We start from the raw sequence: 60,948 nt of genomic DNA, 5'->3' as shown, positions 1-60,948 counted from the left end.
CTAAATGTTTACTCACTTCTGACATTCTTCGCCTCGCTTTTCTTATTCTCTGTAGTCACTCACTACCACAAAATCTCTTGCCCAAAGGGAGGGATAAATAAGACAAACGTAGCGTATAATAAATCAGATAAAACAAATCAGCGCATGCATGCAGTCATCTAATTTATAGTTATAAAAGGGCGCAGCGATTAAATTTTATACCGACAATTTGTCCTCACAAAAATGCGGGCAGTGCAAATGACAGCAAAAACAGCGTGACCCATGCAGAAGAGAGGGTAACAAGTCTCAATCGGCTCACGTGTCAGTGACGGGACCGCCTGACATTCAAGCGGTGCTTTGATAAGGTATACGAGACGTACCACTTCTTCCCGTGGTAATGCGCCGACGGATGCGGATCAGCTGTTTCCAGCGCGCACAACATCTGTCAAACAGGAAACGCTATCGTTATTCACTGCTGCTTAACGCCGGGGCAGATGACATGACAGCACCCACGGGTAGACGCGAAGTACCAATGTTCATCTCTACACGAACAAGTCTCTCTTTCCAGCAGTCCAAGTGGAGAAAACAGTAATGCCAGCAGAGCAAATCAACCCGGCAGTCGTTCAACTGGATAGCATCACAAGGCAGACGACCGCAGCCGGCAATGCCATCCTCCAGCCCATAGCGGAGTTCCCCAACTCCTGGCTCGCTGCCGGATCCGCTGAGTGCAGGACACATTCGGCATGGTCAAATAGAGCAGCGGCAGGGTTAATCTGCAGCTCCCGACTGAAGCGGCTCAGATGAAGACTGCTCAGCCGGATGCATCTCCACGGCTAGCCGGATGTGTGGGGGTAGTAAGCCTGCGCCACAGCGTGTTTCGTCCACGGCTGCAGTCGTTTGTACTCGTATACCGTCGCTATCCGCAAGAAATGGCCGTAATCCAGCTCAGAGTTTTCGAATTCAGTCCTGCAGTGTTGGCGTCTTCATCATCCGGTTCCACGATGCGCACACTGCACCCACCTTCATCTGCGTCACGGTTCCCAAGTACTACAAAAACACATGCCGCCAAAATTGCATCGAGAGCATCATCGTGTCACTGTTTGTCGAGAATTCGTCTGATAATGGAGACATTCTCATCCCCTCCGTATGGAAACTAGCGCGGGACGTCTGAAACCGTACAATATGCGTATCCAGTTCCAAGTTGACTGTAAACCACACAAGCAATTTGCCTACCAAAGAAACGCCCACCAACTGGATTGTATAGTCCATATTCACCCCGATAATCCCGCTGGTACATATACCCCACATGAGCTCCACAACGTCAACTTCACCTGCAACGGGAAAACCGCGCGTTTCGGAGTCATTCAATCGCCTAATGGGCTTTTCTGCTTCGTCTGCAAACACCGAACGGAGTACCTCACCAAGCAGTAGACTGCATTTGACGAAAGTCCCTGTACGGATGTGTTCGGGCAGTGCAGCACCTACAACAGCCGAACAATTCCCGCTTTTCACCGTTGCTTGATCACGCAGAATCAGCTCGTTTTCTTTCGGCCGACTATGCGTTGGGAGGGGACAAATGTCCATGCACCGCACTCCGCTGTCCTTGCTGCCAATAGACAACGATCCCTCCATACATCGCCATTAAAGTAAACAGTGTTAATACCGTCTCACTTGCGAGGTGTAGCTTGCCCAACAGCCAATGTCCATAATTATTGTACTGTGGTACCAATCGAATTCTGCACTTTTTCGTACTGGCTAACGGGTGACCTCCCCCATTGTCCATTGAGTGGAGCGTGGATATCCGTTAAGCCTGTACGTGTAAGTACATCCTGTGCGTTCACACCGGCCACCCTATTTAAACCAACTGTTGCCTTGCTGAAAGTTGCCACTTTCAGGGTTCTCACTCGGGTGGTATGAAATTTTCTTGCTTGACTGATTTTGTGCTGCCTGCTTGCATTTCCATCCGAGTCATAGGTTAATCGTGTATTACTCGTATCTTCCAATTAGGCTTTTCTATATTTTCTTTAGTTATATTCAGTTTTTTATTATACAGAGTAGTTTTATAGGTTTCTTATCTGGCGTGAACGCGTTAGTGGCACCGCGTCGGTTTTAAGGTAAGTTTCTGTACCACCCTTTGGTACTCAACTGGTCAACCACGATGCTTAACCTGCTGCACAATGCCAACAGCGTGAATGTTCTAGAGTAGGCAACGACGGCATGATGCAGTACGAACGCGTCGTGGACGCGGCGGGCGAGGGCTTTTCCGTCAATTTGCTCTGTTCCAACCGACGGCGTGAACGCGTTCCATTCGACCAGGTCTTCTTGTCCAGCGTGACCAGCCAACCTCAGCCGCTTCTCCATAATCAACCGGAATTTTCTAAATTTCCCATGGATGTCCTGCTGCCGGAGACGCCGTTGGGTCCATTAACTGGATTGTTTGTCGAAGTACACAGTTTAAGACGCGGTGAGTCGGTGGACATGTTTGGAGGTCCTTTAATCCATTGGCGACGTAAGGGCAACGGAGTGCGGTGCACAGACATCGTCCCTGTTCAACGCATCCGTTGGCCACTGAGGAGCGCACTCGAACTGCATCGTCACATCTATCCGGGGACCTTCGTTAAGCGTACTGCGCCGCAGAACGATCCATTTCCCGCGGTGTCCAGTGAAGAAGCCGAGGAGCTCATCAAACGACTGAATGATCCCGCACTGCGTCACGTTCCCTTTCCACGTACAGACCACATTGTGAAGCTCGTGAATGGCTGTTTGGGGTGCATCTACCAGTTGGGCTATCAGTATGGACTAGGAATGTGCGGTCCCGGGAACGGGCGTGCTCTGGTAAGAAAGCTTTCCCGTGTTAAATCAATTTTGGTACTATACACATTGTGTGGTTCTCAGGCATCCCTCGCCAATTTCCAAGCGGAAACGTTGTCGGACAAAGTTCCAGCAGTTAGCGAGGAGTTGGCGCTGCCGATGGAAGTGTGGCAAGAGGTGTTTTCCCACTTGGGAAGAGTGGCGCAGACTAAGCGGCGGACGGTGTGCAGAGCTTGGAACCGGCTGGTGGACATGCCAGCACTGCGAGGCTGTAGTCGGCTCGGAGACTACGCTGACTCGACGACTGAGGCGGGGATTCCTTATGTATGGCGTCCATTTTCAAGCGTCTCCAGCCGGGCACGCAGTTCGTTATGGCGCAATCTTATTAACGGTTTTGCCCGTTCTGCATGGATGATTCTACTCACCCTGTTGGGGCAAATCCGGCATAGCCACGCGTGTAATCCGAGGATGGCCGGAGTACTAGCCGGGCAAATTCCAGGCACGGCCCGGAATCTTTTGGCCGGCGCCGTGAAGTTTTTCTGTGGAAAGGATTCAGCTACCCTGGTCGCACTCGGGATTGCATCGGTGCTCGTGCTTGGCGTGCTTCTTCTCCTTTTCAACCTATCGGGACGTTACAAAAAGAAAACTTGCAGAATCCGAATCAAGAACTACGGAATGCGGAGTTTGTGGGTCGCGATCAGCCTTGCTGCGGAAGGAACTTTGGATGGTCCAGTTTACGACTTTAAAATGGATCATGGTGGAGAGTTCACACAGGAAGAACGTCCTTGCAGACTGCTCATTGGAATTATGCGGTTCGGAGTTCCCGTAACGGAGCACATTCCGTACCAACACGAACTGGACTTCCAGTGCGAATTCGACATAACCGTCAACTCCACCATTCACGTCTACGACGACGCCATACTTGTTAATGGTAATTTCATACATTCTTTCTAATGCCCAGTGCCTACTGAATGGTAAATGTCATCACGGTTGACTTGGCTTTCGCTTCTTCCGGACGAACTCTCGACGTTGGAATCTCTAATGTCCTTTTTTATGTTGCCAACATGATTTGTTCCATTTAGCACACTGAAGCAGTAATAAAAAACCGAATTTGGTATTTATACAGTAGTTAGAAAAGCCCCAATTTCCGCCATTTAATCATGCGACAATCGGCATCCCTCTGAAATATTTTGTCCCGTGCGAAGAATTGTTCCGGAGGATGAGCCTGCCGCTCGTGCGTGCAGCCAGTGGCGGCTCACCAGTCACCACCACACGCTGTTACAGGGCCACTTGTCAGTGCCTCGATCACAATGGCTTTCAAGGACCGGACTTGAACATCGAGGTTATACCTTACAAGACAAATTTCTCGCTACAGGTTCCCGGCCGAGCGGCAAGCTCAATCGGCTGCGCTTGAATGGTAAATCATAAATGGTAACGTTGTGGTGTTTATTATGCTGTTCTACGGGAGACAATCTGAAAAGTGACCACGATTTCTCGGATTAGCGAGACATCGGTGCGGTAGTTTGTCAGCGCCAACGCTTTGAGTTTCAGCCGTTTAAGGAGCACGTTTTTGTTATACAGTACAACAATGTGTAATATGAAATCGAGTCTATAACAATTCATTATGGCTGCGTGCACGGGTGACCTTTTCGGGTCCGCACGGGTGTCGGCTGCGGGCACGGGTCTCCTGCACGGGCGTCGGCTGCGTGCACGGGTACTTTATTTTGTTTTAATTTTGTTTATTTGCAGTTTACTTATTTTTACAAAATTACTATGGAAACTTGACTCGAACCATGGTTGTTCAGCAAAATACAGTAAACAGTTCAACAAAATACAGACTTCGCTGTATATTTATGCAACCACCTTTACGTATAAGAGTGGTAAGAGAGAATCGAAGTGGTAAGAGAGAGATGCCAAAAGCAGCGGGGAGTGGAATGCGGGCCTCACGCGATAGCCATGGCTACCGCGTTCGTTTTCGGGATGGATCCTGGGACGGCCACTTTTGACCCGGATCTGATGCGAACGCACTTGGCAGCCGCGTATGAAACCATGCAACTCACACCGTTTCCACCTGCTACAAGCCGCATCGAAAGAACACTGCATGCATGAGCCGTAAAACCAAACTAACCGTTATTGTTCCTAGATTATGGCACCAGAAAAAATATGTCAGAAAAGCGGCAGAAAAACCAATTGTGCTTAAATAAATAAGCATTCGGAAAACGTAATACAAATTAGTCGCAGTCAATACGTAAGCGTAAAAAAGTTCAAATTTAAAATTTCGTGCCCGCAGCCGACACCCGTGCGGACCCGAAAAGGTCACCCCGTGCACGCAGCCAGCACCCGTCCCCAAACTCCATGCACACAGCCAACATGCACCCGTGTCCGAACTCCGTGCACGCAGCCAACACCCGTGTTTACCCGTGCACGCAGCATCGACCATAACAATTTTGTATAATAACTTGTATATTGTAACTGGTAATAACTTGCATACTTCGCTTTGCCCATTATTTTAATCAGTACCGCTTTAGGGATCAATATATAAATCACTTTTACTGCATAGATGCAGTGCTGGTCTTACTGCATAGATTGCACACTGATAAGCTGCGTAGGCTGCATAGACTGAATGGTAATGCATAGACTGCCTTTCAGTCAGCCGTGGTTGTTCATGTAGCCGCCCGCCACAAAGGCTCTCAATTCGGTAAAGTGATTAATATATTGATCCCTAAAGCGGTACTGATTAATAATGGGCAAGGCGAAGTATATATAATAACTTGTATATTTTGTATTTGTATAATAACTTTGAAACAGTTCACCGAGAAACGGAACACGAGGAACGGCAATTAGTACGGCAAGAGAAAACAAAATCAGAAAGACGTAAACGGTCAGAACACTGAATATTCAAGCAGAAGGCCGAAGCAAGACAAATTTGGTATCGCGCGTTCGGTCACGAAATTTCAGAGAAGGTGGTTGCTCTAAAGGTTTTGATCCGAACATATGTAGCCGCCAACTTGATGAAGGGAAAGGTGTATTCGCGCTGATTGATTGAGTGATTTATTGTTGAGTAGCCAAGCTCGTAAACGGGCACTCTCACAATAATATTATATCCTTATCCGTTGAAGAACACACCAGTAATACGTACGCTAGAGAAGCAACACGTCACAGAATTGCTGTAGGCTGATACGAGCACAAAACTACGTCATGCACAAGACACAAAGCCACAGAACAACAAGATCAGTATCACTTTATGTCGCATCGGTATCTAATTTTAGTCGAAGTTGAAGCCCCTTCGTACGTCCACGTACGGTTTCGAAGTGGTGAAGTCTTCGATATCACTGGTTTTAAGTGCGCTTTTCGAGGGGTGTTTCTAAAAGGTGGTGACCACGGTTGTGGGCGTGGTCGCTGTGGGCGTGGTCGTGGTCGGTTGTGGGCGTGGTCGTCGGTTGTTGAGAGTGGTCTACAGTGGTCAAATGTGGTTGTGGTCAGTGGTGGTCAAAAACTTCCGGTTCAACGTTCAGTTTTCTTTTAACATGCTGCACTGGCGCAATAAAATGACCGTTTATTCATACCGGAGAATTGCGATCGTTTTTTTTTCTTTAGCGTTTTAAACTGACTGATGCTTAGCTCTTTTTGGTAAAGATACTTGCGAAATTATGATCTCTTTTCATTGGATTCTGTTTTTTCCGATGATGACAGTGCACATCATAATGAATAATTTAAAAAACGTTGTATCAGTACTGCATTCGTGCAGATGCAGTCTATATACTGTACATATCCATTTGTTCTGTACTGACACCTGAACTCACAATATTTCCGCCAGCAAGCGTTGCTGTCTTGCAGTTTTAACTTGTAACAGATTATTGCCCGTCTAGGATGCCAATATGCGAAAGTTTAGGAAATTCAGAAAACACGTTACACACCATGTACACTGTTGCTGCCCAGCGACACGTACTGCAGTAAACATAAAACCAAAGGGGCAAACTAAATAAAGTACAGGTACACTGGAAGACTAATTTTAATTAAAGCAGAGTATTATACTGCCAGCTCCCCGTTCCACCCATTCGTTTGGAAAGCTTCGTGCAGAGACTGCAGACTCAGAGATCGTAGACAACATTAAACTACCTGTCTCTCCCTCGGACAAGTAATGAGGAAACTGCCTGTTTTGTCGACGTACTAATTGATCACGCAACTTTGAGTCGTATGCCGCACTTTCCTATCTTGTCAAGGAGCCGTTCTTTTGGAACCGATGTGAGAACGGCGGCTACAAAGAAACTTAAGAGAAGAGCAGGGCTTTAGAAAGAGAACTTACACTTTCGAGAGAACGCTCAGCTGCTCTTTGTGTGGGGGAATGCAAGTCGAATAACATTTTTTATAAAAGCCGCAGAAGGTGTTGCTGCCGGTATTGTTCGAGACTTGAAGTACTTTTGCTAGTTGGTGCAACAAATGTTTTGGTTGTGGGGAAGCTTCCATAAACTGAAATCATAACCAGCAAATTTTTTCATAACATCCTCTTGTGGTTTTGATCGCGCGATTGCATATTTTAGTATTGGTAATGCAACTTATCTGCATGAATGTTTAGTTAAAAGTGCGGCTTCATGGCTTTGTTTTCTTTAGGCAATCGTTGTTTGGTGGCATTTTGCATCATACGGGATTCGGTTTTCGTTGTCAAGGATGTCATGTCATACTGTTTTTTGTCAATAAAAGTGCTAAATAAGTAAGCATTTTTTTAATCCCAAGTAACATCGGAGCTAGCGTATGAAATATGCACCTGCTTTTCATTTAATGGTCAACTAAAGCGAAGACGGGTAAAAATTTGAACAATGCGCGTATACATACAGATGAGTACCAAAGAAACGAGTACTGAAGTACAATTTTTGTAAAGTACAAAAAAAGGCCGCAGAATATCGCGGTGCCATGGCTCCACAACTAATTACATTAAATACATTTTGTTAGCATAATTATTAATATATATTCACCTATTTAGCCGTACAAAGGTCACATAAAACTCTGCGGGAATTAAATAGTGAACATTGAATCGGAAGTTTTTGACCACCACTGACCACAACCACATTTGACCACTGTAGACCACTCTCAACAACCGACGACCACGCCCACAACCGACCACGACCACGCCCACAGCGACCACGCCACAACCGTGGTCACCACCTTTTAGAAACACCCCTTTTCGAGGTGTTGTTACCGTGCTTAAGCTTACTGTTAATAAAACTGAACATATTACGGCGAAACCAGCTGTCATTTTCTTTCCTCTCGGCTGATGATCGGAACTGCAAAACTTTTTCAGACAGAGATTTTTTAATTACTTTTATTTGACTTAGGTTATTGGCATAATCGAAAGACAACTCACGGTTATTGGCCCTAAGGCGGCGCTTCTTCCGCTTGAGTTTATTAATTTCGCGAGTGACAGAAGATAGGTGAGACAGGAGTTCGGAAGGAACAGCATTGCTTCGCTTTTTGTTAAAAAATTTCTGCTTAGAAGACGTACAGCGTAGAACACTTAAAGTATATTCGGCTAACCCCCAAGTAAATAATTCTGCAATATCATGCGCAGCCCAAAGGTCATACTTGCATGCGTAGGATAACTGATTAGTGAAGTCACCAAGAAACGACTGATATCTTACCAGTGCGGAATGGGGGAGATTATCCCACGCGGGAGGAAGAATTTTCTGACGGGAGGAGTTAGCGAGGATGACAGTGGAAAAATTAATTGATAGTTTACGGTAAACAATGTCATATAAAAGCCGGGCTATGTATGCTTCTTCATGTCCAGATTGGCAGCGTGTGAATCGGTACCAGTTCTGAACGTCCATGGTGACTGGGAGGACTGATGTCGATAATTACCAAGGGTGTTCAAATTTAAAGATGGAATACGGCAGTTTTCTTAATTAAAAACGCCAGTTAAATTCGAGAACCGCTATGCTATTACCAGGGGGCAACATGCATAGCAAAAGTCTCGACCGGCCAGCTCAAGCAGCGATCGAGAAGTGACCACCCTTTACCCTGATTTAACATGTATTAACCGTACCGAGAAGCGTATCATTTTAGCAGAGGTTACGGTCCCCTTCGAGTCTGAACAGGGATTCAGCAACGCCGACAAGCGAAAGAAGGAGCGCTACTCCCGCCTGTGCAGAGACCTGGACGTAGCAGGGTGGACAGTTGAATACCATCACCTCGCCATCGGAAGTAGAAGGATGATTCCCTCTAAAGCCGTGAATGCCATGCACCGCATCGCCAACACGGTAGCCGTTGGAGGAAAATACGTGAAAGCCAAACAGTTGCCAGAATCGCTTGCCTCTATCGCCCTTAGCTGTAGTTACGTAATTTTCCTGAATAAATCAAAATAATGTTAACTGGGCAGTACCGGGCCCAAGCGAACTGTTTACGTATTGATATGCTTTCCTTCATGTCCAGTCGACCTCAGCACGGTCGAAAACGATGCTGTCCTGTTCACATTGTACCACTGCACTTCTGATGTCGATAATTGGCTGGTGCGATGTTCTCCCACCTTACCTTTATTGCGCACTGTTTTAATTATATAACTATAATAGCATTAATATAGAATTACGGTTGCGAATTATAGGAGTACAATGACAGGCGATTACGTGCGTAAGTGTCTATGCTTTCCCTTTTTCCCACAGAAAAACTTTTCAATTACTTAATAAATTTTTTCTTTCCTTAATATTAACTTTAGTAATAAAGTTTTCAAGAATTAGTTATTTTTACGTGGGTTTTGGGTTTTATGCATAGACCCCAGCGCGATCGTCTACCTGACACACTTATTTTGTTACATCTTCGCAACCGTAAATGACTTAAATGATTTAAGTAGCGCCACGGGCCTGCGTGCCTGCGAACCTTACTGTTAACTTTATAATTATGTAATAGGGAAAGGAAGTCGCAATAAAGGCTGTGTTTTTTTTTATGTCGCATCGGTATCTAATTTTAGTCGAAGTTGAAGCCCCTTCGTGCGTCCACGTACGGCTTCGAAGTGGTGAACTGATGCATGTAGAATCCGTATTGACCACAGGGCCCAGGCATCGAGAACCGTACACGCCACTCCGTACGGTCAGCGCTGATGCCGACTAACCACTTCGCACACAGCCTTGTGGGCCATGCACTCGCAGCCTGAATTCAGAGTGGTCACCCATCCAAGTCCAAACCGCGCTCGATGTAGGCTATCTTTCAAATTTATGGCCGTCGGGTCCCGAAGACACAGTCATCGCGTCGGCGAATGCTTAAGCGGTTTGTGAACGGAGTCTGCGTGCCGTCGAATTCCTGCTGCCCGGCCAGCCGATCGTAGCCAAACGGCCATAATAAACTACGCCTACAGCACTTCTCTGTACTGTCGCGCACAGGGTGGTCAGCACGTTGTTGAGTGCGATCGATTTAGCCACACTCAGTAGCTAAATGTAACTCAGTGTAGCTAAATGGATAAACCTTCGGGTTTACCGGATCCGGTGAAATATGCAATTCATATTCGTCTCTGCCTGGCCAATAGCTATCGTAAAAACGAGAATGTCTGACCAATGGCTATTGTGAATCGAGTTCCATTGCCACACTGGAAATGTCATTACCAAGTACCAAAACAAGTCAATGGTTATGGAACCAGTGTAGCCAGTGCTGCATAATACAGATGCTTATGCAGTTATGCTGTAGTTATTTTCTTCTTGTCACTTAGTGTCTTATTTCGCTCCTTATTTATGTTTTTCTTTTTTTTGTTTTTTCTTGTCACTGAGTTTCACTTGGTTTCTTATCTTCACATACTTTTCGTAATATCAGTGCAGCACTGTAAATTTTGACTGATGCAGAAAATCCTTTGCGTCGACCAAATCCACCGCGGAACAGCAGCGATTTAGCCTTCTGGAAGAAGCACTGCCCAGCTGCAAATTTCCATAGAATGTCAGCCATGTTTCATAATCCGAAATCGTCTAGGATTCCTAAACGGGCAGATCCCGAACTGGCGGTCATAAGCAGTCTGAAGCATTCGCTGCTCAGCGGAGAGCTGAGTGACGTGCAGTTAATGGTCGGACGGCAGTTTGGAGAAGCGAAGCTCTTCTCAGCACACAAGTAACTCCAGCCCTGAAGAACAATTAAATGGCGCAGATGAACAGCATGCGTTTGGTCTTGCAGATATGTTCTGTCTTTGCGTAGTCCCGTGTTTCGTGCCATGTTCTATGGGAGTTTGCCGGAGAGCGCAGTAAAGATTGTTGATATTCCCGATGATGTGCCCGATGTCTTCTCCAATATGCTCAAGTCAGGCGTTTGTTTCTATGGCAACCGCCCACCGGGCGCCGCTGTGTATTATATATTGTCCATTATAGTTACTTATATACGGACTCGGTAGCGGATTTGACTGTGGACAACGTCTGTGCGACGTGGATGTGCGCGGATAAATACGATATACCGCTCTTGGTGGACATCTGTTGCGACTACGTCACGGACCAGCTCAGCGTCGATAATTGCCTCACAATTTTGGAGAATGTTCGTCAACGCAGCTTGTTAATAATTAGCGAGAGGCTGACCGATAATTTTGGCTGGTTTTGCAGGGAATTCAGCGGCATGCTGAGGAGATCGTCCAGCGTTGCCTTAACTTTATTGACGGATTCGCGGATCGCATCATGCGCTATGATCCTTTCCTGGCCATTGGCCATCAGGCGCTGGTGATGATTCTGGGCAGCGAGACATTGTTTGCCGCCGAGAATAACATCTACTTCGCTGTCGAAAGGTAAAATTTGGAGCTTACACACATGCTTCGGAAGTCAGCTTGTGTGCATCCTTATGTGCCTTATATGATGGATCCGCAAAAATTCGTGACGCTTAGATGAAGATTGTTCCCGCCACCTTGCCTGCGCAGTAAATAAATTAACAACGGTTGCTGCATTCCAACGCATAGTTGAATATTTCCCAGGTGGGCGCAAGCGGCCTGCAAGGCTAACGACATGGATCCATCTGGCGGCAGTCGGCGGCAGATGCTGGGTGAAGCACTGTTTCTCGTACGGTTTCCTCTTCTCAGTAACGCACAACTGGCGGATGGACCGGCCAAAGTAAGTTATGCCACCCGGAAGTATGTTCTTTCTGGCTTATTGACTGCTATATTTATCAATTATCATGCACCTCTCTACGTCCTGCGAAACTCGCGGTTTAGGATTAAATTTTAACAGCAACTAAAATGCTAGCTGTTAAAATTGCTGTTTTTTCAAAGTGTCCACACAGCTGCAGCATTTCTTTTCGTGATGCCTAAGGTTACCCTATGATTTGAGCAAGCCCCGAATCTTCTTTTGCCAGCACTCCTCATTCTTAAAATCGGAAAGAAGCGCTATGAATCTGATATTGCTTCACTTTCGACTTTATGCCCATGTGTCTTTTACAGCAAAGTTTCAAGAAGATCGGGTAATAACCAGGCTTTTGGTACAGAGCAATGCATTTAAACTTTTCGCCCATTTTAGTTCGCCATATCTCGGCAATCGGACGTTGCGCGCGCAAACGGTTTTCAGAACAATATGTACAAATCGTTTAACTTTAGAATGACACAAAGTATTACAAAAAGTGATCGGAGTGCGCAAAAGCGAAAGTTTTAGAGTATGTATCCCATTTCTGACACCATTTACCGGGCCATTTCCGTTAAAATCAGTGATACATGTACACCTATATATCTGTCTGAATCATAGCTTTCATCCAGATTTATTGTATGTCGCTGATTCGTAACCGGATAAAGCCTACAAAAACCCAAGGAATATTGACTCGTGGAACAATAAGTAGCTTGGAGTTTATACTCGTACATAATTCTTTGTAGAGCGGTTTGTTACTACCATCCGAACTACACGACCTATACCAGTACCAGTCCACCATGGAGAAATTGCCGTCGCTGCCCTTCTCCACGGAGCCGCGCCGCGCGCCCTCCTTCCGCATCGGCCACACCGTGCTGCAGTATAAAGAAAAGGTCTTTGTGCAACGTAGCGAATACCCCGACATCTGGTGTGCTGGGGAAATTGTGGGTGTCACATGGAGGGCGTTTCGCTGCAAGTGGTATGAGGATGGCGTCCACGGCGTAGTATCCGGGGAAGAGAGTGTTGCCAGCGACAAGATCCTGCGTGCTGCCGAATTCATGCAGCGCGGTCAGGAGATGTATGCCCACGAAAAGTGTAAATATACGCCTGTGTTTTACTCGCGGCCGGCGGCGCAAGCGGATTATCACGTTGTCCGCTACCGGGGCAGCTTGTGGTCCTTCCATTTTCACAATCTAGCGGTGGCGGATTATATTGTTAGAAAGTTTCGGGCTACGGGTTCCGTCTGTCGTAGCGAGTGTTATTAAATTATGGTAGTACGTACTTAGTTTATTGGTCTGGTACCACATGATTTGGTACATCGGACCAAATTAATTTGCTTTTTCTTTTCAAACTGGCCACGCCTTATTTCTACTTCGTTTCTAATGCCATAATTATGTGCCATAATGTTGCCAATTTGCTAAAGAAAGTCTTCCTGTCTTGACCAACGAACACGATATTAGTTATACCATAACGGTGAAAACTGTTAGGAATAAAAAATTTTTCCGTTGTCTTATGTACGTATCTCATGAGAAAAGAATCGTGGGAAATGCACTTCCGATCGCAATTAACCGCCGTCTGGGGTAGGGAACTGGCACTTCCGGTCCAGCCTACCGAACCGGACCTGGTCCACTGACTCCACTCAGCTGGGTCGATTTCAGCAGGGAGGGTAGGGAGTTCACTGGTATGCTGATGAGATTGTCAAGCGTTGTCTGCAGTTTATCGACCGATCTGCTGAAGGCGTGCTGCAGTCCCAACATTTCGCCATTGGGCAGAAAACGCTGGTGATGATTCTGCAGAGCGAGACGATGCCTGCAACGATGACAACATCGATCTATCCGGCGCCAATCGCCGACAAATACTGGGTGAAGCGCTATTTATCGTACGGTTTCCGCTGCTGACCAGCACGCAGCTGGCTGATGGCCGGCCAAGGTAATGCTCGGATGCGGAAATGCCATTAACTTTTCCCCATAGTAATTACCATAAATATTGAGGAGAGTAAATTTGACATTGTGATAGACGTACAGAGTAGTGTGTTGTAGTAGCAACCGTTCCCAGCGCATTCTTCGTGCCTGCTATATACCTTTACGGAATTACGAGTATTGTGCATGCCTATCACTGTATTTGTAGACTCGCTTGCTGCTGCAAACGGAAGTGCTTGATCTGTATCAGTTCAAATTCATCTGTGTCAGTTCAAGACGCAAAGCGGCGTTTCCACGCTGAATTTCCAGCGATAATCGTTGGCGCAGGAATTCATGAAAACCAGGTTCACCTGTATGCAGCTGACATCGTTTACCGATTTCTTTTACTAGAGCGATGGCCGCCTTTCCCGATGGTCCGAGAGTTTCGAAGGCTAATGATGCGAAGATGTGTCTTCCCACCCGATACAAGTTTGCAATTGCACTTTTTCATCTTCAGCCTGCGCTTCGGCGAATCCAGCTGTAGCTGATATGGATTTCAAGTGAGACAACACATGTGACGTCCCATGCCAAGTGTGACGCATGGCAACATGTGCCAGTGCCGTGTTGTATTGATTCCTTGTTACATTGGTTAGTTTATGTATTTAGTTGAGTAATTATTAAAGAACACGACGCTCCACGTCGTGACACCAAGCATACACCGCGTTTCCAGGCGAAGGTCGTGCACCCATCAGGGCGGCGATCCGACGTGTGGGATGTTCCCCGCGACTCCAGTTTAGCAGGGGTTCCGGCTGACACCAGTGCCCTACAGACGATATGGTTCAAGCCGCCGTGACGCGAGTGTCTTCCAGCAGAACAGGAACAGGATAAGCCGTGGTGGCCGTATATAGGAGTATCGACGGGCTTGTGACACTTAGCACATGAATGCGGCTCACAGATGGATACACCTAGTTTCAGGCGACTGAAATTTTTACTGTGTCATCGTCAAGGAGATTACCGATGTGTGCCGAGAGCAGGGCATTCAACCATATGTCGGCTTCCGGTGTCGACTGAGCCAGGAGGCGGGATTTTTCAATCAGTCATGCGAAATGTGCAATCCAATCACCACTGCCGCCTGGTGGGCGGCTATGAGCCTCCGGTCAAGTCGGTGGTCAAATAGCTTGTCTCAAAGTCAGCCCCCATCGGGTAGCATGTTGTCCTAACTCATTGGCACTTCCGTTTTGGGCATCCACAACTTTTACTAAAGTTTGGAAATTGTTTATGTTTTAGCTTTTTAGGTAGCCAGCGGATTTGTACGATACTTATACTGTACTTGTTTCTTCTTCTCTCTTAGTGTCTTATGCTCATTTATTTGCACATTCCTTGGAGAGAATCTTCTTTATACTTTCGTAATATCAGTGCCGCGCTGTAAATTTTCACAGATGCAGAAGATCTTTTGGTCCCCACACACACCACGCAACAGCAACGTTTCATCCTTTTGGAAGAATAACTTCCCAGATGCAAATATCCGTATAATATCGGCCATATCCGACAATCCGACATCGCCCACGGGTCCTTAACTGCCAGACCCAGAAATGGCGCTGATTAACAGCCTGAAGCATTCGCTGTTCAGCGGAGAGCTGAGTGACGTGCAGTTCATGGTCGGACGGCAGTTTGGAGAAGCGAAGCCTTTCTCAGCACACAAGTAAAACCTGCCCCGAAGAACAGATGAAGCAGATGAAGAGCACGCGATTATTTTGCAGATATGTTCTGTCTTTGCGTAGTCCCGTGTTTCGTGCCATGCTCTATGGAACATTGGCCGAGAGTGCAGAAAAGACGATCGATATTCCTGATGATGTTCCTGATGCCTTCTCCAGTATGCTAAAGTCAGGCGCTTTTTTCCTATGGTAACCGCCCACCGGGCGTCGCTGTTAATTTTATGGTGTCCGTTGCAGTTACCTGTATACGGACTCAATAGAGGATTTGACTGTGGACAACGTCTGTGCGACGTGGATGTGCGCGGATAAATACGATCTGCCGCTCTTGGTGGACATCTGTTGCGACTACGTCACCGACCAGCTCAGCGTCGATAATTGCCTCACAATTTTGGAGGATGTTCGTCAAGCGGAGACTCGTTTATTTGCTAGCGGTTGGCTGATGACGTTGGCTGGTTTTTATAGGGAATTCAGCGGCATGCAGAAGGGATTATCAAGCGTTGCCTGCATTTTATTGACGGATTCGCGGAACGCGTACTGCGGTCCGAACATTTTTCGACTATCGGGCACAAGGCGCTGGTGATGATTTTGGGCAGTGACACACTGTTTGCCGTCGAGCAAAACATCTACTTGGCTGTTGAAAAGTATGATTTAGAGCTGGTGACGTATACTCCATTTGTACTTCTTTTATTTGTTAAGTTTCTTTGTGAGGTATCCTTATTTGATGGCCCTCGCCCAATTCCTGGCATTTCGCTCGAAATTATTTCAGCCTTCATAATTTGTAGATCCTGCGCTCTAAATAAATTACTTAATGATGGTTGCAGTGTCGGAACGCAGTCATGTGAGTTTTTTGGCAGGTGGGCGCAGGAGGCTTGCAAGGCTAAAAGCATGGATTCATCCGGCGCCAGTCGACGACAGATGCTGGGTGAAGCGTTATTTCTCGTGCGGTTCCCTCTTCTCAGTAATGCGCAACTGGCGGATGGGCCGGCCAAGGTACGCGTAATGCCCACCGGAAGTGACACGTCGTTTTGGGCTTACTGACTGTATAATAGTCTGTAAAGAATTCATTGTGCAGCTGCATACGTACTGCTATGTATAACACGGCTAAAATTGCCGTTTGAAGACTAAGAAAAAACAACCAACACGTTAGCTGCTAAAAAGCTTGTAGTTTCTTGTCGAGTACCCATACTTCTACGGCCTAGGATTTTTTTCAGAATAGCTGAACGTTGACTTACCTCTTGTTTGAGAAGAGCCTTGCATCTCCTTTTACGAGTGCCATTGGTTTTTATTTCTTCGTTCTCAATACAAACAATACTCGTATTGGAAGTAACACTTTTCTATCCGCTCTTTGAGAAAGTTCGACGTTTTTCGCAATCCGGATATTTTCACAATATGGATTAGCGTGCCGGACACCAGAGACGCGGTAATCTCCGCGCTGTTTCATATAACGAAACTTATCTGTGTGATAATTAATTTTTTGTGATAAACTTATCTGCGTGATAATTAATTTTTTTTAAAAATTAATTATCCCGCAAATAATTTTTGAAAAGTACTCGTACTGTACGTGTGTGCTTGTAAGGTTTTGCACGATATTAATAAAAACTTTTCAATTTTCTTAATGTGGAGCAACGCACAACCCTGAATCTGGTCTCCGGTACGCGTATCGATATTGTGCAAATGTCCAGAGTGTGAGAAATTGCGAAATATACTTCCTTCAACAATTCAACCTTCTAGAATTTTTTTGTATACAAAACCGAACGAATATTATAATGACTAACCAGGGCCCTGTCACCTGATGAACATTTAAAAAATTCTGAACTTCTGCAGTTGGACAGGGAACAGCATAACAGAAGAAAAAAATGAGTTTCATCTGCCATGGTGAATGGACGTGGTCAAAACAGAATTTATCAATGAATTCCTCACTATGCTAGTGTGCTGTAGTCTGTGGGCTATGTACCGTACCGTACATTACTATTACGTTACCGTACATAATTACGTTACCGAACAATTTGTATACGGGGAGTTTAATTTGAACGCCCGTTCAGAACTTTAATTCGTGGACTTACAAATCTTTATTAAGAAGTTTATTTAAAACTTCTATCTGTGGACGTCAAAACGATGCCCCACAATATCCGCATATAGCGCTATACGGCTATGGATGCAACATTTTTCGTTTATGAAATGCAGTGTAATCATTGTTCACTGTTTCTGGAGATGGTACAGTTTACACTCCTCTTCAGTTGAGATGGATTTGCACTGCTCCTTACAGATACGTTGATGATTTGTTACGATTACTGAAAGTGGCCTCGCACAGGTTGTTCAGTCGTTACAACGTATGCTGCGGTGCATTGCCCATAGACTACAAGTGCGCAGAGTAGAATTTACTGGTAAACTGCGTTTTGGCCACGCCCATTAACCATGGCAGATGAAAATAATTTTGTTCGTTTATTCTAATGTTCCTCTATCTTTCGGTAAAATATCAAAATTTTTTGAATTTACATCCGGTGACGGGGCCCTGGTAAGAAAGTAGTCAATTGCTGGGAATTTATGCTACATACATCATTCTCTGTAGAGTGGTCTATTGCTGCCATCCGAACTGCACGATCTGTATCAGTACCAGTCCACCCAGGTGAAATCGCCCTCGCTGCCCTTCTCCACGGAACAGCGCCGCGCGCCCTCCTTCCGCATCGGCAACACCGTGCTGCAGTATAAAGAAAAAGTCTTTGTCCAGCGTAGCGACTGCCCCGATATCTGGTGTGCTGGAGAAGTGGTGGGAGCCACACGCAGGGCGTTCCGCTGCAAGTGGTATGACACGTATGCCCGGTATGGCCCCTTCGGCGGCGGATCAGGGGAAGACAGCTTTGTCAGCGAAAAGATCCTGCGAGCTGCTGAATTCATGATACGCGGCCAAGAGATGCTGGTCCGCAAAGAATATACGTATACTCCAGTTTTATATTCACGGCCGACGGCACAGGCCGATTATCACGTTGTCCAGTACTGGGGAAGCCTGTGGTCTTTCCATTTTCACGATCTAGCGGTGGCGGATGACATAGTTACAATGTTTAGGGCTACGGGTTCAGTTTGTCGTAGCAAGTGTTATAAATAATTGCACCAGATGATTTAACAGTGAATCGGACCAATTTTTACCGCTTAATTTTTGTGATGTACGATTATTGTACTTACATGACATGTACGTGCGCAATACTGTCTCGGTATCTCGTGTTCTTCGTTTCGGTTTTTCCTAGCAACTTCCGGTTCGTGTTTCTCCGCCTAGATACGATTCCTGCGTTTTATTTGCTATCCTAACGAACGGCGACACCGATACAGGAGACACAAAATTTTAATATCGATTCTACCGTTCATTACCTTTACAATGTAGGACTAAATGGACGCATAGCCCCATACCCAGCATTCTGTACGCAAGCGGTGCAGTGCACTTGTACGAAACGGATATTTTGAACTCAGTCGTACAGTGCACTGCGCTGCATTCGTACTGAATGTGGAGATAATGGGTATGCGACCATTTCGTACTAAGTTGTATACGTACTATCTTAGCAGATACCGGTATATAATACATTACAATTTTTAAAATTGCCCATGGTATTATTTTCTGCTTTATTTCTACTGTCCTACTGAGGTGAATAATGTTGTCTGTTTGTTGAGGCGGCTTGCTTGTTGTGGCAACGTACCATGAACTTTTACCATCATCCGGAAAACTGTTTGGAAGAAGAATGTTTTCTACTGCCGTCAGTTTACGATGGAAGAATCGTGGAAATTCACTTCCGGCTACACTTAACCGCCGCCCTGGGTGGGGGGCCGGTACTACTAGTCAAGTCTGCTCTGCTGTCACCTAACCGGACATGGTCCACTTACAATCAGCTGTGTCGATTTCGGCCCCTCACGGGCAGCCTCTTCGTTATACCCTGTGGCTATCTTCACGTGGCAGCGCAAAATCCAAGAAACTAGGGAATACGTAACTCAGATCACAGAACAGCATCTAAAAACTTCGTAGCGAAGGTGTTGAAGGTTGGCGTTAGGAGCCATTTCATAATTATTCATCTTGCTGTACCTCCAAGCATGTCTCATAACCCGATATCGTTGAGAGGTTTTGAGTGGCCTACGGGGCTAATCAACAGCCTGAAGAAGTCGCTGGTTAGCGGAGAATTTAGTGACGTTCAGTTCATGGTCGGACGGCAATTTGGAGATAGGAAAATCTTCTCGGCACACAAGTAAACCCAGCCAAACCTGATGCGGTGTATTAGAGGAAATGTGTGGCATCTTGCAGGTATGTGCTGTGCCTGCGCAGCTCCGTCTTTCGCGCCATGTTCTATGGAGATTTAGCAGAGAACTGTGAGAAACCGATCGATATTTCGGATGTTCCCGTGGAAGCTTTCGCCAATATGCTAAGGTTTGAACGATTGCGGCGGACGCGGTTGTTTGGAGCATTTCATATATAGTAGCACTTCCCATTATAGTTTTCTGTACACTGACGCTATGGGTAAGCTGAGCGTGGAAAACGTCATTGCGACGTGGATGTGCGCGGACAAATACGATCTGCCTGAGCTGGTGGGCATCTGCTGTGACTTCGTCAGTGCCAAACTGAGCATCGACAACTGCCTGACTATCCTGGAGAATGTTCGTAGCAGTTAATTCTTATTAGCGTTCGCGTGGCCTGTAAAATTGGCAATTTGCAGGGAGTTCACTGGCATGCTGATGAGATTGTCAAACGCTGTCTGGAGTTTATCGACCGATCCGCTGAAGGCGTGCTGCAGTCCGAACATTTTGTTGCCATTGGGCAGAAAACGCTGGTGATGGTTCTGCAGAGCGAGACGCTGTTCGCCGCTGAGCATAACATCTATCTCGCTGTTGAGAGGTGCGGTTTCTGGCGTACGATACCATGTTTTAAGTGTAGGGGTGCTTCCACAAATTTATAAGCTTATTATTTGCTGAATAACCACCGAAAATCAGGTAAACAATTTTTCTGCTAAGTTAGTACTCACATCACAAACGCATATCTCTCAATACGGACTATCTTCCCAGTTTCCCCTCTTCTGCGGAAATGTCTGTCAAATCTGTTTACTACGTAAATGTCTGTCAAATCTGTTTTTTTTAAATTTTACAACGGTGCCACCATGTAATTGTAGTGACTACGCGCCATATTGGCGCGTAGCAGTCTGCGTGGTTTGTTGACCTGCAGAGAACGAATTCTAGGTATTAAGATTTATGCGGTACTCTATGTGGTACTCTGTCAGACTGTCACTAGTATCATTATTAACACTATGGGCACAATAAAGATCTGTGCCAAGACTTGACATCCCAAGAAATCCCGCACGCACAGAGCAATCACCTGTTCATTGAAGTGGGCTATCTGCTGGGGTGGTGCTCTAATTGCGACTGTTTTTAGCAAAATTATGAGTTTTTTCTTACAGGTGGGCGATGAATGCCTGCAGCGATGACAACATCGATCCATCCGGCGCCATCGCCGCCAAATACTGGGTGAAGCGCTATTTCTCATACGGTTTCCGCTGCTCACCAGCACACAGCTGGCAGATGGGCCGGTCAAGGTGAATTTTGCCGATGCGGAAATGTCATTAACTTTTACCTTTAATAGTTGCCCCATAAATATTGACAGGAGTAATTCGGAATTTGCCAACCATTCACAGCGCGGTCTTCGCGCTAAATACGTACCTGCTATCTGTACCTTTATGTTAGAGTTACATACACGTGCAGACGTATCATTATATCTGTAGACTGGTTTACTGCTGCAATCGGAAGTGCACGATCTGTACCAGTACAAATTCGCCACGGTGAAGCCGCTGCTGCCGTTCTCCACGGAACCCCGCCGGACGATTACGTTTGGTGTCGGCAACACCACGCTGGAGAATAAACAGAAAGTGTTCGTGCAACTGGACCCGTATGCGAAAATCTGGCATCCAGCGGAAATTGTGGGAGCCGGAGAAAATAAGTTTAAGTGCGCGTATCAGACCGCGTGCGGCATAACCGGCACAGTGAGCGCGGCTAGCAAAGAAATTATCCCGGCTTCACTGTTGCTGGAGCCCGGCCAGGAATTGACAGCATATATAAATGAGACCCCTAGCAGTGCTACTTACTGTCGTGTGGACGGTGCTCAGCACGTAGTCAGGCATAATCAGCAAGAATACACTGTCCGCTTCGCCGATCTAACGGCTAAGGAACCGCACGTCGTGAAGTTCAGAGCACCAGCCTAGATTTAAGACTCCCGGACAAATGAAACTGGTTCATATAAATGTATTTTTCTTGGGTTATTCACATCAACATAGGTTGATAGCAAAATTACGCAGTTCATTCATATAAATTTTAATCAAATTAAAAGATAAGCAGAAGGAAAATGTGCCGCCCCATGTGTATGTATCCCTGTTGTCGTGAACCCTCCTCAAGCGTTCCATGTTCAATGGATGTTTGTGGATTTAGAGCCGCTTCTAATTCGCTCTGGACTGTTTTTTTCTGACCTTTACTGATGTATGTTATTATGTCTGACAGTATGGTACTCAATGTGGTTCGGAAGCTAAACTATTAAATACTGTGCCTTTGTTTTTAAAGTAGTAATTAGCGCTTCATGGAAGTCAGTACATTTAGCAAAAGGCAATCTCTTGCACTGACGTCGAAATGAAAAAAAATGCATTCCATTTTATATACGAGGGAGCCATCCCCAAAACACTCAGAGCATTACCGCGTTGAATCTCAAGACTAAAACGTTGGAAAAGAAAACAGGTGGAGCGGCTTTCTCACGTTCTATTATACAGCTTTTTGCCGATTACCTTCTGGCTTCTGTAGATGAACCGGCACGTTACACCAAGCAGTAAAAGTAGCAAGGGGAACAAAATAAAAGAAATCCACATGTTAGCGCTCCGAGAAAGACAGCACATCGACTTTCGATATGCGTGTTGTGGTGCAATGGCTCTACCTTCAGGGATAATACGACGTGACCGGCGTTTGGTTCCCCGCGTGGTGCAGATTTTTATTTTGGCATTCGGTAATATCGGATTCTGCTGGTTAGCATCAACATTCAACCGTACCTTATTATGCCAGATCTACCGTTCTCAGCGGAAGGCTGTGTTAAACGATAATAGACTCGTACTTCTGTTCTTTCTCTAAACCCTTGTTCGGTAGTCACGCCGGCATTCTTCGAAGTCGTTAGGGAGTACTAGTCAGACAGTACCTCGGCATGTGCCATCCCACACCAGCGGCAGTTCACGAAATCCTTTCCATCGTGCAGCTCCATCCGCATCCGGTCTTGCGGCCGGCGCGGTCGCCAGAAAACCTGCTTCTCTGGAATCCGATGGAGCGGAAACGAGTCGACAGTACCGTGGTAAATGTGCTTGCGTTCGCACTTCACCGCCGCCTTGTGGGGAGTCGGAGAGCTTCCGGTCGAGATCAATAACTGCCAACTTGGCCGAGTCCACTTGCAGTTGCCGCTGGTCAACTCCAACCGCACTCGGGCAGCACTGTCGTTGTGCCTAACAATGTGAGGCACGATTCACGAAGCGAGAGCCCTTTGCAAATTCGCAAAGGATACGCGGTCCCCGAACAGATGTCAGTGCTCCTTCAGGTATCGTTAGGTTGGACCTTTTTTTAACTAAACTAAACTTAATTTTAATGACCTTACGTTCTTTGATTGCCATCTGCAGAGCTGTATTTTTTACCATGACTGGAATCCATGGTATGCGTTAGTATCTTGGAGCACGAGCTGCGCAGCAGCGTGTTGGAACTTGGAAGTTGGAACTCTGGAACTTACCCATTCAACGTTTCACTACTAGTATCCTAGAATGTCCCACAATCCGGCATGTCCTGAGAAACCAGACGCTGAGCCCGAGCTTATCAGCAGCATGAAGCGATCATTGGTCAGCGGAGAGTTTACTGACGTCAAGTTCATGGTGGGACGGCAGTATGGAGAAACAAAAATCTTCTCGGCACACAAGTAAAGTAGTAAACCCGTTCCAGCACAAAGCTGATGCATCCGCCGCACGGCCCGCGCTCTGAGGGCCTCTACTCCGTTTTGCAGGTATGTGATGTGTCTGCGCAACGCCGCATTTCGTGCCATGTTCCATGGAGATCTAGCTGAAAACGGTGAGACGCCCGTCGATATCCCTGATGTTACGGTGGATGCTTTTGCCAATATGCTGAGGTAGGCGAGGCGGGACGTTCGTCTGACGGTTGCAAGTATAAATGTGGCTGTAGCTATCTGAAATGGTATGAAACGGTGGAAGATGGCACTACATTACCCAGGCGTAACAAACAGCTACTAGTACTAGTGGCAACCTTACTGATGAAAAGCCCAAATGACTACTCGAGTAGGGCGCCTTTTTGCAGCATTGGAGTGGTGCGTACTTTTAAGACTTTAAGTTTGCTGCTTAACGTCTGCAGATATGTACAAGGAATCACTCCTTATCGAGATTTGCTGACACGCTCATTAAAACCTTCAGTGGAATAATAGTCCCTCCACAATACTGCAAGCACAGGGTAGTAAGCATTTACTAGCCAGAAAAACAACATATCTGGGCAAATACTGCTAAACAAAATAATACATATATAAAAGTAATATATATGTATTTGGTCAGTAGCGCGTATGTTCAGCACTGCATCGTATGCTTGTACAGTTGTAGCGTGTTGTAGACTCTGTCGAATCGCTTTTTCTATTAACAGCCTGCTATCTTCGTTTTTATGTCTGCTATCTTCGTTGCAGTTTCCTTTACACTGACGCCGTGGATGAGCTGAGCGTGGACAACGTCATCCCGACGTGGATGTGCGCGGACAAGTACGGTGTGTCACAGCTGGAAGAGAAATGCTACAAATTTGTCAGTGAACATCTCAGCATCGACAACTGTCTAAACATCTTGGAGAACGTTCGTCAACACAACTACTGTGCATTATGTAGACGGCTTGCAGCGTTGGTTGTTTACAGGGAATTGAGTGGCATGCGGAGGAGATTATCAAGCGCTGCCGGCAGTTCATTGACCGATCCGCTGAAGACGTCCTTAAGTCCGCCGATTTCCTGGCGATTGGGCAGAAGACGCTCGTGATGATCTTGCAGAGCGACACGCTTGTTGCCGACGAGAATAACATCTATTTGGCTGTTGAAAGGTAGCGTTAGACATAGAAACGTAATATTCCGAAAGATTCTGAGCGGTTATGAGTTGTGACAAAGGTGGGCGCTGGAAGCATGCAGTGCTATCAATGTGGATCCATCGGGCTCCAGTCGACGTCAGATGCTCGGTGAAGCGCTGTTTCTCGTGCGATTTCCTCTGTTGAGCTGCGCTCAGCTAGCGGATGGGCCGGCCAAGGTAAGCGGAGAGTATTAAACTTGCAGTTAGTCGTCATCCACTGTATTTGCGCTGGATGAGTTCCAGTAGCACTGGCAAATAGAGGTGGATATATCGAAGGTCAAGAAAATTTGGTTTATTTATTTTAGTTAGTAGGTTTAGCTTAATTTATTTCTGAGAAAACGAATCCTGAGACAGTCATTAGTCTGGCCACCATAATGCGATGCGAGGTCACGAAATGAGCAATGTGTAATAACGGTTATCAGCATCCAGAAACAAAAAATCGCTTTGCGGTCAACTGGCCCAATTTAATCAGAACATACCGTACGAACGAAAGGAGAACCAAACACTAAAATTAGGTTTAGAAATAGCTTCGCCATTTGCCGATCCGTGCGTGCAGACTGTAGTCATGTTACTGTATTCAGTCGATTGGTAGGTTGGTCAGAAGAGTTAGGTTGCGCAGATGGCAACCGGAATTTCATCCCTCAGCGCTTTGTGATTCCTTGCAGAGCGGTATACTGCTCCCGTCCGAAGTGCACGAGCTGTATCAGCACAAGTTTGCCACGATGAAACCGGAAACGATGCCCTTCGCCACGGAAACGCGCCGCATGCCCTCCTTCTGCATCGGCAACACCGTCCTGCAGTATAAAGAAAAAGTGTTTATACGGCAGAAGTTGCAGAATAGCGATTTGACAGCTTGGTTTCCGGGGGAAATTGTGGGCGTGGCGCACGGTGGATTTAACTATGTGTGGCTGGAACGCTGTTACGTATCCGTCAAAGGTCATGCTGCCAGTGAACACATACTGCCGGCTTCCAAAGTTTTGCAGCCTGGTCAAGAGATGCTGGTCTTTATGGAAAACCGTTTACAACGTGCTACGTTTTGTCAAGTAGACGGCGATCAGTATGTAGTTGAGCAAAATGATCAAGAGTACACCGTCCGTTTCATCGACCTGATAGTTCGTGACCAGCAGATGATTGCGTTTAGAGCAGCTAACGAGGTTTAAGATTCCCGGACGAATAACGAATGTAAGTCTATGGACAGCGGAACGGAACACACGCGGTTGGAAGGCGGCGATCGGGATTGCTTTTCTAATTGCCCTCGTTCGGTTTTATGCATGTCACAGTCATGCTGCAAACAATGTTGTTCTGAATTCCAGATATCCAGTATTGTATGCCCGTGTTTGCAACTGTTGAGTTTTGGAAAATGTGTAAAATTACATGGTTTCTTGTTTTTACCATTTTACAAGAAACAGCCTCGGCTTCGCCTCCGCGTTTCTTGTGGTCTCCAGTCTACGGCCGGTTTATTCAAATGATTTCGATCAGCTACTTAGTTAACACCTTATTCCTTCAACGAAACAAAATTGTTCGAAAATAGCGCTGAAACGCAGATAAGATAAAACGTGAATTTATGGCTTTTGTGCACTCAGGTACAGTCACTTTGACTCAGCAGGAAGTTTTTTTTAACTTTCCGTCACGACTCTGAAACTACCAGGTACTAAATTTTCACCTAGAGAATGCTTGCAGTAGATGCTGGTGGCAGTTCCGTCACTTATTCACCTAGCGGGCTGTGTGATCAGGACACAGCGGTAGTTCGGTCACTCGTCCTAGCGGGCTTTGTGCTCTAAGCAGTAGTGGTACTTCGGTCACTCGTTCACCTAGTGGGCTCAGTGAATGTAATACCGCGCCGGTCCTTTGAATATGGGCATTCAGATTGTGGAAATGTTTTGCTGCGGATTCTGTACGGGAATGTTGGGTTCGTGTATCCCTTTTCATTTTTTGTGGTAATAAAAATCTAGAACATAGATACCGTATTATTATTCCGTATTATACGGAATAATTTACGGACTGGTATATGCAGATTAATTATTACTCACTGTCCTTAGTTTTGCTCGGACTGTAACGAATGGTCAGCCAGTTTGAACGATTTCTTTTGGTCGCGGTCACAGCTAAATGGCTTTTAACGAGCGGTCTTATCCTTAAGTCATGTTTTTGAGGGCTTTAAACTGTTAACGGTTTATTGCAACGAAGCCATCCACTAGCAGCATCGTCTGTGTTGCTGCTAATTGGCTTTTTTAATTTTGTAGGAGTAACAGTAAAACCTTTTTAATTTGTTGATCTGAAAAAGTACGGCCAGTTAAAATTTACTGATTTTGTGCACTATGCAACCGGACTTTGAAATTGTTTTCAAGGTCACCTTGAGCTTTCAGCTCTACCGGCACCGGCGCTTGTGAACGGGAGCCGGAGCATAATCATAATCCTAATCCAAGATGGTACACCGTACAATAAAATGCATAAATCATGCTCGTGTTTCTACGGTACAGCCTGCACTTTGGCTGACCGAAGGTTAACGGTGCGGAAGTGGCGATTGCTTGGCTTGTAATTCTTATGTCCAACTCTAAAAACTGCCTATACATACTGCGAAACTGGAGCTGCATGCCGGAAAGACGTTACTGATCCGTGATTCGGAGCAAAAAATATTATTACCTTTGAAAATTAGTCAAAGGAACTGTCTTAAATATTCAGATTTCTGTAACTGTTGAGATCTGAAACGTTTATGAATCCAGCGTCTAAACCTTATGAGAAAAGAGTGACCCCGGGTTTCTAGTTACCAGTTAGTAAAATGCGGCAAGCATCGTCCCTACTGTCAAGTGTGGGATGGGTTATACCCAGTAGTACTATGGTTGTGATAGAAAATCGATCAGTATAAATAAGATGATCAGTCGCTTAACGTGTTTCACGAGAGCTCCTGTCATTCTAGCACCTGAGCTTGTACACTTCCGCTCGCGTCAACTGAATAGCCTTTACCGTTATTTGTGTTGTACTGGTGCGTAATTATTGTGAATGCTGATTGGTGTCCTATGTTTGCAAACCTTGGAGCGAGAACAACGTTATTGGAAACCAACGGGAATAAGCAATTTTCATTCATTCAGCGCTTTGTGGTTTCTTCCTGGGCGGCATATTGCTCCAGTCTGAAGTGCGCAAGCTGTATCAGCTCGAGTTTGCCACGGTGAAAACGTAGTCGGTGCCCTTTTCCACCGACTCTCACCGCATGCCCTTGTTCTGCATTGGCAACGCCGTCCTCGAGCATAAAGAAAAAGTATTTGTACAGCAGGTCCGGGGTCAGCCATTGAATTGTGGTATCCAGGGGAAATTTTAGGCGTTACGCGTAGGGGATTTCGCTAAATGTGGAAGAACCCGTTCGGCTCATCCGGTAAAGGTCACGCTGCCAATGAAGAGGCACTGCCGGCATCACAGCTTCTGAAGCCCGGCCGGCTGATGATGTTCTGTAAGAACAACGCCCATAGAGATGCGACTTAATGTTGAGTGAAAGGAGGTCAGCATGTAATGAAACATGATGAGCAAGAGTACACAGTCCGTTCCATCGATCTGATGGCTCATGACTAGCACCCCACGACGTCCAGAGCAACTAGGGGGAACTGAGATGTCCGGACGAAAAACAAATGTAAGTCAACGGAAAACGGATCGAAAAATGTCCCGTCGCTTATTAATTTCGCAGTACTGTTAATGATATTGTTTTCGTTTTCAGATATCAGAATATATTGTGCCTGCGTTTGCAACTATGTACTACATTTGGATGGCCTGCAAAAAAATGCACTCACTGCTCACTTGTCAGTACGTTTCTGTGTACGAATAATTATCTACTTACGCTTCGTTGTGACATTTTACCTGCGATTTGATTGCATCACAGGTTTCTCCAGTTAAATGCGATGGGAAGATGCGGCAGTAATCAAACGTGCTTGAAGAAAATAATAATCAAGAGAAGAAGAAAATAATACTACTCGTACCTCTGATTCTTAAATTCTGTCGGCAAGGGAATTTCCCATGAAATAATAAAACGGGAGCGATTGCGAGACTGTACAGATGTAGTAGGGAGAAATTAACTTCCGGTTGAATCTTACCACCGCCTGATGGAGGTTGGGGGCGTCCGGCCAAATTTCCCCAACTGGACGTGGTCAACAGGGCTGTGTCAGTTGCTGCCGCACTCGGGCAGCATTTTGCCGGATAATATTTACTTCGGACCGCCTCCTCAGAAGCACAAGTCACAGGTGCAATCGAAAATCTGACATCGAAGCGCTGAAAAAATCTCTTCTCTTCCGACTTTCGAAAATTTGATCTCTTTTGATTTTTGAATCGTTAATTTTTGTGACCAACTTTCATTCGACGTTTGGTAGCAGCAGTGATTTATTTTTCGCAGCTGAAGGAAACCCGTTGCATGCCTGAATCTGGATTCGCATTGGTAGAGTTGTAGTTTGTACTTTGTAGTAGTCACATTCATGATTACGCTATACTTATTTGGCTCCTACAAAGTGCAGTTTCATTGAAGGCAGACATGTCCCAAAATTCGCCATCGGTAATACGTCTCCAGGGACCCAACCATGGTGGGGAGATCATCAAAAGCATTAAAGAATCGCTGGTTAGCGGAGAGCTTAGTGACGTGCAGTTCATAGTGGGACGGAATTCTGGAGAAGGGAAAAGATCGTCTCGGCGCACAAGTAGAAACCTATCGATATTCCTGATGTTACGGCGGATGCTTTTGCCAATTTGCTCAGGTTTGATAGTTCGCTCGTGGTCTTTTATTCGCATCTTCGTAAATTCTAGCTCGAAGTGAATGTTCTTGGTAATGATTAATGAAGATTCAATGGCGGTTTACCTGCAGCAGTAGCGGCGGCTCTAGCTGAGCTAGATCCTTCAGAATTTTAACACGGCTCTTTGTATTAAAGCGGGTGTGACTAACAGCTTGCCATGACCGTAGCATGATTATGCACATTTATCAGAAGCTGACCATTCTGTTTGTAAACATGAATTTAATTTTGTTTCGGCTTCCGTTCGTACGGGAGGACGTTCTAATCAGTTAGGCCTCCGCACGGTGTTTCTCGAATAATGGAAGATTCGTGATCATAGCTGCTTCGTGATTTCGTATCCTTTCTCCAACCTGAAGAGCCTGTTGCTCCCTGCATGGAAGCGCTGTATAAGCAACTCCAGTTGAGATGCTTTAAGAATATTGTTTTAATACCAAGTGCCATCCTAAGGGGTTAACAGCGGACGCTCCGTGCACTGTTATTGATTTGTAGTCTTAGAAACGTTTTTGTGGAACATGGTGTAAAGGGACGGCTATATTATCAAAGGAAATTGTGGAAAATTTGGGCAGTAGAGCGGCAGGCAGCCATATCAGGTTTTCGCTTTAACGCTGAACGGCTGAAGTTTGTCAGTTATAATGCGACTACTCAGGTGTTATGGGAACGTTGGAGGGAATGAACGTTTGAGTTTATAGATTCTTTTGATTTTCAGTTTCCTGTACACGGGCGCAGTAGATGAGCTGCGCGTGGAGAACGTCATCCCGACGTGGATGTGCGCCGATAAATACAATGTGCCGCCGCTGATTGAAAAATGCTGGCACTTTGTCGGCGCCAAACTGAGCGTGGACAACTGTCTGACAATGCTGGAGGAGGTTCGTTGCCACGGTCACGCATTACTGTCAAAATGTATCAGCTACCGGATGACTGTGGCTGTTTTTTTACAGGGAATTGAGTGGCATGCTGAGGAGATTGTCACACGCTGCCTGCAGTTTATCCACCGATACGCTGAAGGCGTCCTGCAGTCTGAGTATTTTTCAACTGTTAAGCTGGAGACATTGGTGATGATTGTGCAAAGTCCGACACTCGTTGCTGACGAGCATAACATCTATTTGGCCATTGAAAGGTACATTTTGTGACGGTTAATACTTGTTCTTGGTACAGAATTTTAGTACTTTGTTGGGAATGACAAATATTTTCCAACTAGCGCATGGTTTATTGTCTACCGATTCATCGGATAAGGCACGTTGGCTATGCGACTGAGAGATCTTTAAGCGCATCCGAAACGTTAACTTGTTAACAGATTCTCAGTGCTGATGGTGTTGGTTTTATCGAATTTGCTCTCAGGATGGTGGGTTTGTCTTACTGTTCCGCTGTGGTGCTGCTTCTTTTGTACCGACCAGACGTTAAGTCCCGTTAACCGGGTTGTCTGCTCTTGATATAATAATAATAATAATAATTAGCCTTTTCTATTACTTTCAGTCTTGTAATGGATGGGTGTGATCCCCGATCAGGATAGCATAGAGGAAGTGTTTCTGTTATAATGCCGTTTTGTTTGGTACTTAGTTTGTACTCGCATTATGATACTTACTAAAGTTTTATTATATCACTTCCTATCTCCACACTACTTCCGTGTGGCAGCGCCAGCGTGATTCTGAATTTCACCAAAACTATTTTTAAAATTTTCCGTTCGGTTATCCGTAGACTTTTCGCTTTGAAAAGGCAGGTGCATTGTAGAGATCCCTTAATTACTAGTGTCGTATTCCAGATGGGCGGAGGAGGCCTGCAGAGCCGGTAACTTGGACCCATCCGGCGCCAATCGACGCCAGGTGTTGGGTGAAGCGTTGTTTCGAGTGCGCTTTCCCTTGCTGAGCAACACGCAGCTGGCGGATGGGCCGGTTAAGGTAAATGGATTAATTTGTAGCGGAAGTGGCTGTGCTGTTTCTTGTTCGTATTTTACCATTTTTATGTAGCAACAGCCGGTACACATGTCAGTATGCTTGCGTAGATTTACAGATTTGGTCCATCTGCATCAGCATTGTTTAATTTGTTGTAGAGCGGTTTACTGCTGCACTCCGAAGTGCACGATCTGTATCAGTACAAGTTCGCCACGGTGAAACCGCCGCTGCCCTTCCCCACGGAAGCGCGCGGGTTGGCCTCTTTTCGCATCGGCGACACCGTGCTGGAGTACAGCGAACAAGTGTTCGTGCAGCGACATCGGGATACGAAAACCTGGCAACCAGTGGTGATTGTGGGAGCCGAACAGGGAGAGTTCCGCTACGCCTGGCAGAGCCCGTTGGGCGCATGGGGTGAAGACGTTGCTGCCAGCGAGCAGATTCTGAAAGCGTCGCAGTTCCTTAAGCCCGGGCCAGGAGCTGATGGTGGTGATGAAGGGCGGTTTAAAGACGGGCACGTACTGTCGGGTGGACGGTGAGCAGCACGTCATCAAGTATAATCAACAAGAATGTACTGTCCGCTTCATGGATCTAATGGCTCACGACCAACAGGTCGCAATGTTTAGAGCAAATATCGCTCAGATTTGAAATCGCCCGATGAGCCGAAGACGGAAAACTGAACGAAAACTGAACGTATCTTACCATTAGTGTCTGGAAATTCCAAGTTCGCTTGACTGTTTTCGTATCAAAAATTTTGGATTTCAACCCTCACCAAATTAAATTTCTTATCTTGCGTTTGTCTGTTTCTTTTTCCTTTTTATATATCATGCGGTGATGAAGTATAGTCTGTACTGATACAGTACGTGCTTAAAGAGATGTAGCAGTTTTTCTTTAAACCTTTTTTGTGGTTCCGCTGTTTAATAAAATTAGCGATCATGCAGATGAAGCCAGTTTCCATGGATACTTCAGTATTATGCGCGATGTTTATGGTTTTGCCACTTGTACGACGTTACTATCAAATCTGTGAATTTAGGAAGACTAAAGTAACACGACGAAACTCAGAATAAATAAGATCAACCGGAAACCAGTCGGCACCAGTACAGTCAAAAATCTATGATGGTAGTAAACCATCGTCTGGAGGGGTCGGTGTTTCCGGTCAAGTTGCCCGGCTGCCGGCTGGACCGGGTCCTGATGCCCATTTCAGCTCCACACAGGCAACATTTTGTCCCATGCATTTCTCTTGCAATAATAATGACGAATTTAATGTCTTCGTGCAACGGGGTCATACCCCTTAACAGCAGTGGACAAACAACAAGTTACACACATGGAATGCACGATGGATCAACAACAACAGTAACAAGCTAAGTGAGAACTGAACATGACAGAAGGAAAAAGATACAGCTTAAAAGAACAATAATAATAAAAACAAAAGCTAAAACATGGTAGAGTTCTACATTGCAAATAAAACAGTTCACAAGTGTAAAAACTTTTTGGACCAATTTAGATTTTCCCATTTAATATTTTCTAAAGAGTTGCGAAAAGTTCCGACAGACTTGTATGAGGCAGAGGGGAGGGATAATTCGTTCCATAAAGAAGTGAGTTTTTCACTGAAGGAGCCGGCAACAGGAATAACGGTTATGCCACATGCAGTCGTAGGTGCTGGACAGAGGGGGAGATAATGGCGTTCAAGGCGACGGAGACCGCGGGTGTTTCCTGAAACAGATTCAGACAAGGCGGCAGACACAGTTTGTTTTGAAAGAAATTTGTCGCCTAAAGGAATTAGACCAAATACCAACTTATAAACAAAAATCAAAAGTTTTTTCGCAGTTCTTATTTTGTAACTATCCCAGTTAAGTTCTTTCAAACGGAGACGGTAGTCGGAAGTATCGTTACCAAGACGAATGGATGCAACAAATTTCTCAATGCAATGCTCTTCTTTATCTTTGCACTTTTTATGCAACGGAAAAACAGCCGGCCCACAATAATCCAAAAGGGGAAAAACAAGCGATTTAAATGGCATCATGCGCGCTCCAGAGTCGTGGAAACGAAACAAGGAGTTAATGTACCAAATTCTTTTTTTGCACTTCATAGCAAGATTATCAGCATGAAATTTAAACGATAGCTCACGGTCAATTTCGACGCCCAAATGCTTTACTTTTTCGCAAAACGGAATAAGCTTATCATTAAGAAAAAAGTCAGTTTTGTAACTTAGAGACCGCTTTTTTGAAAAATGCACGTAAACTGATTTATCAGCGTTAAACACAAGGCCTGTAGATGATGCCCGTTTGGACAAACAATTAAGATCACCCTGAAGAAGTTCACAGCTGTCAATAGCAGTTAACGGGCGTAGCAGAACGATATCATCGGCGAAAATCAGGATAATAGTGCCATTAATTAGTATAAAGGGCACTTCGTTTAAAAGACAAATAAACAACAGCGGCCCTAAATTTGACCCTTGTGGCACACCACTTGTTACTTTCAAAATTATCGAAAAATATTCGCCAACAGAAACGCACTGCTTTCGATTCTTCAAATAGTCAAAGATTAAATGGACCACCGTGCTGGAAATATTCAGTTTTATAAGTGAGGTAACAAGACTTTGGTGATCACATTTGTCAAAGGCTTTAGAACAATCAAGAAAAATGGCGGCAACTTCAATTCCGTTATCAATAAAATCAGACACTGTTTTCACAAAATAAAAAATTTCCAGTTCAGTAGACCTGTTGCGACGATAAGCAAACTGATGATCACCTAATGCACAATTTTTTTGTAAATGACCTCGTATTATTTCCGACAGACAACGCTCGAAATTTTTAGAAATCGGATTCAGCATTGAAATTGGACGGTGACTACCAGGAAGAGTTAAGTCACAGCCTTTCTTGGGGATGGGAACAACGTACGCAACTTTCCATGCTTCAGGGTACACACCTTCGTTTAAAGCGGAATCGAAAATCAATTTAAGAGGGCGCACAATCGACTGACATGCAGTTTTCAGTAATTTGTTTGTTATTTCAAATTTTCCACTGGATGTGTTTGTGGAAGTAGAAGCAAGTTGCAAAAAAATTAAACTCTCATCAATTTCAGTAGTTGATAAATTATTGCACACTATGTCCGAAGCAGTGCTATCACAATGTTTTGGACACACTGAATGAGAAGGCAGTACTGCTCATTAAGGGTTTCGGCTTTTTCGATATCACTGTTCGCAAAAGATCCATCGGTTTTCTTGAGCGGAGGAATAGACTGTATGCTGTTTCTAGATTTCATGAAATGCCAGAATTTACCTGGATTATTGCGGTAGCTGCTTGCGACTTCTACAATCCGATGTGCTTCAAATTTATTCAAAGCCGTTTCTGCGATTTTTGACAATTTCAACCACTTTTCTTTTCGAACGGAGCGCACTGACGGGAAAACTGAACAACGATACAGTTTAAAAGATTTATCGCGCGCGCGTAACATTTTTTTATGGCATAAGGATAACGAGTAACGCCAGTTTTTATGCTGATTTCTTTAAATGTAAATGATGAGTTAGCAACATCCAGAAATTTCCTTTCAAAAATATGCGCCCGCTCTTCAGCATTGTCATTTCTGAATTCACTGCTCCAGTCGATGTTACTCAGATTTTCACGAAAAGTGGTCACATTACTGGGATCAATAAACCATTTTTTTATTTTACGTATTTGACTTTGCACTTCTTGACTCTCAAATCAAACTGGAGGCCGATATGATCGTTCAATGTTGAGGGAGGTGCAACAGGAATAATGTTAGAACACAACTGCTGGGTAGAGACAAAGCACAGATCAAGACAGTTGCGTTTCCTAGTGGGGAAAGTAATTAACTGCTGGAAATTGAACAGTTTCAGAGAAGATAAAAGATGTTTACCGGCATTCGATCGTGCGGAACGGAGCTGCCAGTTAATGTCTGGCAAGTTGAAATCGCCGACGAGAACACTTCTACTAAGCATAGCTGGAGAGAATTTGTCATGCAGGTGTTCAATTAGCAGCAGAATGTCAGAGTAAGATTTGTTAGGCGGTGAGTAGTAAACAATGAAGAATTTATTTAGATCAGCAGATTCGACACAAATAGTTTCAAGCTGTGGATGCTCTAAATTAATGCGCCTGTGCGCTTTATAGCGTGAGCGGATAGCGAGAGCAACACCTCCACCAGAGTCATAAACCCGTGCTTTTCTAAAGACATCAAAAGAGCGCTGATCAGCGAAGAGAGAATCAGTATAGTGATCTTTGTCCCACGTTTCAACAAGACCGGTTACGTCGTATTCGGAACAAAACATCCTGACTTGTGCACTTTTATTAAAAACACTGTTGATGTTACAGAAACGCACGCGCAAGTAACCACGATTTTGTTTTCGTGACACACAAATACTCAAAGATTTCGTTTTGGTAATTGACAAATTATCGTTAAAAGTTACCTTTTTTTGGCAGATTTTTATTATAAAAGTACCGCGTATTTCGAATTTCGTTATAAGAGTGACACAATGAGTAATCAAAAGCCCAGTGCTGATTATGCGGCAATTCAATGCCTTTGTCAGTACAATTCACACAAGTACCAACAAAATCGTCAGCCTCAGTACAGTCAGCAGCCGCATGCGGTTTAGCACAGTATGCACAGCGCGGGCGCTCTTGCATTTCGACACTGTGTGCCCGTAGGCACAACAATTTTTACATTGCGGAATGTAAAAATGATCCTCAATGGGGCAGACGAACCAACGAATCAGCAAAGATTTTTTCATTAACAAAAGGTTGTGAGTCACTTTATCAACATCAAAAACTACCGCACACGTAGTTACGATATCTCGAAAGTTTTTCAATTTAGTGACGACCTTAATTGTACAATCAGCGGCAAGTTGATTTTTTACGCGAATTTCGTTCAAAAGGACATCGTCGGATAAATCAGTCGGAACACGGCGCACAATCATTCTATGCAATGGGATTTTTGTTTCAACGACCTCAAGACCGATCTTATTGACATGCTTACTTAAGATTTCCTTACCCCTTTTGGCGCTTTCGGTGTCATTAAATTCCAAAAGGACACTTTTCCCATGGATGGCTTTCATATGGGATACGTTCAGGTCAACGGTGCCGGTTGGAAGCATGTTGTTCAGCGCATTGGAAATTTTGTTCATTTCGGCAATAGTAGTGCGAGAACGGTCGTCGGGGGGAAGGTGATATCGGTTTTAAGATCAGAGCCGGTGGCTTTTCATTAGTGTTGGCGGAATAAGCATGGCTTATTCCGCCCGTACTACCACCGGCTTGATTTGATCTGGCCATGGAAGCAAACGAACGAGGCGGAAGTGCAGCCTTTGCATGACTAAAGGGGGCATTATCCGTAGATGTAGACGAATGTGCTGGCAACGGGATAGATGGACGATTGGATGTGGGTCTGGAACGTGATGGTTCTGGTGCCACGGATGTGGTATTCGGATGATCTGGCACACTGGAGTTTTCAGGACAAATGTGTTGGTATATACTTCGAAGACGATCCGTGATGATAAACAATGGCTCAACTTCGCCGGAGATGAGCCCATACTGTGCGGCGCGAGTTTCCGATGTTTCACATTGCGACAATCGGGAGGCAAATTTATCGATCTGGCTTAGACATTCATCGAATTCAACATTTTCAACTTGTAGGGTGGTAGAAGAGTACTTTCCCCCATTTTTGGGGGAAAACAGGTTTAAAATAAAACAGTCAAGCCATAAGTTAACAAGGCGCTGTTACGTGGCAATAAAGGTCACTGCTACATCATAAAGGATGCACGGAACGTTAATACAGCTGATTTATACGGTGACACACGGCACCATAAGGTCACACGGCGGTAAACATAGAATCACAATTGCACATGACTGCTCATATAAAGAGGGAGATAAAACCTGTGATGTCCGCAGACTCATAGACACCAGGGAATTTTAGATTTCACATGGCTTAGGCTCCGTTCACTAGAAAGTACCGCGTCAGATAAACAGTACGTTAGCAGACTAAACGGCGTTTAAAATGCTTGTACGGATGCACACTTGTAGTGACGTACAGCTGGAAAAATAAATCGAATCGAGAGTGCCGAGAGCGTGACCAACCTTCTCGCGGGGAGGCGGTTAGAGCACACAAAAAAGATCCACAGGCAGCATACGCTGCCTTCTCGCTCAGTCATATGGCTGAGCCGTTGCACAGATCCACGTAAGGCAGATAGTTTTTACGCATCAGCCAACGACGTTGGGTTACGGCGCCTTACGTCGCGAACGGACGTAAATCAACCCGTAACGCCAACTTCTACCCGAAAGTGGAACTGGACGGAACTTGTTTTGTGAAATCTGAAATTCGCTACCGAATGAACGAAGACCGAAGGACGGTCCGTCACAGCAAAATCGTAATCAAGCCTGTCATGTATTCTGTCTGTCTGCTTGGCAGTGCTTGCTACAGCAGAGGCTAGGCCAATACAAAATTTAGCCCGGCCAAATGCATAACATGCACACTGCACAGGCTGTCTGGCGCAGAATAGCCACTTCAGGAAATCCCGGATCAGCGATTGCATAATGTGACCCAAATCGGATGCCATACAGGATTTTCAGAACGCATTGTGAGCCAGGCAAGGCAATCTTTTCAGTCTTCACTAGGTAGAAAACAAGGACCACAGACAGATACGACTTTTTGGACCGTGATTTGTGTTATTTGGACTCATTCGTGAATCGTGAACTGTTTCGGTTTTCTATCGCGGCCTTACAGTCCTTGATGAAATAAATCGAACATATTTTGTTCTGGTATTTTCTTATAGAAGCTATTCCCAGCTGGGCAATTTTTTGTTATACGAGTATTTCTGATTTTCACATGGATACCTTGATTGTGGACGTCAAACAGTGGTCGGGAGTGTCAGAGTTTCAGAAAGAATGTTACCGCGAGGGAACCCTCCATGACTTGGTTATTGTGGCAAACACCAGCAAGACACAAGGGGAGGGTGCTGAAGATGCGCCGAAGACCACGGAGATCTTGTGCCACAAGTAAGCACATGGAAACTCATATACCGCGCACTGCGCGGGCGGAACTTGTCTTCACATGTTTTACATCCAGCGAGTCAACGACGGCTTGTTTCTTAGATTGGTTGTTGCATCCTGCTCGAAGTACTTGAAACCGTCTTGTCTTTCGACGCTTTCACGAACCGTGGAGTTGAACGATCACGTTCCCTATGAGCAGGCTAGAGCGTGGATCGACGCCATGTATTTCGGATTTCTTCGTGCCAGATATGCCGAAATTCCGCTGTTGATTTCTGCTGCAAAGTTCCTAGAGGTGCGTAGGCCGATTTTTGAATTTACGTAGGTGGCGAGAGTAGAGACTCGACGAATATGTGAGTGTACATACGAGTATAATACAGAATACATAGCAATCTCCGTTTTTGATTTATTTCTCGCGAACGATTCGCCGTACCGTAATGTGTTTACACTCATTCGTTAAAGAATTGTATTTACTACTAAAAACAGTGAAGCCTGCTAAAAAAAATTAAGACATGCTCGCTAGCAATGGGTCCAAATGAAATCGTGTGAAAATTTATCGTGTCCCAGGTCGCAAAGCTCATAATCTTGCGCCACTTCTTTCCCCTACGAGCTTTTTGAACTTTTTGAACTGCTTTACCTAACTTTTTCAACTTCTTTATCTGCTTCTTTCAATTTTAAAAACAGTTGTTGGCGTGGTACTTGCGCCAGGTGCGCTACACGGTTTACACATTTTGTTACTTTTCGAAAAAAAATGCACTTTTATTCCCTAAATTTTTTAGACATTTTTGCTGCATGCCTGAGTGCTACAGAAAATGTTGCTATAACTGAAATGTAGAGCTAAGATCTTGCCCTTGCAGAAATTAGTTTAATCCAGATCAGTGCTTCTTGCATTAGTAAGTAATTAATTTTCTCTTAATCAGACGGCCATTTTGCTCAGCCACCCGGTACTGTACATCAACCTCTGCAATATTTCGGCTCGAAGCTAGTACCTCATAGTTCGTACCGCAAAAATGCATTCTCGGCCCCAGTGGCGAATTTAAGGCACAGGGGACCCCCCCCCCGCCGCCCCCCCCCCGAAATTCTTTCAAAAGTGGGTTCTTCAACCAAGTAAAGTGAGTATTGCTTAAAAACGGACCATTTTTGTGTAAAATCCGTATAATTTAGTATTTTTGTTGAATTTAAAACGATCTTTGCAGTAAAACTGTAAAAGCGACTGTTTCTAGCGATTTTTGCAGTAAAACCAACTGTTATTTATTTTTTCTCAGGACTAGAAATAAGTACAAAAATACACCTTCGCAATCCGACAAGCATGCCGATAAAGATACATCATTATTCATTGTTATTGCTAAATTATGTGCAAGTGTGTGAAGTGCCTAGATCTATGTGACACACCGCGAATGTTTGCAATAGTATTCTGCCGGGCAGCCGGCGTTTTGACCTTGGCCGCTTTCGGCCACCCATGTACCTAATCACAGCAGTTGCCGTTTCGTTTGATTTTATTTTTGAAGAACTGGTTTTGGAGAATAGACGTTAATTACATATATTATTAACATGATTAATTATTAAGTATACTGTACATGTTTAGAAACTCTCGCCACTTAATTACCGTTACAATGAATAAAATACGCTGTGCTAACATAGTTTCTGTAAACATATGTGCCTCGTATTTGCTCTTGTACAGCAAAAATTTCTGGTTCTGGTAAGCGGCGTGATTTTCTGAACATTTTCTTGCCATCGAACCTCGATGAACATGGGAAATTAGCTTAAACGACCGTACGAGTTGTTGTATTTAACATTGTTAGGATTATTAATAATGGGCCGACGCTCTACTCTTAGTGTGTGGCTGGGGAAATACCGTCAATGATTTTATTGTATACATTGCACGATAACCTTTTATTTTAGATTGATGATGAAGTTCTTGTTGCGATCGCGGTATCTCTGGGCAATTACCGAGCCCGGGCTTGTTCTGCATTGGAATATCCAGCACTGATCCGTGTTCTGGACTTATTGGACACTTTAGCTACTGAAGACGCGAAAGGACGGTTTGGGCTCGCTTGTAAAACAGCCGCTTACAGTGTCGCTGTGGAATTGGCCAGTATTTTAGCTGTAAGAGGATGGGGTCAATTGCACTTGTGTTTTTTGCTGTCGTTTACGGCGGAATAAGTTGACAGAAAGGACTTATAGAAGGTTTGTTACCTTGAATGTGCTTGACAATTTTAGGCCCATGAGAACCATGTGCTGAGCGAACTGAACAGCGTATCCTGGAAATACATGCTGGAAGTTTTTAATGATGATTTCCCAACGAAAGCGGCACTCCCCGCTGCTTCGGCTGAAGCATTTCCCTACACCGTGAAAGACGAAGGTACCAACTTAGAAATGGGCAGACTAAAAAAACTAAACTAAACTTAGGGGAAAGTTAATATGAAGCGCTATCACAAGATTTGTGAGCGCAGTGTTGTTCAAAGCGAAAAGACGTAGTACTATGGCTCACGTGACTACGAAATCTTGTGACGGCACAACTTGTGTCCTGTTTGTGGTATCAGAAGCCAAAGGTGGTGTGCGGAGTCTTCATCTGATCTTTTTTTATCATTAAAGTTTGATAAACTATGTTTTGGTGTTGGTCAGGTAAACCGAAAAAGATCAGCTGATTTTAGTGTGCCCATCTCTAGGTACCGTGCGAACATTCAGTGTCGGCGATTCTGCTTCGGAAAACGCGGAAATCGTTAGTGTCAGCACCGACGGCGGGTTGGTGGACGATGCGTGGACGTTTTCCTGTTCCCCTGGGACCATTCTATTGAAGTTCGCAAAATGGACACAGGCGCAGGTACGAGCATGCCAGCTGCATACAAAAACTTGCAAATTACGGAAATTTTTTTGTATGATGAGGTCTACTTTTTATCCAGTTATTGTTTATTTTGTAGTTTTATTTCAGCTGTTAGAAGTACTTATGTTCAAATTTAGACTGGATGTAAATTTTGCAGAGCCTGGATAATGGAAAAGTCATGGAATGCTTGCAATTCGCACTGCAAAATCTCGCGGTTTCTTGGGAAGAAAAACTTGCGGCTTTTGGTAAATATGAACGACACTAGCATATCCAGCGCAAATTGCGCGGAATAAATAATGCGATAATAGTATAAACGCAGGTCCACAGTTGTTAACAGTATCTATTGGAACATTTGCCCATCTCTTTGAGTGTGACTGCAGCGACGACCTTAAGCATGAAATGCAAACTTTTTCTCCCGAAAGGGAATAAATTTCTCTTTGGTTTAGGGAATAAATTTCTCTTTGGTTTCCTAATTTCTCTTTGGTTTCTCTTTGGTTTCTGTTTCTACATCAGTCACCAATCAGATAAATTTCATGCACTGCACAGGTTCCGAAATTGATAGTTATCCAAATTTGTTCTCCCTTCCCATGTTTTGCCATTCTGCGCTATTATAAGTTGCAACTTATCCGGGTTTTTGATTTTACATGTTAAGTTTTCGATTTTTCTCTCGAAACTGGTTTTGTTTTCTCAAATTTGACTTTTCTTGGCTCATCTACATAGGTTGCCGCGCTATCGAATGATAAACGAACATCGAAGAAGTTTTGCGTTTTGTGTCGCTCAGAAAAGGGCGATATACACGAATTTTGTCCACCTTCTTATTCTGTTATTATAGCTAGATTAGTAGTAGTAATAATATTATAGGATTGGCACTGGCTCGGCCACTTGTTGAACGATATACGGTTTGTAGAAACCTTTTCGCAACGACCTGGTCTGGAATCGAATTTAGTGTGGGCGGCCAGTTTTAAAAAGGATGGCCAGGTTCCGGCCAATAGGAAATCAACTCCGGGCAGCGCCTTATCCACTGTCTCACCGTCGTCTCGTGGCACCGTGGATTCCCGGGAGGATGTCCCTGTTACGCCGGCCGAACGGGAGAACACGCGTAAGCGTGCAGCACCGGCTGAAGTACCAGGAGCATCGAATCCCAGAAAACGTGGAACCCCTGGAAGCGGCTTGCCGGCCGTAATGCAACGCTTTCAGTCCGTTGCTTCCAGTGTTCCGCTGCGGTCTGCGAACACGAGAGGCGACAGTGTTCCGACTAAAGGAGTTAGCGCGCGGCCCGTTCGTCGAGCCAACGAGCAAGCCTTGCCAGTGGCCAAGGACAGTGTGCGAGCGACGGGACGCAAGACGATGACCTACTGAGTAACTCCGTGCTTTAGTTGACATGCGAAAATAGATTGGATTGCCTTTGATTTTGACTAAGAAGTTTTATCCTTGATGCGAAAATTAATATTGGCTCACTGTGGATAGGTTTTTAACTAGAGTTTCTAGTTCTTCTGATAGTGAAATGAGTATTGCGTTTGGATCTTGCGTTTGCAGTATTTTTTACGGCGACTCTGTTACAGTTCATGAATGTCTTAAGCCGATTTTCTTTTATCATTTTATGGTGCTGTCGATATTCGGGTTTTTAAAGTAAGGTCGTGTTGTATTGGCATTTGGCAAGAAATAAAAGAAACGATGAACTGGTTTTTAATATTGTTATTTTTAAGGTAGAAAGTAGAGAATAAAACTATCTCGTCGTTCTTGTACGAAAACAATTAACAGTGTAATTGGCGGAAGTTTAGTTTTGTCGGAATATACGAGTATGTAAAAGTCAACCGTAGCTCTAGAGTACATACAGTACAAGAGAATTTGCAGAATACCTTTCGAATAAGTGTGCGGCTTCAGCTTCCGGTGATCGACTAGCCCTGTTTCGCACGTCGAATATCTCCCAAGCCGTTCCAGTTTTTTAACAGCAGAAGCTATCAGATCAGATGTAATGGATTATGGAACTATTTATCTTCTCTGTGTTCGCGTCAGCAAAAACTCAACCCAGTTATTTCTATCCCGGTTTTACTCGTCCGCTGCAAATTAATTAAAATCATGATGGGCTCCTTTCTACTCAGATTTAATTACATGATCGCACGAGCGAAACGGCGGATCGAGTATTTTTAATTCAGAGTTATTTGAGTGTTATTATGTCGCCGGTAGCACCATTAATTCGTTATCAAAAATTTAAAGCAGGTTATACCATGCTGCGGCGTTAGTGCGATGTCACGAAACATAATATCGGTGATGACCTTTGTGTCCAGCATGGCAACTGTTGTAGCAACATGCCGGTGTTGTTATGTTGTTTATATTTAGTTATATTTAGTCGGTTTTGTGCGCTCCCATTGGCGGATAATATAGTAAAGATATTACCGCAACCTCAGATGACACATACATATTAGTTACAAAAACTTTTACAAAAATAACTAAGCTGAATAAATTGATAACCAAAAGGATCCTCGTAGCTTTTTTGCAACTGGAATATTATGGAAATAAGTCTTTATGATTAGTGCATCTATGACACTTCTGATTTCCAGGTTTCTGATTTCCAGGTTACCTGTTTTGTCACCTGTGACACGCTAATTCAAAACCTCAAGCACAACATTTAATTCAAGTTTATTTTTAAGAATATTGCTAATAGCAAAAATGTTATAAGCAATACAAAAATTATACTGCCACCAAGTCTTCCTTTCATATCAACCCGATAAAACGGAAGCGAGTACACAGTACCGTGCTAAATGTATTTCCCATCGCACTACAGCGCCGCCTGGTATAAGAGATCGACCAGCGCTTCCGGTCAAAACCACGTTTGGTCAAGTTCAACCCCACTCGGGCAGTACTGCTAATAGGCCTGCGGCACTATTGAGTACTGACGTGGCACCGAGAGCCTTTGGAACATTAATAAGATTTCGAAGCTAAAAAACTGAAATCACGGTTGCCCCTGTAAGTATCGCAGGGCTAAGACTTTTTCACTATGTGATTCCCATGCCAACTGCCAACGTTGAATGCCAACTGCGGAGCCGTAATTGCGACTACTGCGGGAATCCGTCGTAATCATTAATCTACACTAGTTGTGCATCAGCGTGTGGAAGGAGCCCATTCAGCATTCAAGCTCCGGTTTCACTATCCCAGAATGTCCCACAATCCGGCACGTCCCGACCAGCCAGACGCTGACCCGGACATCGTCGGCAGTATGTGGCAATCGCTGGCTAGTGGAGAGTTTACTGACGTGCAGTTCAAGGTTGGACGGCAGTTCGGCGAAGGGAAGATTTTCTCGGCACACAAGTAAACTCCGCCCCCCGATTTTAATGCTGTCTGGGAAACTGTGATAGATATTTTTGCAGGTGTGTTCTGTGTCTGCGCAACGCCGCATTCCGTGCCATGTTCCATGGAGATCTAGCTGAAAGCGGTGAGACGCCCGTTGATATTCCTGATGTTACGGCGGATGCATTTGGCAATATGCTGAGGTAGGCGAGGTCGGGGCGGTCGTATGCCCTACCCGGTAGACTTTGTTTCGATTATAGATGTACCTGTCAGTTATTAAGTTTTAACTGACAGCCATACTTACCATCCGGGATCGGGATGTGTCGCGTATTGACCTGCCCTGGTCTTTAATCAACTAACAACTAAATCAGCAACACAACACAACAACAACAGTATACAGATATTCACTGGCAGCGTCGCCAGGACACTGGTCAGGAATGTCGTGGAAATGGCTCGTACTCGTATGCAGTGTGTACAGTACTGTGTACTAGTACTCGTACGTCACAGAATAATAAGTATGTAACTGTGGAAAATGGCACTACATAGGGACAACTTTTTACTGACGAAAAGTCCAAATAAACAGAAAGCTTCTTTTGACAGAATTTCAGCGCTGCGTATATACTCTATAGTTGACCAAGCAATGGGGATATCAGATCAAATCATACTGCATATCGTCAGATAAGTATTTGTTGTCGGATATGCAGCACGTTGTAAACTACTATTGAATCGGAATAACCCGTATGGCAAACAGCTGCGGTATGTGTGCTACTTTGTATATTCGTTGCAGTTTTCTCTACTCTAACGACATAGACGGGCTGAGCGTGGACAATGTCATCCCGACGTGGATGTGCGCGGACAAGTACGGTGTGGCGCAGCTGGTAGAGAAATGCTACAGATTCGTCAGGGAACACCTCAGCATCGACAACTGTCTAAACGTCTTGGAGAATGTTCGTCTACGCAGCCACCCTGTATTACTCAGCTGGCTTACAACGTTAATGGTTGCTTTACAGGGAATGGAGGGGCATGCTGAGGAAATTATCAAGCGCTGTCGGCAATTTATCGACCGATCTGCTGAAGACGTCCTGAAGTCCGAACATTTCTTGGCTATTGGGCAGAAGACGCTGGTGATGATCTTACAGAGCGACACGCTTGTTGCCGCCGAGCATAACATCTATGTCGCTGTCGATAGGTAACTGAAAAGACTTTAACAACACGATATTCTTATTGCTTAATATCGGCTTTGATACAGATGGGCGCTGGAAGCATGTAAGGCCAACAACTTAGACCCATCCGGCGCCAATCGACGTCAGGTGTTAGGTGAAGCGTTGTTTCTTGTGCGGTTTCCTCTGCTCAGCTGCACGCAGATAGCGGATGGACCTGACAAGGTAAACGGTCAGTATTTTTACTAGCAGGTGGTTGAAACTACATAATTACCCCTTCTTTTTTCAAAAAATTATAACATAAGAATAACATAAAAAATGGTTTTTGAAAAGCAACAACGTCGCCAGATGCCGTCTGTTAATTGATTTTAGGTTAATCTGTTTGTAAATATCACGATACCAGTACAAATCAAGTATGAAAATATAAAAATAAATTCATAACAAAAACACTTCATCAGTGGTATCCTGGTCAGGGATTGTACGTATTACATAGTACACACATCGCGTTTCCCCGCTGCATTTGTATGGATGGCCACGAATTAACGATAGCTACGATAGGCTGTTAAGTTATAAAGAATCCATAAAAGTACAAAATCAAGAAAAACAATTTACCGGCAATTTAGAAAACGGAGTGGCATGCTTGATACCCTTGCAGAGCGGTATATTACTGCCGTCGGAAGTGCACGACCTGTATCGGTACAAGTTTGCCACGATGAAACCGGCTTCGCTGCCCTTCTCTACGGAATCCCGCCGCATGCCCACCTTCTGCATCGGCAACACCGTCCTGGAGTATAAGGCGAAGGTGTTTGTAGAGCGGACCCGGGATACTCTAGTTTGGCATCCAGGGGAAATTGTGGGCGTTGCACACTGCGGATTTGGCTATGCGTGGGAGAAACCGTTTGGCGGATCCGGTGAAGGTCATGCTGCCAGCGAACAGATAGTTCCGGCTTCCCGGTTTTTGCAGCCTGGCCATGAGATGATGGCCTTTGCGGAAAACGGTTATAAACGTGCTACGTTTTGCCGAATGGACGGTATTCGCTATGTCGTTAAGTGTGATCATCACGAATACACTGTCCGTTTCATTGATCTGATGGTTCACGAAGCGAACAACATAAGGTTTAGAGCAGCTAACGGGGTGTAAGGTTTACGGATGATTCGGGACGAATAATATATGCAGTCTAACGGTGGCGCTCGCGTTTGTTTTTCTGATTTACCTGATTCGGTTTAAAAGGACAAAACGTTTGCGGGAAAAAAACACGTAGGTGGTTCGTGATTCGAAGTAAAAAAATATTATTTTGAAAACTTGTAAAAAGAACTGTTCACGCGGAACCCGTTAAGGCACATGACAATCAATGGCTCCTGCACTTGCACTTCTAATCAGTCCAAGAAAATCCGTTTTTTTTCCGAAAAAAATAGTCCTCCAAGGTGAATTCCTGTATTTGACATAGTTGTTGTCACGGGAATGCCGTACGACACCAATAATGTCCAGTATGACAGCAAACATCATCTAATGGAAAGTCAATAAAATAACATAAGGTTGCTATATATGCACTGACATTGCAAAAATGACATCAAAGTGGGGCACATATTTCGGCATGGGCTTCCGAATCGAGAGGGAACTTACCAAAATACGGTATTTCGGATATCAGAGGTACGTTCAAAATATTCTCCGGCAAATGAGACACGGGATAAATAAACTTTTCAACTCTCAACAGTTATAAAGATCGAAATAGTTCAGTATCTTGGCATTCAATCTAGTACATGAGGGTGCATACTTCCGCTCCCGTCAGTTGAATAGCTTTCATTAATTATGTGCTGTACCGGTGCATAAGTAATTATTATTGCGAATGCCAAAGTCAGAACCTAACTCACGACAAAAAAATTACTGCAGTAAAGTTCAAAAAAATTGTACTGTATAGCGGCTCGATCAAGTGGCACCACAGAGTTGGTGTGCGGGAAACACCGAATCCTTGTTCATACAAGAGTTCGGCGAAACTTTGCACAAGGCAGAGCCGTCTCGACAACATCACATTCTGTTTTTCGATTCTCCACCGCGCCTGCGATTAATACAAATGATTATGTGAATGTACCAATATCAATGACCTTTACCATACTGGAGTATGTGTATACTGTTTGTTACCTCAGTTTATCGTATTATTATTCAGCGCAAGGTTCTATTTTTTTGTGTTCGTGTACTGATTCCGTACTAATTTTAAGAGCGCGTAGCTGCCGTTTTAGCGTGGCAGTTGCAAGTAATTATCGTTCGGCATGCTTATCTTCACTCTGGGTAGGAAGTTATTAAATCACATGTGTACGTATTGGTAAAATAGCAAAAAAATACAAAATTATTAAAAATTTCGAAGCAGTGGTTGTGGCTTAGTAGTGCAGAGACTGTATGCTATAGCATCCCTAGAGGTGTTGGGCATGACGTTGTAATACTTAACCCAGGACCTTTAATAAGTATCATGATACGAGTACAAACTATGTACCAAAACGAAACAGCATTTATAACAGAAACACTTCCTCTATGCTATCTTGATCGGGGATCGCACCCATTACACAAATCGCGTTTCCCCGTTGTATTTGCATAGATATTCGCTGCTTAAAAAACTCTTTCGCCCGCTTCTGGCCAGTGGAAGTCGCAATACCGTTTCCAACCATTTCCACTAGCTTTTTAGTTCCGTCCCCATAAGGTCCGTAAATTTCGATGGCTGCAGCAACGAAATCGTACCTTGGTTGCAGCCAGGCATGCTTCGCTAGCTTTCCCCTTTCCGCGAGTTCGGCTGCCGCGCCGACATTTACGGAAGTGCGGTCGATATATGAGGCCGCCAGCGTGTCCACACAGGTAACATCCACCGCCAACGGTTTTCCGCGCTTCCACGGAATAAGGGTGATCACATCTGGCCTTTTCTTATCTTTCACGGATAGACCTTTTGGCTCCATTCTCGAAGGAAACCGGCTGACTTCAAGCCTCGAGTGAATTCCGCGCTGATTCCGTCATGTCGTGGAAGTCTTCCGGCAGACCGCTTACAGCGAAGTCCGTGCCGGCCCAGCTCGTCGACCAGCCCACCACAAACGCACACATGTGGAGTAACGATCGGTGCTCCCAGACGTAGCGCAACACTTATGCGAAAAGTGTTGTCTTCCAACAGATTACCGAGGCAAGCAGCCGGTAATGCATGGATCCACACGCCTGCTTCCGGGACTGATACCGCCTTGAGATGCGCGACTTCTTCCTGTGAAGTCCGTAGTGCGGTTAGCCTCGAAAATGTCTGCAGGGTTGTAGGGGTGTCCCAAGCTTTCTGGACGTGTCGGAAAGCCTCCCTCGGAAGTTCGTCAGTGTCGGCCTCTAACTTCCAGGCTCGCGTGGCGGTGGTGACATCCGTTACTGTCAGTGTCGGGCATAATCTGGGAATTAGTTGGTGCAACGAAGAAGCCGATGCCAAGTAGGCAGAGGAAGCTAGCTTCTCGGTGCGTCTGATTCCCAAACCACCGAAACGAACAGGAAGGGAGGCCTGGAGCCATGTTGGGTGGTCCATCCTAACATTGGTAATTGTTTCGACCGCCTCGCGAAATACCTGGTCGAGTCTGTATAGCTCTTGTGGAAACATCCATGCGAGAGAGGTGCGCAATATGTGAACAATTTTCGGCACTCCTAGGCAATTCTTCAACAGGAATAGCGCTTGATGTTTAGGAATTAGCTGCAAGCGGCCGCACATAACACCGAGCTGGCTGATTTTCTCGTTGATCATCGGGATGACGGCGGCTGGTAGAAGAGGGGAGCCGAGCAAGTTCAGTTTATCGGCTGATACAATGGCTATCCCAGGGAACAAATTGGTGAAGTCGTAAGCGGCCGATGTACGCTGTGCTTCCGTGCCACCGCACAAAAAAACTTCGCACTTCGCAATATTTACTTCCAGGCCAATCGTTCTGGCTTCCTCTATCAGCAGCAGGAAATTACGAATCACTTCCGATGGTATTCCGAATCACTTCCTAATACTTAACGGTATTTCTCTCAGTTGATCAGCGCGCAGGATTTCTGAGTAAATACTTGTACTCACGAACACGACTAGTGGTATTATTGTCTATCCAAAAAAACAAACGAGACAGAAACTACAGTATCGCGAGAAACGTACTTCCGGGAGCAAGTCAGCACCGCCTGGTGTAGGGGGTTGATTCCGGTCCAGCCTGCCATGGCTGGATTTAGTCGATTTAGCGGCGTGAATTTTCAGCCGCATGCGGGCGTTGCCGTAGTCTTTTGTTGTGACTACCGGCGCTGGGGCAACCGTTACACATGGCGTGAGCACATCGAAAACACAACCGGTTACTAGGACAGAACAAGTAATTATTGATATAACAACCACAGAACCCACTGGTAGTCGGTCGCCCAGTACAACGGTTGGCGTTATCGAATGTGAATTATACTTAATTGTTTGAATCCCTGTGTTGGCTTTCGTGATCTGTTTATATCCGGCCCAGCTGTATTTCTTTATCTTTGACAGAGGTAAAGTATCATTAATATCGGCGTACATCACTAACATCAGCATCGATTCAGTAAGTGGCAGCAGTATAATTTAGGCTGCGGTTTCACTGCGGTTTTACTGTAATGTCCCATAGTCCGGCATCCTCAATAAATCATGTGCAAGAAGCGCTTTAGCGGCTGCCTCATGGGGAATCATTGCTTCCGCTCAAGAACGCTTAAGAAACTGATCACAGGTAACGACGGCATACGCTGAGTGGACCGGGCCCAGTTGGCAGTTTCGCCGAAACTGCCAACTGGGCCCGGTCCACTCAGCGTTGCGTATGGTCAGTTCTCACCACACACGGGCTGCTGTGTCATTTTGCCTGCGGCATAATTCACGTGGCACTTGGCAGCGAGCCCGCGCGAGAGCATTTGCAAATTCGACATATAAAAACAATTCGAATTCGAGAACAGTTGCCCCTTCAAGTGTCCTAAGATTTAACGCTTCGATTACAAACTTAATTTACTGATGGAGTTTTTTTTACGGCAAGTCATCAAGCCAGTTGAATGCCCACTTCTGCAAAGCCGTATCTTTAAATATGGCAGTAATCTCTCGTATTCATTACTAACCTCATTATGCACGGGTTGCGCATTAGCGTGTTGAAGGATCCCGATCAACAAACACTGAATCTACGGTTTCACTATTCCAGAATGTCTCATAACCCGATATGCCCCGAGCAGCCAGATGTTGAGTCCGAGCTCGTCAGCAGCCTGAAGCGATCGTTGGCTAGCGGAGAGTTTGCTGATGTACAGCTCGTGGTCGGACGGCAGTATGGGGAAGCGAAAATCTTCTCAGCACACAAGTCACAAGTAAACCCATTCCAGCATAAAACCGATGCATCAACCGCACGTCACTTTCTCTGAGGAACTGTACGCCGTCTTGCAGGTATGTGATGTGCCTGCGCAACGCTGCATTCCATGCCATGTTCCATGGAGATCTAGCTGAAACCGGAGAGACGCCTGTCGATATCCCCGATGTTACGGCGGATGCTTTTAGCAATATGCTGAGGTATATGCGCGAGGTCGGGACTGTGCTAATGTAACTACCTGGGGTGGTATGCAATCGTGGAAAATGGTGCTAACCAACTTTTCGTACAAAAAAAAACAGTAATTAGTGGCAGTTGATTACGGATGAAAATTCCAAATGAACAGAGCGCTATTTTGGTAACATCGCAGTGTGGCATATATACTCTATGGTTGACTTTCCATTAGGGATGAGATCAAATCAGCCTAAGCACAACGGAAAAAATAGTGAGAGTTATCAAGCAACAGAGTACGTGTGCCAACGAAAATACATGTGTGACGAACACTAAGCATGTTACTGCAAGCTGGTAAAATACAAACAATTGCAAAAAGTTGTGAACTACAGCTGCATCGTTCGTTGTCTTAAAAATTTCTTCAGTTGTGCTGGTTCGTTGCAGCTTCATCTACACTGACGCCGCGGATGAGCTGAACGTGGACAACGTCATTCCGACATGGATGTGCGCGGACAAGTACGGTGTGCTGCAGCTGGTGGAGAAATGCTACCGATTCGTCAGGGATCACCTCACTGACCTCAGCATCGACAACTGTCTAAACGTCTTGGAGAACGTTCGTCGACGCAGACGCAGCGACTTCCTCAGTACTCAACTGGTTGGCAACATTCTCTGTTTTACAGGGAATTGAGTGGCATGCCGAGGGAATTATCAAGCGCTGCCGACAGTTTATCGACCTTTCCGCTGAAGATGTCCTGCAGTCCGAACATTTCGTGGCCATTAAGCAGAAGACGCTCGCGATGATTTTGCAGAGTGAGACGCTCGTCGCCGCCGAGCATAACATCTATTTGGCTGTTGAGAGGTACCGTCCGACGTGGACAACGTCATCTTTTCGACGCTTGGTGAGCTGTTTTATAGGTGGGCGCTGGAAGCATGCAAAGCTGACAACTTGGACCTATCCGGCGCCAATCAACGTCAGGTGCTGGGTGAAGCACTGTTTCTTGTGCGGTTTCCTCTGTTGACCAGCACGCACCTAGCGGATGTGCCGGCCAAGGTAAGCGGGCAATATTTACTGGACACTAACCTGAATAAGCAGCGGTCATTCATTCTCTCGAGATTTCTTGCAGAGCGGTGTACTGCTCCCGTCCGAAGTGCACGAGCTGTATTAGCACAAGTATGCCACGATGAAACCGGAAACGCTGCCCTTCCTCAGCGAATCTCGCCGTATGCCCACCTTCTGCATCGGTAACACCGTGCTGGCGTATAAAGAGAAAGTGTTTGTACAGCACAGTCGGGGTGAGCGAATGTGGTGGCCAGGGGAAATTGTCAGCGTTAAGGATTCGGGATTTGGCTGTACGTGGCAGAGCCCTTTCGGCCCAACCGGGGAAGGCTACGTTGCCAGCGACAAGATATTGCCGGCTTCGCAGTTTCTGAAGCCCGGCCGAGAGATGATGTTCTATACGAACAACGTATACCCACCGGCGATTTACTGCCGAGCGGATGGTGATCAGCATGTAGTCACACCTAATCAGCAAGAGTATACAGTGCGTTTCATGGATCTAAAGGCTCATGACAAGGACATCATAGCGTTTAGAGCAGCTAACGAGGTCTAGGATTCCCGGACGAATAAATTAAACGTGAGTCAGCGCAGGACGGCAATGGAGGCGTTTTTTTGCGTCTTCTATGTACCCGCTCCTGTTTCCTGCATTTCACAGTTATGACAATAATGTTGTTGTGAGTTTCAGATATCCAGTAGTGCTCCCGATGTTGCGCTTTAGGTGGCCTGTAAAAACGTATTTTAGCTGTTTTTTTAACAATGTAAGAATGTGTAACAGTATCTGACGCCCTTATAAGTGTTATCTGCTATTGATTGATTCCATCCAAAATTCCTGCAACTGGAAAATGCTGTACTACTGCTAATCAAGCGTCATAATGTGAATAAATCGTGAGCAAATCTTCGGAACCTAAGAAGTCGAATCAACAGAAAATTCTGTCTCCAAGTAAAATTCCCACGAATCTTACCCCGATAAAACGGAAGCGAAAATTACACTGCATATAAAGTAGTGAGAGATTATGCCATGCTGTTTGGCGATCTAGCTGAGAACGGTGGGAACCCCATCGATATTCCGGATGTTACTCCGGATGCTTTTGTCAATCTGCTCAGGTGTGTCAGATCGGGTCGCTCTCCTGTTATGGAGCTATTTGTATCGTTAAAGATGTACCCGCCTGCAGAAATACTGACGATGAATAAAATGTACTGATGGAAAAAAACTGCTAATTAGGCCGTTTGATTTGTTTTTATTTTGCTTCCACGTTTCGAAAAATGCAAGGTAACGCAGTGAGCGTTTTCCCTACTCCTTTCTTGACACGTTAATAAAATTATTATTGAGAACACAGAAATGTCGCTTGTTCTATCATCGTTATGTAATTTCTTATAGAGTGGTTTACTGCTGCACTCCGAAGTGCACGATCTATACCAGTACAAGTTCGACACGGTGAAACCGCCGCTGCCCATTGTAACATGGGGCCTTATGGGCGCCCACGTACCTTCGACGGCGAAACAGCGGCGAACCCGGATTGAGGCTTTAATGCCGAAATCTAAGGTGCGCACCGTGGCGCACGCACCGTGGCGCAGCAAACACCGACTAATGAGATCGGATCCTACAGCCAGCGCAGCTGTGCTGTAGGTCCGTCAAAACAGCAGCAATGTGTGGGATGGAAATCCCCAGAACAGCAAAACACAATGGCGAATGGCCAATCATGAAGGCGGAGCTGTCGGCCTTCACACCATCCCCACGGAAGCGCGCATACTAGCCTCTTATCGCATTGGCGACACCGTGCTGGAGTACCGAGAAAGAGTGTTCGTGCAGCAGCAACGGGATGGGAAAGTCTGGCTTCCCGTGGAGATTTTGGGCGCCGAACAGGGCCAGTTCCGCTACGCATGGCAGAGTCCGTGGGGCCCATCGGGTAAAGGCAGTGCGGCCAGCGAGGACATTGTGAAAGCTTCCCAGTTCCTGCAGCCGGGCCAGGAGATTTTTATGGTAATGGACGGCCAGTGCAAATATGGTACCTACTGTCAAAGAGACGGTGATCAGCATGTCATCAAGTGTAATCAACAAGAGTTCACTGTCCGCTTCATGGATCTGCTAGTGCTGACTCATATGACCGGCATGTTAGGGCATTTAAAGCAAACATCGTGATTTAAAATCCTGAACAAGTGACCAATCTTAACTTCCAACTAAGCGGAAATTGGAGGATGCCATTCAAGTTAGTGAATAGTGATCTGTTGATCGTGTTGTTAACTCGGAATTCTTTGATTGAGTTTGCTCGATTGCTCACTTTGATTGATCGAGTTCGGAATTCTTTGTTTGATTGATTTATCTTACCTAGTTTCTGATCTTGCCTTTTTCATATATATGAGCATGTCGTTGGATGGTGCAGTAATAAGTGCCTAAAGAGATGTTGCAGTATTTTTGAAGTACTTCTGTTTATGCTTCTGAATGGAACCAGACACCATTTAGAATGCAGTCCGAAATGATTATTCAATTACTATTATATTATTTTGTTCCAAACATTATGACGACGAGCAGCGCTTATAAAAATAACATTCAAACGAACTCCCAGTCGGCGTTAGACAATATTATACCGAACACGTGCATGAAATGGTTGTTTCCAGCTTCAACGTTGTAACAACAAAAACAAACGGAACCAATCTCGCCTTTTTTAATTAACGGATTCTTATTTTCTTTCCTTTCGCAAAACAGCTGCGGTATCATACCGTCAAAGACATCACGCGTTCATACAAATTACTGTAGCCGAAAAGGGACGCCAGATGCACTCACTTTTAACGGCTGCTGGGTAGAGGGCACGCTGCATAACAGTTCTGATGATGTCTTATTGGGAGCGCTGTACAACGCCGGCACTGAGTGGTATCCAGAGCCGTTGGGTTTTGTGTGAGATTCGAATATCGATGCAGCTCTTCAGAAGTGCGGATGCCGTCGCCGAGCTACCACAACTAAGAGCGGATGTATACAGTTCGCTTACCGATGGTTGCTGTTAAGTTTCTGCCGCGTGCAAGAATTCTTTTCCATGCTACTTTCAAATCCATAATCTGAGGAATAGCAGTACTATGAGAAGAACAGTAATCGAGAGTTCTGCATACAGTACAATAAGAGTATAACGCTCATTGTAACTGCGAAAGTCATTGCAAATGCACCTGCACAGAAGGTTTGTCTCTAAACCGACCTCCCACGAGCCTGATCAAACGGAAGCCAATCGGCAGCACTACAATCAGAATATAATTGCAGTAAGCTGCCACCTGCGGCAGAGAGGTCGAGATTTCCGGTCAAGTTGACCACGGTCAACTAGCTGTGTTCGTTTCAGCCCCACACGCGGGCAGCATTTGGTCGCATCCGATCTCTATCCTGCCTTGGACACCATGCACGTGGCATCGTAGTATGTACGTGCATCCCATTTCATAATACAAAATGTCAGGTCAAAGAATACTAAGAATAGAAATGCCCATAATATATTGAGAGAATTAGACAGCTCCTTTGAGCATTGCAACGTTTAATGTTTTTGATATTATGATTTTTCCAAAAAGTTAATAGTACTGATGGCAAAGTTTGATGATAATAGTTTCTTTCATCGGTCTAAAAACTGTGTGTTCGTAGCGATTCGTCCGTCGTCGCGTGGAGCGAGCACATTGGTGATTTATCCCCCAGGTTGATTTTCCTCAGCATGTCCCACAATCTGATACCTTTTACAAGTCACCAGCGGCCTAACGGTGCACCGGAGCTCATCGCCAGCATGAAACAGTCACTGATTAGCGGGGAATATAGCGACGTGCAGTTTATGGTGGGACGGCAGTTCGGAGAAGGGAAGATATTCTCCGCACATAAGTAAACTTTCCAGCAAACACGAACGTTGCACTACGAAAACTGCGACATTTTGCAGGTATGTCGTGTGCCTGCGCAACTCCGTGTTCCGCGCCATGATCTATGGAGATTTAGCTGAAAACTGTGAGAAACCCATCGATATCCCAGATATTCCTGTGGATGCTTTCGGAAATATGCTCAGGTGTGGCAAACCGCGGCACGTGCTCAGAGATCCCTGAAATTTAAATAATGCGCCACATTCGTAAAAGGGAACAAATGTGAAGAAATTCATAAAAATGGATACCTAATTCCATATTAGAGAGTTGATGATGCCTTTTGATCGCGGCATTTCTACAAAATATCATTATACATCACTAATTCACTATAGATATCATAACTGTAAAATCAGCGCCATATACGTACATCACTACTGTCTGCATACTTGAAGTATATGTACATCGTAACTATAAGATTTTTATGACGGATATAATGATCTTTTTTAATATCCGCTGCTGGACGAGCAAACCCAACTGAATAGACATAACGCTGGTACTTCCGTTACTTGCTGCTACGGCACAATGGACATCGGACGTCTATTTATTTATTCTTATGCACGAGAATACACATAACTGCAGTTGTGCTTGTACGTGATCGCGTACTCGCACTATACACTACAGTAGCCCATATATACATCATGCAGCTATACACCATTAATCGTAATATTTTGTAGTTTCCTGTACACTGACGCTGTGGATGAATTGAGCTTGGAGAACGTCATCCCGACGTGGATGTGCGCGGACAAGTACGACGTGCTGAGTCTTGTAGAGAGATGCTTGGACTTCGTCAGTGACCACCTCAATGTCGACAACTGTCTGACCATGCTGGAAAATGTACATCGGCGCCAATTCTAAATAATATTCGAATTTCTGCTGACCGCTGACCGCGGCTGTTTTATAGGGCATTGAGTGGCATGCGGAGGAGATTGTCAAATGTTGCCTGCAGTTTATCGACAGATGCGCTGAAAGTGTCTTGCAGTCCGAACATTTCTTAGCAATTAAACAGAATACGTTGATGAGGATTCTGCAGAGTGAGACACTCTTTGCCGACGAGCATATCATCTATTTGGCTGTGGAAAGGTAAAGTGTGACCCGGTGTCCCGGATGGAAGAATTTGCTTCGAGGGCTGCAAGGAGCTTCAAGAATTGATAGCACGCAAATTTTCTTAATTCGCACTCAGCCGGCCAGTTGCAGCGCGTGGACGGAACATGCAGTTCGTTACGCCAAATGCGTATGATTAGAAAATTTTTAGTGTAGAAAATCACACCGAAGCGTTCTGTCTGAAATACTGTATCTATCAACCAGAATGATATAAGTTGACGTATTACAGTTGGGCGCTGGGCGCTTGCCAGGCCAACAATGTCGATCCATCCGGCGCCAATAGACGTGAGATGCTGGGAGAAGCGTTGTTTCTCGTGCGCTTTCCTCTCCTGAGCTGCACTCAGCTGGCGGATGGGCCGGCCAAGGTAAGCCATGCTGAATTAAGGAAATTGGCCCGGTACATAGCATCAAAAATGGATACATACACTAAAACTTCCGCTTTCGCGCATTCCGAAATAATTATAATTATTCCACTTCTTTATAATAATACTTTTATTACTTTATGTCATTCTAAAGCTAAATGATTTGTATACATTGTTCTGAAAACCCTTTACGCGCGCAACATCCGGTTACCGAGATATGGCGGACTAAAATGGATGAAAAGTTTAGATGCGTTAAAGAATGGTCTATTTTTGCAACGAATGTAATTTGTGGTGAATAAAGTAGCTCGTTTAGTCGGTGACCCGCCATTTCGTCAACGGTAATTTGCTGAGCCACACTACGTCGAACAGAAAAAAAACGTATAGTCGACAGGTCACGAAGTCGAGCACACGTTTGCTAATCCGTCTTAGGTTTTTCTTCGATTCTTGGTTTTCCTAGGTTTCTGATCTGTCGCGCTCTCTTAAGGCATTCGATTACGCCGCTTTTCGTGTTTGTAGAGTGGGTTGCTACTGCAGTCCGAAGTTCACGATCTGTATCAGTATAAGTTCGCCACGGTGAAGCCTCCTATACCCTTCTCCGCGAAACCTCGCCTAGTGCCCTCCTTCTGTATTGACAACACCGTGCTGGAGTACAAGGAAAAAGTGTTTGTGCAGCTTGATGCGAAAATCTGGTATCCAGCGGAAATTGTGGGAGCCGGACGGAAGGGGTTTCACTGTGCATGGCAGACTCCGTACAACACATCCGGCGAAGATGGCGTAGCCATCGACCACATTCTGCTAGCTTCCGAGTTTCTTAAGCCCGGCCAGGAGCTGATGGCCTTTGTGAGCGGCAGCCATACGAGTGCGACATACTGTCGAATAGACGGTGATCGGCATGTGGTCAAGCAGAACCAGCGGGAGCACACTGTCCGCTTCATGGATCTAATGGCCTACGAACACCACGTCACGCTGTTTAGAGCCACCATCCAGATTTGACAATCACGGACGCACGATATTAAATGTCTTGAGTCACCGGAAAACAAAGTAGTGTCGAACCGTTGTCGCTTTTGGATCTGTTATACGCACCGGACAAAATTTCGTATCTCAGTTTCAATTTTGTAAACTATTCGCTTGTTAGTATTTGCTTCAAAACCTTCACTGCCGAATTGTAGGTTGCCTTCCGATTTTAATTACTACTTCCTCGATGGTTATTTTCGGTAAAAATTGATATGTTAGCTCTTGTTTTTGTTAAGTATTTTGCGCGTGATGAAATTACGTTGATTGTAACATGATACGCACTTGTGGTAGGTAGTTGGCACTGTTTATCGCAGCGAGAAAATGCGTACATATACAGCAAGCCGACATGGGTTGGTCTATGCATGCTACAAATTGATTTATGCATTTTTCTACCACATGCCACAAGGTAGTTCTCAAGCAAAGCGCAATCTAATAAAATTGTTACTTACTACTACTATAAAATGAATAAATTTAAAATAACAAGTTAACGTTTCGCGATCTTCAGACCAGAATAGTTGCCGGAAATGGGGTTAATCAACGGAGGTGGTGAAGTGCAGACTGATGTCCGAACTTGGCAACTGAAAGGCCAAGTTGGTCAGTCTACCGCTTATGTAACCGTCCGCGACCAGACCCCTTTAATCAATAAACGAGACACCGCTGTCAAGCAAGATGATAACTGACACGTAGAAACGGGAGAGGCGGGCGGGTTTACTTTTGAGACACCATAAAGGCAACTATTCACTCAAACTTCTAATGGCACATGAAAGTTAAAATGCCATAGAAGTTCGATTGCCCCGTTGTGCATAGCAACAAGAAAGCCTCAGATCGCACGTTAACGACTGTTATTGCTGGACAATAACCGTCATTAACGTTTCGCGATCTTCAGACCAGAATAGTTGCCGGAAATGGGGTTAATCAACGGAGGTGGTGAAGTGCAGACTGATGTCCGAACTTGGCAACTGAAAGGCCAAGTTGGTCAGTCTACCGCTTATGTAACCGTCCGCGACCAGACCCCCAAAAGCGAAGCCGCGGCCCAAACCAAGGAAACGAACAGCAAGGAAAAACAAACATGAGTATGAATACGAACCATGTTCATAAACAACAAGAACCGAAACTAAGACATAAATTGTTGCGTTAAAGAAGACAAATGACGGGTATCCAAGCGAGAATACAGAGTATATGCATGACTATTCCACCTCCCCAAAATACGTATTTGTTCGGTTGACAGGCCGGCTTCCAAAGCCGCTGATGCGGCACCAATACGTAAAGAGTGAGCCGATAAATTAGGGCTAATAAGTTTTTTGAGAATAAAAGTGAAACGCTGCCTGGTTAAAAATGAACCAGTAGAAAAGCAATACAGAGGAGCATCCGGCGGGAAATGCCTCCGGCGCAGGGAGTCATAGGCCCGGAATGCCTGAACAGGACAGGTTGCCGTACCAGTTGCCCCAATGATGACGGAAACAGGACCGAACTGTTGTGACTTGGTTGCACGCAGACGCAGGGATAGGCAGTTAGTAGTGTATGTCACATCATCACGTCGCAAGGCACTGGAGGATAATTTCAGTGACAACGGTGAGCAAAATTCTGCAGAGCGAAGAAAGCCCGCAAAGGCCAGGGTAACCGCTGACTGCAACATTTTAATATCAAACTGGTTACAGATAATAAGTGGAAGTCGAGCAATAAAACGTTGCAGATGAGTTTTCGTGAATGCGGGACGGGGCTGTCTAGTTTTCCCACGCAGGCGTTTAAAACCGGCCAATAACAATGAAAGTCGCTGATCATTGGAAGTGATATTTGGCAAGTCCGCTCGACGAAAAGTAGCGGCAATAGCGGCTACATGCAATTTAGCCGTAGCGTACGATCGCTTGGTGTCAAACAAATACGCTACATAACGATGCAGTGTAGAACGTTTGGTAGGAAAACTAGAAAACCCGTTTCGCAAACAAAACTGATGAAAACTTTGAAATGCTGAACGATAGGACTTGGAACTATTCGATGACAGGTGGGCGCTGCAAAGTCTGTCCATCACGGAATCCAGACGCTGCACGCATTTGATCCGCTTTCTTTGTTCTACGACATAAGGCAAACATTATTAGTCAACAGAAAAACTAGGAGAAATGTGGATGGGAAACCTTTCTTGACCAGCGGTCAGCGCATGAAGTAACAGAGACACATCATAGTTTACAGGCTGTGGAGCGATATCAGCTTCGGGAACGAGTTGACGAAACAAATCGAGACGATTCCTTGAAAGAGCGTCGGCTGCCAAGTTATCTTTTCCCGGGATATGAACGATACGAACATGAAAATTGTGTCGTGCTGCGGTAAAATAAATCCGACGAATTAGATCCATGACACCACAATGACGCGACGAAAACGATTTCCAGGTTGAAACAACTGCACTATTGTCAGAATAAAAGGTCAGTCGTAACGTGCGCCACCGATGTCCCCACACATGGCAGGCGAGCAAAACTGGAAACATTTCACACCAAGTTATATGTGGCTTTAAAGAAGACAATTCACTTGGCCA

At 45.1% G+C, this 60,948-nt stretch overlaps 5 protein-coding genes across 6 annotated transcripts in view; 4 read left to right on the top strand and 1 right to left on the bottom strand.

Annotated features, from left to right (window-relative positions):
• Positions 1-15,010: 15,010 nt before the first annotated feature.
• On the top strand, positions 15,011-18,651 carry LOC129598943 (BTB/POZ domain-containing protein 6-like). The gene is made up of 6 exons (XM_055497031.1): positions 15,011-15,449; positions 15,508-15,630; positions 15,700-15,859; positions 15,925-16,103; positions 16,317-16,452; positions 18,032-18,651. The coding sequence occupies exons 1-6, from the start codon at positions 15,340-15,342 to the stop codon at positions 18,563-18,565; spliced, it is 1,242 nt and encodes a 413-aa protein (XP_055353006.1). The 5' UTR covers positions 15,011-15,339; the 3' UTR covers positions 18,566-18,651.
• Positions 18,652-19,505: 854 nt separating this feature from the next.
• On the top strand, positions 19,506-20,899 carry LOC129598974 (BTB/POZ domain-containing protein 6-B-like). Its single transcript, XM_055497070.1, has 5 exons — positions 19,506-19,688; positions 19,745-19,867; positions 19,935-20,094; positions 20,154-20,346; positions 20,889-20,899. The coding sequence occupies exons 1-5, from the start codon at positions 19,537-19,539 to the stop codon at positions 20,897-20,899; spliced, it is 639 nt and encodes a 212-aa protein (XP_055353045.1). The 5' UTR covers positions 19,506-19,536.
• A 2,652-nt stretch (positions 20,900-23,551) lies between these two features.
• LOC129598944 (BTB/POZ domain-containing protein 6-B-like) lies at positions 23,552-32,158 on the top strand. 2 transcript variants are annotated; one of them, XM_055497034.1, is made up of 6 exons: positions 28,882-29,016; positions 29,104-29,329; positions 30,069-30,228; positions 30,301-30,479; positions 31,122-31,257; positions 31,410-32,158. In XM_055497034.1, the coding sequence occupies exons 3-6, from the start codon at positions 30,127-30,129 to the stop codon at positions 31,785-31,787; spliced, it is 795 nt and encodes a 264-aa protein (XP_055353009.1). In that variant the 5' UTR covers positions 28,882-29,016; positions 29,104-29,329; positions 30,069-30,126; the 3' UTR covers positions 31,788-32,158. The 2 variants fall into 2 exon arrangements, with proteins under 2 accessions (XP_055353007.1, XP_055353009.1); XM_055497032.1 differs by lacking the exons at positions 28,882-29,016; positions 29,104-29,329 and adding an exon at positions 23,552-23,623.
• Positions 32,159-37,720: 5,562 nt separating this feature from the next.
• On the top strand, positions 37,721-42,680 carry LOC129598942 (uncharacterized). The gene is made up of 7 exons (XM_055497030.1): positions 37,721-38,252; positions 38,349-38,538; positions 40,146-40,349; positions 40,464-40,605; positions 40,913-41,067; positions 41,225-41,312; positions 41,975-42,680. The coding sequence occupies exons 1-7, from the start codon at positions 38,083-38,085 to the stop codon at positions 42,424-42,426; spliced, it is 1,401 nt and encodes a 466-aa protein (XP_055353005.1). The 5' UTR covers positions 37,721-38,082; the 3' UTR covers positions 42,427-42,680.
• Positions 42,681-59,973: 17,293 nt separating this feature from the next.
• The window catches only part of LOC129598954 (uncharacterized), a 2,076-nt gene continuing 1,101 nt past the window's right edge, over positions 59,974-60,948 (bottom strand). The window contains exons 1-3 of the mRNA XM_055497046.1: positions 60,554-60,948; positions 60,371-60,491; positions 59,974-60,048 (exon numbers count right to left, since the gene is read on the bottom strand). The exon at positions 60,554-60,948 is cut by the window's right edge and continues 1,101 nt beyond it. Of these exons, the coding sequence (XP_055353021.1) occupies positions 60,410-60,491; positions 60,554-60,948 (477 nt within the window). The 3' untranslated portion in view covers positions 59,974-60,048; positions 60,371-60,409. The remainder of the gene's footprint in view (positions 60,049-60,370; positions 60,492-60,553) is intronic.

The sequence above is a fragment of the Paramacrobiotus metropolitanus genome, unplaced genomic scaffold (assembly GCF_019649055.1).
Source record: "Paramacrobiotus metropolitanus isolate TYO unplaced genomic scaffold, Prichtersi_v1.0 Parri_scaffold0000133, whole genome shotgun sequence".
Taxonomy (NCBI): domain Eukaryota; kingdom Metazoa; phylum Tardigrada; class Eutardigrada; order Parachela; family Macrobiotidae; genus Paramacrobiotus; species Paramacrobiotus metropolitanus.
This window is presented reverse-complemented; position numbering and strand designations above follow the sequence as displayed.

Coding starts and splice junctions, on each gene's coding strand:
- LOC129598943 (XM_055497031.1), top strand. CDS start 15,340: ATGGCGCTGATTAACAGCCTGAAGCATTCGCTGTTCAGCGGAGAGCTG. Junction 15,860..15,924: donor GCCTCACAATTTTGGAGGAT/GTTCGTCAAGCG, acceptor TGGTTTTTATAG/GGAATTCAGCGGCATGCAGA. Junction 16,104..16,316: donor ATCTACTTGGCTGTTGAAAA/GTATGATTTAGA, acceptor GTTTTTTGGCAG/GTGGGCGCAGGAGGCTTGCA.
- LOC129598974 (XM_055497070.1), top strand. CDS start 19,537: ATGTCTCATAACCCGATATCGTTGAGAGGTTTTGAGTGGCCTACGGGG. Junction 19,689..19,744: donor AAAATCTTCTCGGCACACAA/GTAAACCCAGCC, acceptor GGCATCTTGCAG/GTATGTGCTGTGCCTGCGCA. Junction 20,095..20,153: donor GCCTGACTATCCTGGAGAAT/GTTCGTAGCAGT, acceptor GGCAATTTGCAG/GGAGTTCACTGGCATGCTGA.
- LOC129598944 (XM_055497032.1), top strand. Junction 30,229..30,300: donor GTCTGACAATGCTGGAGGAG/GTTCGTTGCCAC, acceptor GTTTTTTTACAG/GGAATTGAGTGGCATGCTGA. Junction 31,258..31,409: donor TGGCGGATGGGCCGGTTAAG/GTAAATGGATTA, acceptor AATTTGTTGTAG/AGCGGTTTACTGCTGCACTC.
- LOC129598942 (XM_055497030.1), top strand. CDS start 38,083: ATGGATACCTTGATTGTGGACGTCAAACAGTGGTCGGGAGTGTCAGAG. Junction 40,606..40,912: donor CTACACCGTGAAAGACGAAG/GTACCAACTTAG, acceptor GCCCATCTCTAG/GTACCGTGCGAACATTCAGT. Junction 41,313..41,974: donor AGAAAAACTTGCGGCTTTTG/GTAAATATGAAC, acceptor TACGGTTTGTAG/AAACCTTTTCGCAACGACCT.